The following is a 72,089-nucleotide window of genomic DNA, read 5'->3' as shown; positions in this document are numbered from 1 at the left end:
GTTACTCAGGAGTTTTGGACTGCAACTCCCAGAAGCCTTCACCACCAACTGTGCTGGCTGGGGTTTCTGGGAGTTGCAGTTCAAAACCATCCGAGTAACAAAGGTTAAGAACCACTGCTTTTAGGTACTGAATCAACAAAGGCACTATGCATATCAAAGCTTCCATGTCCTGCTGCTAGAGTCTTCTGAGTCAGGATCAGGATCAGCCCCAAATTTGGGAGATTGCTTTGTGGGGGACTTACTGAGCAGCCTCACTTTCCTGACATTGTTGTTCATGCTGGTTTGCTTGCTCTGGGCCCAATCCAATCATATGAACTGCAACTCAGTTATACTATGTATTTAAAATTATATTACATACTTCTTGGAGAAATATCTGTCTCTTACTCATGTTGATAAAAAATTTCTAAAATCTCATGTGTGTACCCATATATCACAGTAATGTCCATGCATGGGCAAAGATTTCCATGTAAGCAAAGAAAGATGCAGCGACGTCTTAATTGTTTTAAGAATCCCTTCCATCTTATGGGGTGCTGCTCTAGAAAACGTCTGGCCTTCAAGAATGGGAATCCCAAACTTCTGGGGGGCTTGGAATACTGCAGACCTTTGGTTTATTTGCCCATGTTTCAGATGACGATGATTAATCTGTTTATTAAAACGCATTAGATTTCATTATCGTCACCATTCACTCAGTCTAGGATATACCAATGGGAACATGAAACATTATAAAGCCAAACAGAGCTGTTTTTCATTCTCCACTGGGTTATTATGGGCTTTGTTCTTTTCCCTTCCAATGCAAACCCTTTAATTAATGCTCTGACACCGTGCTGGAAAATATTTGTATATTGCTGCATCTGAGCTTATATTTCCAGGAGGATGCAGCAGAGCGAATATCAGGCTATTTCCCTGTCTGGTTTCTTTTGATTCTGTCTTTTGCATTATTTATCCATTCTCACCCCTCAAGTGTTTTCATAGCAGATGTCTCACCAATGTCCTCCATAAATCTCTGCATTTTGTTTCTCATGTGAATTTGATTTGGGGCATTACTTCAGAGCACATATAAGTGCAGATTTAATCCTTTCCCCAATGATTCTAGATTTAAGCATTCAAAAAAAAAATGGACACAAATATGTCAAGGATAACACAGGGAAGGAGGAGGTGAGAGGGAGGAAATAACACCATTCAAGCAAATTGTTTTCTGCTGGCAAACAGGATTGCTGATAGAAAATGAAAGGTACTTTCTACATAGGAAAGTGACAAGATAATACCTTTCAAGTACTCCTCATTGAGGCATTTGTAATGGAAAGCTGCCTATAAGGCGCAGTCCTGATCTTCTTGTTATGGTTACCACTTACGAGTATATACCAGCTCTTGATTAATCTCCCAATATATCATCCTTGCAAGGTACAAATGGCAATAAGCCACAGTAGAGTTGCCCTGGGTGGGATGTGGTGGCACTGCGGGTTAAACTGCAGAAGCCTCTGTGCTGTAAGGTCTGTAGATCTTCAGCTGTAAAATCAAATCCACGTGACAGAGTGAGCCCCCGTCGCTTGTCCCAGCTCCCGCCAACCTTGCGGTTTGAAAGCATGCAAAATGTGAGCAGATAAATAGAGACCACCTTGGTGGAAGGTCACGGCCTTCCATGTCTAGTCGCACTGGCCACATGACCACGGAAGATTGTCTTCAGACAAAACACTGGCTCTATGGCTTGGAAACGGGGATGAGCATCGCCCCTTAGAGTCGAACACGACTGGACAAAAATTGTCAAGGGGAACCTTTACCTTTACCTAGAGTCGCCCTGGATTTTACAAAACCCCATCAGAAACTACCTCAGTGAGCCCAGTCAGAAAGACTGGCAATGGGGTGGTTAGTATATTGCCAAAAACTCTCTTCTGTTTTTCAGGCTCAGCATAAAAATACAAATACCCAGTACCAGATGGATTGGTCTCCCAGTGTAAGGGAAGGATTTCTTGCTGAGTATAACTACTCAACAAAGTTCTAGAAGTTTTGTTCCACTTCTCCTTCCATGACTCATTCCTATAGTATCTTGGCAGTTTGATGAGGTACTTGGAATTTGCTCCTAGAGTGCTCTAATTACATAAAGCTGCACTGGAACAGTATAGCAGAGAATGCTAAGTTCCTCACCAAACTTCACATCATGAGATTCCATGGGATTGAACCAAGACACTGTAACATCCTATAGTTACACTCATAGATGGCAGTAACGTCCTTCTCCCGGCTCATGCAGTCTATGTTAGTTTGTGCTATGTCATCCACACAAACCAAGCAAAGGAAGTTCTTCACCTACCTCACCCACCCAGGATGTGTTACCACATGCCAGTAAAATCATGGATAAGAGCTGTCATTATAGGCCAATGCAGGGCCGCATTAAGATATGCTAAGCCCTAAAAGTTTAGGGCTCAGTATATCTTATCTTAAAATGTCAAGTTTAAGAGCCCCCCCCCATTAATCTGTGTTGATCTAAATTTAAAACTTGAAATGAGTTAAACATTTATTTAGAAGCTAAAAGAGCAAGACTGAATATGAGGTAGGCCGACTCAACAAATGAAGCCATGTTCATGTGTTTACACCAGTGGTCCTCAACCTTGGGCCTCCAGATGTTTTGGACTACAACTCCCAGAAGCCTTCACCACCACCTCTGCTGGCCAGGATTTCTGGGAGTTGAAGTCCAAGAACATCTGGAGGCCCAAGGTTCTTAACGTGGGCGATAATGCCCCCCAGGGGGCGATTTCATTTTTCAGGGGGGCGGTAGAACGAAAAGGGGTGGTGTGGGGGCGCTGGAGCAGAAGGGGGGGTGGTAGGGGGGGCACTGGAGCAAGCCAAATCTGTGAAGATGGCTGCAGCCTTTTTACAATGTGCATGAATATATATTTTCCTCCAATCTTAATTTAGTTTCAGGGTTTTCGTCTTGAAATTTTTAGTTCCTGCATTGCAGTTTGCTTTTATGCCCTTTTTATATTTCTTTTTGCGTCTTAAAATTCGCTTGGAACTAAATCATTAAATGTTACTTTTGGGGGGCATTTCATTTTCTTGGAATTGAATTTTGTTTTCAGGGGTCATTGCATTTAAGTGTCTTAAATAAATAAATAAATAAATAAATAAATAAATAAATAAATAAATAAATAAATAAGATATCATCACCGCGGGGGGGGGGGCGATGATAATTTCCTCAATGGCTCAAGGGGGCGTTTCTTTCAAAAAGGTTAAGAACCACTGGTTTACATGACTCGAGCAAGGCAAACAGTGATAGGATCTTTACAAGCTCACTCATTCATGGAGCTGCCCTAAGTTGGAGGCAATTTGACAGCACATAACAACAACATTTAGAGACTCCGAGGCCTTAGAAATAGCAGAGAAGAGAAGGAAAACAAAATGCAAGGGAGATAGGGAAAGTTACAGAAAATTGAATGCAGACTTCCAAAGAATAGCAAGGAGAAACAAGAGGGCCTCCTTAAATGAACAATGCAAAGAAATAGAGGAAAATAATAGAAAAGGAAAAATCAGAGATCTGTTCAGTAAAACTGGAGATATTAAAGGAACATTTTGTGCAAAGATGGACATGATAAAGGACAAAAATGAGAGGGACCTAACAGAAGCAGAAGACATCAAGAAGAGGTGGCAAGAATACACAGAGGAATTATACCAGAAAGATTAACAAACAACATAATTGGAGGCCCAAACCTATAGCTTACTTACATGTTTGTAAATCTGGCACTGGAAAAACCTGGTATTTACATCCATCAGACCTCCAGGCTGTGGGCCAGATTAACAAGGCAACTTTGTACTTGTTTGTTGTGAAAAGAACCAGAAGCAAGGCTAGTTCTTAGATATTTTATTGTTCTTCATTTTACGTGACTAGCTCTACTCCCTGCACCTATGATGACTGTTATGAGAATTTCTTCATACCTGCTGAGCAGTAGTCGATTTAAAATACAGGCAAATTAAGTACAATTGGTTTTAAGTGTGGAGCAGTCAGATTAAAACAACTGAATTAAAGTGCAGTGCTTTGATGAGGTGTACATTTGTTTTTAAAGGAGATGAAGCTGCTCATATAATCATGGCTTAATATAAGCTGTGGAGTTTTGTTTTCTGCCGGCCCATGAACCTGATTTAATCTACCATGCCTGTTCTAGGCGAAGAATTTCAGCAAAAACGAATGCAGGCAAATAAAGAAGAGGAAAGTAATTAAAAGAAGAAGAAAAATTGGTGGTGGGATATTGGTGGCACTGAGATGCTCGGAGAAAACTGTGGGATTTTCTTCCATCAGGGTTGTTTACTACATTACTTTCTTGTCATGAGCATTTGAGATTTTAATCCATTAGATATCCACTGAGTTGCACAGGCAAATGTTTGCATTTCTACTGCTGCTGCGCCAAACTCACTCCCTCTGTGCCCCCCCCCCAGGACTTTTTGCCTCTTTCCCCTCATCTCTATCATGCAGTGACAAATAATGTATCTGAATATGTCCTCTGTAGAAAAGGTATAGGGGACCACAGGATGTCAGTGTTTTGTCTGAACCAAACTATAGTTGAAATCTCTGCGGAGGGACTTGGGATTCTCTGGGGCATACAGTGCGTGCTTGAGAATTGCCATAGGGCATCTCTGTTGGCAGCTGGTAAAGGACTAATGTTATGCCATTCCTTATGCTAAACAACAGGATTTGGGCCTCTACTTTACAGATAACTGAAATTATGACTTTTGGGCATGTGATTCTAGCAGACCCGTTTATGCCTCAGAAATCAGACTGACATAAAAAACTCATATTTACATCCCAAAAAACCAGTTATGCCAGAGGTGTGAAAAGCTCCTGGTATTAGACATTTTCAGCACTTAAGGAATTCCCCCTTCTTATGATGAATACTTTATAGTATGTAGTTTGATGTTCTCTCTCTCTCTCTCACTCACTCACTCACTCTCACTCATTCACACTCACACTCACACACACACACACATACACTTAATATTTAGATATTCCTTTGCAATCAGCTTCATTCCTCTCCTTTCCACATACGTCATGGGGAAGAGATAAACTTAAAACTAGAGAATTATGTATGGAGCCAGGGAGCTGACTGCAGAGCACCTGAAATCCAGAAAAGTCTTTTCTTCCCTCTCAAGGTAAATGGGAGGTTCTTCCAATATTAGAAAAAGGAAATCATCCCAGATTCAGTCAGCCACAACCTTCGCCTTTCAGCACAGAAAGAAGAAATGAGGTTTAGAATGAACCGGTTGCTACCTAGTGCAACCAGCACTGGCGAACAAGCTTGCCCTGAACCGGGAGATGAGAGAATCCCTTTTCTGTAGGGATATAAATATGTGCATATTCCATTCTTTGAGATGAGAATGAAAAATTACAAATGTTTTATCCTTGCTGGGTGATCCTACCAGGGTTTTTGTGTGTTTTTCACATTTTGCCAGATTTTTTTTTCCAGACAGACAAATAAGCAGGCAGGCAGGCAGGAAGGAACAAGTGGAAGTGGTGTTTGTGGTGTGTGTGTCTGTGTGTGTTGCACAAAATGTATATTTTGCAAAGGAAACTTTTTGTTTTGTGTAAAGAACAGAGTTTTTAATGCAACAACTACACTTTCTGTATAAAAATACCCAGGTCTTTTTGCTCGTGCTGCTTCTGTCGAATCTAAAACATCTTGCAGTTGTTGATGGTTTCTTCAATAGTGTTTCTTGATGTGCCAAGATATTGAGGATAACAAAACTTGCATTTGTTATAATCTCAGCCCCCAGCAGAGAGTTCGACGCTTTGCAGGTGCACAACATGCTGGCTATCATCCTACAGGCTAATACAAAGCGCTCTTCCCACTTTCAGAAGACAAAGTGGCAGCCACTTCCTTGGCTGTGATGGAGATGTTAGTCCTTGGTCACATCAACAAAATGTACTCCTGTGCTTACGCCACTTTTAATCATCTTCCTGTTGTGCTTTGAGGTCACATGGTATTTATACCAGAACATGCATCCCAATGTGTTTCTGGGTTACCGAGTCATTTCCTTTCAATTCAATAAGCACCCAGAGCTTCTTGTTGAGATCATTTGACACTGATGCATTGACACAAACACCACGGGGGGGATTAAAAATATTTTAAAAGGACATGCGCTGTGATAGTCATTCAAAAAAGTTGTGATAAGATCATTCACACATGCAGCAATGCAACTTTTTTTTAGAAATCTCAGCAACAAAAAGTAGAAGTGTCCTGTCAAGAAAGAAATGATCTGCAGTTTTGCACACTCGCTGGGCAAATGATTCACATTTTTGACCACAAATTTAAATTGCAAAATCAAAGGGGAGAATTGGAAAATATTTTGTTGATGTGGCAACTGCCTGAGTCTCAACATCATTTCACCATTAGATAGAAGCCTGGGGGGGTGGGGAATGCTCTTTTCCACTAGGATCAAGATTTCTTTGTGTGAGGGTTCCAAGCCATGCATCTCCAGGAAATCTTGTGGGGAATCTTGCAGGGTTTCATGGGAGTCATTTAGTCTATTTCTTTTTCCTGGACGAAATGCCAACCTGTGAGATTGATGCAATTCCTGTGAAGAATGGCATGTTTCCTGCATAGGATTTCCCCAGAAAGGGTAGGACAAACACCCAGCTCTGCAAGTGTGTTACCATTCCTGAGTAGGATGGCATCTTTCCTGCATAAGGTTCCCTGAAAAGGGCATTAAACAGCACAAAAAGGTAGCACTTTCCTACACAGTAGAACTGGCCAAATAATGGATTTTTTAAAAAAATGGAGGTGGAGGTAAAAAGATGCATATTTTCTCAGAATCCTGCAGAGGAAATCTCAATATGGAGTCTCAACATGATGAAACTTGGAAAAATGGGGAAAATGATAACTATTACAAGTACTCATCATAGCCCTAAGTGGGTAGGGAACTGATTTTGCACTACACTTGGATGGTAAAAGGGAGAATGGACACAGAAACATTTGTAAGGTGAAACTTCACTCTTACATTATAATGTAAGAGTGAAGTTTCTTGCTTCAGGAATATGCCACCCCTCTCCAACTATTTCTGGATAAGTTTGCTTTGATATACCTCCCCCTGCCTACCACCATCAAATATTCAGAGAGTTGGGTAAAAAAGAAGATCAAAAGTATTGACATAGCACTAATATGTATGCCTCAACCAAGAGGTATTTGGAATGCGGACATATACACACCTCCACATATTTGTATGCATTTATTGGTATGTACGGACACAGACAGATGGAACTCTTAATATAAGCAAGATTTTAACATATTTATTCAATCCATAGACTAGGAAACTATTCACAAAAGCCTGTGTGCATTTTTTTAGTTCCTTGTCATAAGGTGAATAAATCAATTAATCAGTTCGTATTTCCTGATTAATTGTTGAATAATGCACACCATTCCTTTTCTGTTCAGAATATTGCACAAAAATACAATAACAAAGTTTTGTGTATTTAAAATATAAATCTATCTTTTAATCAATGGGGAAAATTCATGACAAATGAACAGGTCCTACACATCTGCTATAAAATGCATGTACTATCCATAAAGACTTTGGAAGTATTACGCATAAACAATTTGGAAAACATTTTGAAGAATGAGCACCAAAATATGCAAAATTGCTCATGCCTTGCACCCAGGCATGAAACCTGGATGCATCAAGAACGCTGGGGGGGGGGGGGTTGTAATTTAATGAAATGAAATTGACATATGTTCATGCACCTGGTTCTGGAGCAAATTAGAACCTTTCACATTCCAAACTGAAGGACATCCTTTAAAATCCCAGAGAGCTGGCAAAATCTACCCAAAGTCCACACAACTGTTTTGTGATATAGCCAACTGATTCTGATTGAAGGTTTGTCTTTGAAGTTGAGTAGTCCTACCCTTTGCAAGAAGTTGAAAATCAGAGGTTTGATCCTGATATCACGAAGACATTTTGTCTCTGAGATCACAGTTGAATGCACAGCCTGCTTCATCAAAACCCAGTTAACCTCCCTGCCTTGAGGTTTGAAAGAGCAGAGCAACATCAGCGAATGAGAACTACATACATAAATGTTTTTATATGCCCTGAGTATGAGACCCTGTTTCTTCTTAACCCAGCAAAATGTTGACATACTATTATTTATTTACAAGCACTCTCCGGGCGGTTTACAATTTTAATTATACAGGCTACACATTGCCCCCCCCCCCAGCAAGCTGGGTACTCATTTTACCGACCTCAGAAGGATGGAAGGCTGAGTCAACCTTGAGCCGGCTACCTGGGATTTGAACCCCAGGTTGTGAGCACAGTTTTAGCTGCAGTACAGCGTTTTAACCCCTGCGCCACGAGGCTCTTCTAGCAAATATGTAATGCATGTCTAGCTTTATCAGGGGAGCGGGATGCAGAGAAGGATATATGTAACATATATTTCATCATGTGTTAATCACAGACTCAATAAATGAATTGGAAGGAGGCTATAAGGCCATCAAATCCCACCCCCTGCTCAATGCAGGAATCCAAACCAAAACAGATCTGACAGATAGTTGTTCAATTTTCTCTTGAATGCCTCTGCCTCTTACGTCATGTTCCCATATTAACTTGCAGTTAAGAAAAAAGAAACTGCACTTGGAGCTTTGGATGTTTTTCCACAAAATGCACTCCTTTAAACATTTCTTCACAATGTATATTTTAAAATGTATATGTTGGTGATGAAGAAGAAGCTTAGGACTGTATTGTTCCATTTGGTGACGTGCAAAATCCTAAGGATTCTATGGGTTGAAGCATTTCACATATTCTGATTCGTACACTAGCCTAGAAGATGCAGTTAAGGTCAGTTTCAATCAGAATTCACAAAGAAAAAAAAATCCTTAAACAGGCCAAGCAAAGAACTGGTAGTCCCTACACATAGCCATATTATATCACTACTGACCCCAATGTTTATCCAAATTTTCCAATTCTGAGCAATGGGCAGACACAAGGCATAAATCAGAAACCCAGAGAAACTGGGACCACCTGCTTCCAAACTCGGTCAGAAGCAAAGACTAACTATAAGAAAAGAGAAGGGTTTATTACCTTCAAAAATGCCTATTGTTCACATCATTCTGTGTCCTCCTTCAGTTTCGTGATGTGTGAGAGGATTGGTTTCAATCTGTTTCCAAACTTTACTGAGAAACTGGGAGCATAATATTTAAACATTACTCTTAGTCCAGCCAGTTTTGTGGAGGACAGCAGATATTTTCTGGGTCAAGGGCCGAAAGTCCAGCCAAGGATCAAGGCTGATAAAAGCTATCGCCCTTCAAAACAAAGTCTGAGTCTGGGCAGGAAAGCTGCATAGTTTATTTACTGAGGACACCCGGTAACTAACCTGGCTGAGCAAAGGCACTCCATTATTAGTATAGAAATGGTCCAACATGTACCTCAGGCAGCTTCTCATTATCAGGGATGGGGACTTAAGTCATGAGACTCACTGTCAAATTGGACTTAAGTCACACTAGTGACTTGACTTGGACTGGATTCCCCCCTGACTCAACACATGACTTGGAACCCACTCACCCCTCCCTTTTTCAGGGGGGTTGTTTTTAATAGCAACTCAGACTTGGTATCAAAGACCTGCTAACATCTATGGTAGTTTTTACACAGGAGAGTGCCACATGGAATTTTAAGGGGGTCTCCTAACACCTTATGAGGATGGAGATGCACCTAAAGAAGTGGCCTACAGGCCAAAGGTAAAGGTAAAGGTTCCCCTCGACATTTAGTCCAGTCATATGAGACTCTAGGGCGCGGTGCTCATCCCCGTTTCCAAGCCATAGAACCAGCATTTGTCCGTAGACAGTTTCCGTGGTCATGTGGCCAGTGCAACTAGACACGGGACACCATTACCTTCCCACCATGGTGGTACCTATTTATCTACTCACATTTACGTGCTTTCGAACTGCTAGGTTGGCAGGAGCTGGGACAAGCAATGGGAGCTCACACCGTCGCGTGGATTCGATCTTACGACTGCAGGTCTTCTGACCTTGCAGCACAGGCTTCTGCGGTTTAACCTGCAGTGCCACCACGTCCAAAGCCTACAGCAAACAAAATATGTTAGCTGCCACAAAAGTCTTCGGTCATAGTGCTACTGAGCATCCATTGGGTCGACTCTCTTGCCATGTGCAATTGTGCTACTTATGAAAAAGCTGATGTCGGCCAGCAGGAGCTAGTTGTTTTTTTAACAACACAAACAAACAAAGGCAAAAATAGGGATCACCACTTATCTAAGAGTAATGCTGGTGCAAATGGTATGATCCAGCATTACTACACTAGCAGGACTTTGCATTTACCAGCAGCTTGATAAGATACCTTGCTGTGTTCACTTCTGCTGGAAGGCAAAGACCTTCCTTTTCAAGCAGGCTTTTAATATCCAAACTGATGCTGAAGAATGATTTTAAAGGGAGAGCTGCTCTTTCATCTTATAAAATACATCCTCAACTTGTTTTAATGGGGGTTGCTTTCATGCCTTTTAATAGTTCATATGTTTAATTGGCTTTTAGTCGTGTGATTTGTCCTTGCTTTAATATTTTCGCTTTTAATCATTTGCAAGCCAACTCACACACCCACACCCACAGGGAGAAAGACAGGGTAGAAATAAAATAAAATGAAATGTCAATTTAAGAAGCCTTGTGGCACAGTGGTTAAACTGCAGTACTGCAGCCAAGATTCTTCTCACAACCTTAGTTTGATCCCAACAGATTCAGGTAGCTGGCTCAAGGGTGACTTAGCCTTCCATCCTGTGTAGCCTACATAATTATGTTGTAAATCACCCAGATAGTGCTTTTGCACCCTAAGGAGTTATATAAGCAGCACATTTTGTTTTGCTTTAAAATAAAATAAACAGATGTAACTACCCTCTGGACATTTCTTCAAAAAAAAATGTGTTTCTAATTCTAATTCTAGAAGTTGTGTTTCTAATTACAGTGGTGCCTCGCACAACGAGTGCCTCACACAATGATAAATTCACACAACGATGGCTTTTTCTGAAAAATTTGCTGCCTCACACAATGATGTTTCCTATGGGAAATTTTTGCACAACGATTTTGGGACCATGCTTCACAGAACGATTGCATTTTGTGTCCCCTGTTTCACTTAACGATGTTTTCAAAAAAGAGCAGGAAAGGTGGCTGTTTGGCAATGCTAATTTGTTCTTCTAACTGCCTGTACCCAGGATGCATTGCGCCTGTGCAGGGAAGAGATAAAAAACCTTCCCCATGCATCCTGGGTTTACTTTCCCACATGCAGTTCAAAGGTTGGCTTTGCCTCTTTGCTCTGTCTTGTGGGTGCTTTCTGTGCTGGAGAACTTTCAAAGGTAAGCTTGCATTTCTTCTCCTGGCTGGGTAGTGGGTTTTACAGTGTATCTGTACTGTACTGTATTGCAAAACTCTGAGGATTTTTGCAAGGGGGAATTTGGGTCTGTCTGGCTTTGGTTATGGGTTTTTTTTTTTCATTGGGGAAATTGCAGGGGGGTTTTTGGCTGGGGGTTTCTGTGGATTTGTGTGGGATTTGAATGCCCAAATTCAAACTTGATTTCCTGCATGCTGCTTCTTGGTTGGGGGGGGGGGGTTATGCTTTGTGTTTGTGGAATTCTGCAAGGAAATGGTTGCTGTTCTCTTGTGGCCATGCCTGCCTCTGGGATTTGGATGCCCAAGTTCAAATCAGATTTTAAAAAAATTTTAACTGCTGCCATGCTGCTTCTTGGTTGGGGGGGGGGGGTCTATGCATCTCAATGGGGCAGAAATTTTTTTACCAAAAATTAACAGACTCAGAAACCGTTTTAAATGCTTGGACTCGTTAGTGCAGCTTGTGAAACCTTTGAAAACTTAATCTGGCTTTGTTCTGAGTCTTCATTAATTTTTGGTGAATTTTTTTCTCCCCCATTGAGATGCCTTGAAGCCTACTCAATGCATTTGAATGGTGGATACATTGTTTCACACAACGATGTTTCCTATGGGGATTTTCGCTTAAGGATGGCAATCCATTCCAATTGGAATGGATTATCCGGCTTTCAATGCATCTCTATGGGAAATGGTGTTTCACAGAATGTTTTGTTTTTTTTTGAACCAATTAACATTGTTGTGCGAGGCACCACTGTATTGCCCTGGCATCCACCAATATTGTAGCATGTCCGGTAGATTAAGTTGCACCTTAAGCAGCCTACAATTCAAGATCTAATTGAATAAAGAAATCAGGTCTCATGCCATTTAAGTGTCCCTTCCTTATCTCCAGCAGGCATTCTAAGAGGAGGATGATTTAGAAACAGTGGACCTAGAAGAAAAAGAAGAACCGAGAATGCCTTGCATCACTCATCATCATGATAGAGAGAGGGTGTTTTTGCTTGTGTTCTTCTTCCTGAAAAAAAAAAGTCCAAAAATTGGCTTCCTGATTCGGCTTTCTGGGCTCCAATATTTTCATATTTTTAGCACCAGATCAAGGTATGTCTTTATTCCCAAGCATTCAATGGGCTATGGACAGATAATTTTACATTTTCATCCTAATGGCAATAGATTATGCTTGGAACTTGCTATAGGGCTTCGTGTTGTTTTATAGTAAACATGTTGCTTTTTTTTGGTTTTGCAACTTTTCGTGTATTTGAATTCTAATATGCCTTAAGCCTCTTTTTTTTAAAGGAAAAGGGGTCAAAGAAATATAATGAATAATGATGATAATAGTGATGACGAAGACAATTATGATGATGCTAATGATGAAGTTCATAGAACTAGGGATGGAAGTAGGAACAGACCTAGAACACAGAGATTGTGATTAGAGATGGATTCATTCGTAATGGTTCGTTCTTCAGATGCACAGGTGTTCTGAGGGCACCTCGGCTTCCCTCCTCCACCTCCTCTGGCAGGTCCCCTCTCAGAGGAGAAGGAAGGGCAAAGAAGCCCAGGATGCTGCCTCTGAGTGGAATCCCACCAGAGGAAGTAAGGGAGGGAAGCCGGGATGCCCAGGGAACACCTATGCATCCAAAGAATGAACCATTACAAACCACCAAACCAGTTTGTGCCCATCTCTAATTGTGATGAAAACCCCCTTTGAGTTGAATTTTCACCGGTAGATCATCTCTCCATACAGTTTGATTGTGAACTAGTTTATGGCCTGTAGAAAATTGTGAGCAATATACAGTGTTAACCCCTGACATTTATAGACAACAGTCGAGACTCACAATATTCAGAAATCCAAGCTGAAGAAACAAGCTTATTTCTCACCACCTTTTCTGAAGTCCTGAAGCTTCCTGGGCCAACGGGAAAACTTTAAAGGGGAATTTTTTGTCATATGTCATCCTTGTGGCACTATTGAGTTCAAGGTTCAGGGTATAAATGCTTGAAAGCAAGGGAGGGAGGAAGGAAGGAACTACTAATGTAGATATGACCCACTGGAAAAGCAACACAGTTAGAGAAGTTAGATGCCAACTGTCACTTCTGAAAATAATGTACATGATTCAGCCAAGATTTCAAATGAAAGGATGAGACTGTATATCAATGTGGCTTGAATGCCAAATCTTTTTCTCTCTTTCTGATTCTATTAAGCAGGAAATAATCCATAGCATAGTGTGTGCTTTTTTAAAAGGCTGTAATCCAAAAGGTTTTTGTGTAGGTACTGAGTTGCATTGATTTTTGGTCAATTTAAATTGACTGCAGGCAAGTATTTTAGGATTGCTGGCTCTCTGTGAAAGTTCAGCTTAGTTCACAAGACAAATTAATGGAGAAAAAGCCCCACCAATGTCTATTATATAAGTGAAATGGTCTTGCACAATAGCACACTGTGGAGTCTGTCATGTCCAGAATTCTAGGCATTTTGTTCTATCATTCCTTGTCATCCAGCATTCCAGTTCTCTCCCCAACCCTTTCCCCCATTATGGAATCAGCAAGGAGAGGGTTAATTCATTCCCCGTAGTCTGTGAAGAGCAGTGCTTGGTAACTGAAATGGCTTTGATGGGAGGAAGGCAAGCATCACCCAATTAGAGAAATTGGGCTTAGCTGGCAAAAGTCTTATCTACAACCTTGAAAGTCCAAAGAAGTTTATGAGATCCATCTTTTCTTGGTGTCTCATGGTATTGAAATTAGGGCCACTTGGCTTATCTGATTAGTTACTCTTGCAGAAGTTGTCAATTAGAAATTTTGTGAAAGAACACCATCTGATTGGTGTAAAGGGTTGAAACATCCAAAGAGGGGATGATGGGATATAACAAGAAGCAGAAGAATAGATTACTCAAGCTTATGCATACCTAGCTTCTACAAACCTGTGCTTCCTTAGCTTCACCTTTGAGGAAAATGTAATCTACACCTGTCACTCTGCTGAACTCTGTGTATGCTACATCTTTCTTACTTTGTAAGTACAGATCTAGGTAGACAGCTTTATTGTTTTCTGTGGGTCTCCCTCTGAACTGTCCGAGTCTCTGAATGAGTTTTTTTTTTCCCTTTTTGCAAAGGAACTGTTTCACATCATTGTGGTTTGCTTTTGGGTTTTTTTAAGAAATGCTAAACTTACTTCTGAACTTGTATGTTTTTTGAAATATTGTCAATAAAAATATTTTTTATATAATGGTGTAATCACTCAGATGTATCAAGGGGTTGGTGGTACTGAGGAAAGTGCCTTAACTCAGAGGTTTTGAGGACTTCAGTGGTTTTGTTTTGTTTTGTTTCTGCATTCCTGCTCTGCAGGGTTGGTTTGCAGTCACAAGGAACAACCTGGAAAGTTTGGCTTTCCTTGGAGTACCAAAGGAGCAAGAAAGCTCAACAGTGTTGGGAGAGGGGTCTCTCAGGAAGCTTTTTCCCAGTCACTAGCATACTAGACTCTCCTGGCAAGTACCCACACCAGGACAAACAAGACAGTGTGGCTGAGTGGTCAGTGGATCCTCTCTGTGGTTTCCAGTAGTGCCACCAATGCCAATATCTGTGGTCTCTGGCCAGACTCAATCCTGATGAGAATACTCTCTCTTTCCCTGCTCCAGTATTTTACCCATTCCCTCCCTTTTTTCTGTTTGTGTGTAAAATGAACATCTTGGAGGGTCTTTCAAGCCTGCTGATGCATGATATGAATAGCTATTAATCCTGTGCATGACTAACGTGTTTGGGCTGCAATAGCATATGGCACTCACTAGAAGTACACAGGCTGATGGCTTAAGTTTATAATATTCAAAGGAGTTGGTTCTGTTTAGTCCAGAAAAGACAGTAATATAATAGCTTTCTTCAGAATGGCAATTACATGAAAGTATAAACTTGTATTCTGCTGTCCCACAAGGTAGGATCCAAATCAATGGATGAAAACTACCAAAAAAGAGGTTTTGACTAAACATTAGGAAGAACTTCCTGACAGTAACAGTGGTCTGACAATTTCCTATTGGAGGTTTTTAAACAAAGGTTGGATGGCCAACTCTCAGTGACGCTTTTGCCATGGATGCTTGTACTGGCAAAGAGTTGGACTACTGGGGTTGTCTTCTAATGATTCTGTCTTTCTTTGCAGATTATTCATGCAGTGTAAGATATACTCCTATCTCAGATATCACTGAAGACATAAATTTGTCTTCTGGCCAAAATAGTTTTGACTGTGTTTGAAACAAAACAACCACCCATTTTTCAATGTGTTTATCTGCATACAATGGAAATAATGATGGGTACGAACTGGTTCCACAGTTCAGCCACACATCTCTTCCCCAGCCCCACATCCTCTGGGTGCCTGTCAGAGGAGGAAGGGCTAGGAAGCTGTCGTGTTCAAGACATTATTTCGTATTCTGTAATATGATAATAAAATATTTTATTGCATTGTGCAGCTTTGGGATGTGTGTGCTGAATTCCTTGCAGTAAATCATTTCTTTTATTCATACTGGTGAAATTGGGAACATTGTTGATCACAGATTGATAGAAGTGTACCAACTGTTAGAAACATGTGTTCCTACTTTGGAATAATCTAATTAATGTTATGGAGAGTGTCACATCATTAACATATTCCCCTAAAATGAAGTTATTGAAACTAGCAAATGCTTCCCTTTCACACTCTGTAGCCCATTAAATATACACTCTCTTCCCCTAGCAGTGCACCTAAGATAGCCTGCATTTGAAGTAAATGGGAGTGTAGCAAAAGTTCACAGAGAACTAAGCATACGGCTTAGTTGTTTATATAGGGAGAATCCATTTCCTTAAATAGAAGGAAAATACACAGAGTAAAATATTCTGAAACGTCATTTCTAAAAGTAGCTCTCTGGGTTATGTTAATGGTGAGTTCAATCTGATCAAAGATACAAGCATCTACGGTACACAAAGTGGAAGACACATGCAAATTAATTGAACATTATCTTGCTATTCAACTATAATTAAAAATTACAAATTTCCAGCTGATCTCCTGATTGCTTAATTTAGATAGAACTGTGTTTTATTGGCAGGAAATGAGGATGGGTTTAGATTTCAGCTATACCTAAATCAGGATGTTCAGTGTAGTGCTGTGTGGTGAATAGAGTAACGGACTAAGGCTCTGAAGACCAGGGTTCAAATCCCTGCTCAGCCATGGAATCTCACTGGGAGGGGTCAACTGATAAAATCACGTCTTAATCTTACTCACCTTGAAAGCCCTATTAGGGACACAATAAGTCAACTCCGACCTGAAAGCACACCACTAACTAAGCAATTATGTAGAGAACCAGATATCTTTGGGTAAAAATGGCTTCAGCTCTGTTACAACTAACTACCCATCTGGTGTGCATGCAAACTGCATATCCCTGAGGATATGGGGAAAATGCATACAAATTCAAAATAAAAAGCAACATAAGTTATAGTGGAGAGACCGCCAAGCTCTTATGGGCAATGTACACCCCTTCTGAATGTTATTGGTCTGCAATATCTATCAGACATAGCCCACATAACCTATGCAGAAGGGAATTATTTGAAAGGATCACCTGGTCCAATCTGGAAGCCAATTCAGGTCTTCGGAACATATTCCAATATGGTCAGAAGTGATTTGTGACCCATTCAATTCACTTTGTGCCCTGGAATTGAGTTGTAAGTCTTCCATTGACTTGCACTGGGAAACCAACAGGACTATACCTCTTATTTTACTTTTGCACTGATTTCTTTTCTTTTCTTTTCTTTTCTTTTCTTTTCTTTCTTTCTTTCTTTCTTTCTTTCTTTCTTTCAGTTGAATGAGTAATTGATCACCCCTTTAGTGCTAGCACTACTCTTGGCACTTTACAGGTAAAAACCAAGACCCACATATAACACTAAATTCAATAAATGCTTCATAGATATGGGTCTAAAAGTTACACAAAAGAAAAACAAGAAAGAAAAATATTAAGAAATTAATATCAACTGCATCTGGGGGATGAGTTATTGAAATCAACTTTGTATTATTCTGTTTTCAGTAATTTTCTGAACATCAGAAAGGAAGGAGGCTGGTGTGTATCAGTGGGTAGCTTATTCCAGAGATTGGGGGCCAACACCAAAAAGGCCTAATATCCTGTTCCTCCCTCAGTGTGGCCAGTATAGCAACATGGACTGAGGGGAGCAGGTGAAACGGGTAGCTGATTTCTGAAAAGGGTGTATATGAAATATGTGAACTTGATTAATCCTAAAGAGTTAAGTAAAGCTGATAAATTTCAGGCATTTAGCTGGAAGTGGGTTAAAGAATCAAATGGCTTATAAAGTTTGTGTGTTTTTTTAAGAAAGAAAAAGGGGGGGGGAGAAAATGGCTGAACTGATTTGAGCCCCCATCCTATTCTATTTTTTTCCGAGTTTTGTTTTTTGACTCTTCCAAAAAAAAAAAAATTGTATATGATAAGTGGTTGAAATACAGGGACATTTTTTGTAACACTGCTAATCTAAATTAGTGGTATTGAGAAACAGGTGATGGCTGCTCTGAGAGGAGGAAGGGGCATAGCTGAGACACAAGCCAAAACTGATCAAACACACTTTTGAAAATCAAGCATAATCTGAAAGAATTCTAAGACTGTAAATCTTTCCCTTGAGGAACGTGCGACCTTTTCAAGTGCAACCAGAACATTTAGCATAACTAACAATTTAGTCAAGGGGTGGCGTGTTGCAAGATGAGCAGAATAATAGTAATCAGACTGAAGTCCTTTCCAGTGCTTTCTGGAAAAAATTGCCCCACTCCTGGATGGGGCATCCCAGGACCATGGTCTTTGCAAACTGAGATACAGATAGAATACAGAGAGCTGGACAGGAATATATATGTGCAGAGGGAGGGGACTTCCATTTTGCATTTGTTTCTGGATATTTTTTTTGGGGGGGGGCTCCTTGTTCATTTCAGTGATTTTACAGGTATGAGGCCTTTTTGTAAACTTAGAACGCCCAAATCTTTTCTGGTTAGAAGAAAGTCAACCCATGCTAGGTATCATTAAAAAGGGGATTGAAATTAAAGCAGCCAACAGTATAATGTCATTGCACAAAACACTGGTAAGGCCACACCTGGAGTATTTCATACAGTTCTGGCCACCGCATCTCAAAAAAGATATAGTGGAACTGGAAAAGGTGCAGAAGAGAGTGAGTAAAATGATGACTGGATGGGGCACTTCCCTTATCAGTAGAGACTACAGTGTTTGGGGTTCTTTTGTCTATAGAAAAGGAGCCTGAGGGTGGGACACCTGATTGAGGTGTATAAAATGATGTAAGGGGTGTATAAAGTGGATAGAGGGAAGCTCCTTTCCCTCTCACACAATACCAGAACCAGGGGGCATCCACTCCAATTGGCTGTTGAGAGAGTGAGAAGAGACAAAAGAAAAAGTTCTTTACCCAGTGTGTTGTTAGTCTGTGGAACTCCTTGCCACAGGATGTGGTGATGGAATCTGGCCTAGATGCCTTTAAAAGGGGATTGGACATATTTCTGGAGGAAAAGTCCATCACAAGTTACAAGCCATGATGAGGATTTATAATCTTCAGGTTTAAAAGGAAGGTACCTCAAAATGCCAAATGCAGGGGAGGGATATCAGGAGACAGGTATCTAGCTGTCTCGTGTGCTCCCAGAGGCATCTGGTAAAGCCACTGTGAAATACAAGATGCTGGACTAGGTGGGCCCTTGGCCTGATCCAGCAGGGCTCTTATGTTCTTATGGTACTTTCACTTCGGGGAGAGAATGACTATGTGGCAGGGATGGGAAGGGGGTGAAAAACGGATCTTGCAGTTGTGAGGAAATGACAGGAAGGGAAAGATTTTACATAAACAAGTCATATATGAGTGACCCAATAGAGAAAATGCATAATAAGGAATCCATCACGGCTGGCAAACAGAGTAGTGCCTCAACACTAATAAAATAAAATTAAAATCCCAAATCTTATGAATGTCAGAAGGTGTCAATAGAAACACCATGAAAGAGGCTGCAACTAAAAGAAAGAGCTCCTTTGGTAGGGTTTTTTATTTGAGTCCCATCTCTAGCCAGGAGAGTTCAAAATCAGTGTCAAGGCAATGCAGAGGTCTAGTAAACACAGCCCTGCCATTGTGAAGTAGAGCCAGTCTGTGTAACCATGGGCAAACTGCACAGTCCCAGGTTGGCCCCAGAAGAAGGAAATTATAAACCGCTTCTGAGTATTCTTTACCTGGGAAACCATGGAAAGGGTCACTATAAGTCAGAATTGACTTGACAATGCACAATGAGTATTTTATCTAGCCAATGAGAATCCAATTCAGTGGGATGGTCTAAATAAACAAGCACAACTGTTGGCTCCTTACAGCAGAAGGGAAAGGTTGGATATCTTTTCAAAGGAATGTTCTTCCATCATCTTTGGAACATATTTCTTCGTACTGAACTTGAGAAAGAGGACTTCCCATGTTCTGCTCCCATTCTGGTTGATGAGGCAGCAAAAAGCAAAGTGGAGGATGATGATGATGATGATGATGATGATGAAGAAGAAGAAGAAGAAGAAGAAGAAGAAGAAGAAGAAGAAGAAGATGATGATGATGATGATGATGATTCACAAAGTATGGCAAAATAAACTAAGTCCATTGTATTCATAGGTCTTTTGAGATCTACGGTACAGTATGTTTTGCTTAGAGATTATTTTTCCTAAGATCTCCAGCTACGTCCGAGTCTTATACAGGTGTCCCATATAGTGACTTCACAATAGGTTCTACAGATGCTTTAGGTTTCTTCTTGAACTCTTAAATTAAGAAGCAAGGCCAGTTTCTGAACTACAGGGAAAAATTAATCCCACATTAACTTGGGAATAGAGAAAATTAACGAATGTACTTCCAGTTTTTGAATGAACTGGTGAAAAATTTCCTAATTCTCTTAACTTGCAAATTACAGTTTCTATAATACCAAATTTGTCACCGCCAAAGACCTAGCTGATGGCTTTGTAATTGTTTTCTTTTATCAGCATGTCTAATGAAACGTGCATGATAAGGCACCATACGAAGAGTCAAATGAGGGTATTTGGAGCTTTTCACATGTCAAGTGTTTTATATATTCAGCATGAGAAATTAAATTAGACTTCAGACTTATGGAAATTTATAACTCAGTCCATGTCACCGGCTGCAATATTTAATTAAAATGATAATATATTTTGCTGCAGAGATGTAAAATTATTTTAAATGAAAGCCATTTCTTCTGGGGTCTTATTACAGTGGTGAAGTGAACGATGTAGATATGTACAGATACGTAATAAGACCTTTGGGGACTGTGTCCAGAGCTTATTATTGCAACCTGGCAAAAGCAAATTAAACAATCTCTTAGAATTAATACTTTTTGTAATCATAATTAATGTATTGAATAGAATTATTTTTTTGCCACTGCTCCATCTTCCACTGATCTAATTCGACATACAACATTGGCTCCAGATTTCATTAATCCAAGCAGACCCCACTCGAAGTTCAATTTATTTTACTTCTGAGTAAAACTAGAAAGCAAAATTGTGTGTGGAAAGACACCACAAGTGGAATGACTTATGCTGACCAGTTCCAATTTTTCTCTCCTTGTAAAGTCTGCTTAGTGTTACAAAAACAATTCAGAGGCAGATTGTTGGTGCCACACATCTCCTCTGACCTTTAAATCAAATCTAGTTATTTCACTCTCTAGTATGCCACCAAGCAAAAACCTGACAGCTTAATAAAGTGGAAATTTTCAGCAGTAAATCTAAAATATTCTCCCATCATTCATAACAAGAGAGAGAGAGAGACAGAGAGAGACAGAGAGAGAGAGAGAGATCAAAGCTTTTGGGAGGTGGTGTACTAAGAAATATTTTCTAAATAACTGTATATGTGAAACAGGAATTTGTGTCAAATGTGAAGGCCACCCCCAATGCAATAAGAAAACACTGTACCATATTTCACTATAATAGTGGCATGGATAACAACGTGCTACAGTCACCTCCAGTAAAAAATCAATTAGTTGACTACAGAAGCGCTGTTATTTCTCTCAGACTGCAAGTTGTCATCGTAGCTGATATGAAAAGCAGTGCTGAGTGAACCTGAACAAAAAGATATTCTTCAGATATACTAACCCACCTGCTGGGAGTTACACAAATTTAGATCAAGGATTTGACGCTGAGAGAGAGAGCAACATTTTGTTTGTCTGAATTGGCCTATTAACTGCCTCCATGAAAGAAATGATTGGCAGCAAGAATCTAAGGTTGGTTTGCTAATCTATTTGAGTTTTTCAGGAACAGTATGTGCATTTACTGTTACTAGGCTTTGGTCTCTTTGTATTTCTCAGTATCTCAAGAGCAATCTCATTCCATTTTGGCTCTGTATTACATTGCAATCTTTTTTTCCCCATCCTGCATGGATAATTGTCCATATTTGAAGGCAGAAGATGCATAATCGTCCCTAGAATATGCATATTCATCCTGTGCTAAAGATGAGCATCAACCACCAGTTCGCTAGTTTGAGCCACTTTGTTTATCGACAAACAGGTGTTTGGCGCTTCCCCACTCTACAACCTCCAGTGAGTGCCCACTCATAGGCAGCACTCAGAAGCGATGGGGCAGGGAAACCAGGACATTGCATTTGAGTAGGTGCCCTGGAAGAGGCAGGGCTGTGAAGCAGTAAAACCTGTTCAGCCAATAAACAAATCAGCACAAACTGCTGAACTGTGATTCATGCCCATCTCTAATCTGTGCATTTCACAAATATACCTACCATATTTTTCTGTGTATAAAACTATACTTTTGTCTAAAAATTTTAGCCTAAAATTGAGGGTCGTCTTATACACGGAAGTATACAGGGGAGAGTACAAGAACAAGTGGAGGGGAAAGCAGGGATCAAAGCAATCCTGCAGCACTTTGATCCCTTTCCCCCTTCACTTGCTAAGCCTCACTTAGATTTCTTAATTTTTGGTTAGAAAAGTGGGGGGGGTGTTTTATACATGGGGTGTCTTATACACAGAAAATACGGTATTTTTGTCCACATTTTCCAGAAGTTTTTTAAAGTGTGTATCTTCATTTTTAAACAAGCATACAATTTTGTACACATTGTTTCTGATCCAAAATTTATTGCCACTCTTGCAAACCTGAATTTTCAAGGAAAGTCGTTTTCCTTTCTGTTGCCAATATCCGGCGGTGCCAAGTGGCTATTTCTGTAAAGAAAAGGAAATCTAAATCCAATGGATTTGTTTCCCAACCCTTACAATTACAACAAGATGGACACCAGCGTGGATACCCACATACAAAGCCAACATGGCTAGGGATTTGCATCTAGGCACATACTTTGGTATAGTGGAGCTCATAGTGTCAAAGCCTCGGGAGTTCCTGATTAGCAAGGATGATAACATCACTTGCCATCCCTCTGAATTTAGCAACAACCCTCACAATAGCTGGAAGAGTGGGGCTGAAAGTAGCAAAAAACACTACAAGTAAACATGAACCTCTCTCGATGCATAGTCACATGGCGAGCTGTGTGTATATGAGTGTATGTATGGACACAGACCTGCTGTGAGGGGTAAGAACAGGTTGCAATACATGCAGTAACACCCTCAACTTTAAACTGAACTAGAGATGGGCATGAGATGGGTTTGACAGTTTGTGCTGGTTCATTTATTGGCCAAACAGGTGTTTGGCTCTTTGTAGCCCCACCTACTCTGTCTGGTGCCCAATCAGAAGCAGTAGCACAGCTTCCTGCCCAGCCTCTTCCAGGTGCTGCCTCTGAGTGGGCACTTACTAGAGGAGGTGGAGCTGCAAAGCACTGAACATCTGTTTGGCCAATAAACAAACCAGCATGAACCACTGATGGTTCATACCCATGTCTTAACTGAACCATTTGTATAACAGAAATACTTGACATAACACTTGAAAGAAAAGGAATGAGTGAAATCAAAATATTTTGAATGAACAGAATTTCCATTTAGCAAAGAACATTGTGTTCAGTCCTTAAGCACTGAGCCTAATTCTGTGAATATGTGCTTGATGAAGTCAGTGTAATTTTCTGCATACCGATAGACTTAAATTGAGTTCTGGTTTGTGTAACTTATTGGACTGAGCTGTAAATGCTAGTGTAACACTCCTAGGTTCTATGGGGCTATTTTTTTACTTAAGTGTATACTAATGAACCTTGCAAAGACAATTTCACAAAAATGAGTCTCTTCTTATTCATGGTTATATTACAGACAACATGACCAATTATAACAAGAAGCAAATGCTACAATTTGTGCACCCAATTCCTCAGCAGTGCCACCTATACAGACATTGCTTGTCGAATTGCAAAGCCCAAGTGTCCTTTTAAATTTCAAATTCAGACAAAAATCCAACGGGGTTGGGTATCTATAGCACAGAAGAATCAGCTCCACATGTAGATTGTACAAAGCCCTAGAATAAAATATCAGTTCAGTTGCATATACATGAATTCACTATGGGGATTCACCTATCCTACGCAAATATATAAGAATTATACCTAGACCAAATTGGCAAGGGCCTTAGCAGTCTAAGTGGCAACCCCAGTTCTGGCCTCTTCAGGTTTTTCACGCTTTCTGATTCAAATCTCTTACTCACAACCCTGCTCTTTCTTAGTCCCACCATTTGGAGGAAAGGGACTGCCTTCAAAGGTGGTTTGCAAATAAAGGCATCCAGTTAGCATAGCCTTAGGATTCATTTTTCTGTTCCAGTGAGTCCCAGATGTTGGGTCTCAACTCTTATTCTCTTAACCATCATGGCAAACAGTCAGGAATTATGGAATTGTAGTGGGGAAGAGAGGAAGCTAGGTTAGAAATGACTGCCCATCTCCATGGTCAGCAGAAACTATTCCCTTGCTCTCCTAGTGCTGCAGGCATACGTTTTATCTGTCACCTGAAAGGAACACAATACTGTTGCTGGGTTATTTATTTTATACTATGGACAAACTTATTTTCTGTGCAGAAAGGAATACTTTCAGGGCTCATATATCTTAATATTTATTTGCTAGAGAAGGAAACCTTACCTATCGTATGATATGGTTGTGCATTGTTGGCTCACTGCTATTATTTTGCAAAGCTTGCTTGGCTAGGTACAAATTAATGTGAATTCTGGCAAAAGAGACTCGGCTTTTTGCTCTGCTTGTTGACTCATAAGACAAGAGCAGATGAATGGGCTCCCAGAGTAAAGATACCTTATCTCAAATTGGCCTTGTATTTAAATAGGAGATGAGCTGGCATTTTGTCGTGCTGGCTAATGAAACTGCTGGGGAAAATCTAGAGATGAAAAATAGACAATTGAAATGTTTCTTTGGAAACCAAAAACAAAATAAAAACTCCAAAGACGAAAGCAAACACTTCAAAATGATGACTTTGCTTTTCTGTCATGCCACTTAAAAACCAAGGGCAATTATATATCTGGAGTACATATGAGGGCCACAGTAGGTAGTTAGGGATATGGGTGTTGCTGCAAACAGAGGCGGAGCCTTCAATATCTATGGGACCACATTATAAAATATCAGCAGATATTTATAGTATATTAACATGTGTAATATGTCAACATGAATTACTTATAGAAGGACATCTGCCAAACTTTGGTAATCTGAAAAAGAACCTTCTACTGTCCTTTAAGCCCTCAGATACATCTCCCACAAATGGAAGAAATAAAAGCAATGGATGTCCCTTACTACACACCCCAGTCATATAGCAATGACAATGACAACGATGACAACAATGTGCCATCAAGTCAACTCTGACTTTTGGTGAACCATTCCAGGGTTTTCTAAGTACAGAGTACACGAAAATGGTTTACTATGAGACATGGGGATGAATAATACTTTACTTTACTTTATTTAGACTTATACCCCACCCCTCTAGACAAAGTCTACTCGGGGTGGCTTACATAAATGATAAAATATAATAGAAAAACATACTTTAAAATACATAATAATAAAACCAACTAACTGATGCATATATACATTATCAAGATGGGATAATTGAAAACACAAAGCAATTAATTGACTGGAGGGAAGGCCTGCCTAAAGCGCCAAGTTTTTAAATGGCTTTTAAAAACACCCAGTGAGGGAGCCAGGCGGATTTCCGTTGGTAGAGTATTCCACAACCGAGGTGCCACTTCCGAGAAGGCCCAGTTTCTTGTTCTTTCCTTCCAGCCTCTCTCGGTGTAAGGCCCCTCAGCTGTCCCTGCTGGTTTTGTCAGGTGATTCGAGTAGACCTGGGTGGGAGAAGGCAAGCTGCAAGGTATCGAGGTCCCAAACTGTTTCGGGCTTTATATGTCATCATTAAAACTTTGACATCAATGTGGAAACGAATGGGCAACCAATGCAAAGCAGCCAGGATGGGGAAGATATGCTGATATTTCCTCACTCCATTAAGGATCCTAGCTGCCGCATTTTGCACCATTTGGGTTTCCGCATCAATCCCAAAGGCAGCCCTACATAGAGTGCATTACAATGGTCTAATCTCGAGATTAAGAGTGCATGGACAAGAGTAGTGAGGGCCCCCCATCAAGATATGGTCACAGCTGGGCAATCCGCCACAGGTGAAAATAGGCAGAATGGACCACCAACGCTACCTGGGTTTCCGTGGTAAGCACTGGGTCCAGATGTATCCCCAAGCTGCGAACCTCGCTTTTTGCGGTGAGGGTCGTCCCCCCAAAAGAAAGGGAGTCACTCAAACCGCTGATGGAAGGACTACTCACCCTCAAGACCTCCGTCTTGTCCAGGTTCAGCCTCAACCCATTCAACTGCATCCATTCCAGTACGGTCTCCAGACAGCGTTGAAGGGACAGAACGGCATCCACTGAAGAAGATGAAAAAGAGATGTAGAGGTGTGTGTCATCAGCATACTGATGACACAATGCCACACACCCCCTGATGACCCCACCCAGCGGCCTCATGTAGATGTTGAACAGCATTGGAGAGATGATCGACCCCTGCGGAACCCCACAATTGAGGCTCCATGGAGTCGAAACAATCTTGCCAAGCTGTACTCTCTGGGGATGGTCCTCCAAGAAGGATCAGAGCCAGGCAGGTGCCAGGACATCAATTCCCAACTCAGAGAGCCTCAACAGGAGGATACTGTGGTCGACAGTATCAAAGGCAGCTGAGATATCAAGGAGGACCAACAGGGACATATTGCCCCCATCAGCCTCCCTCAGCAGGTCATCCATCAGTGCGACCAGTGCCGTCTCTGTACCGTAGCGCAGCCAGAATCCCGACTGAAATGGGTGCAGGGCATTGGTTTCGTCCAAAATTGCCTGTAGCTAGTCTGCCACCACCCTCTCCACCACTTTGCTTAGGAAGGAAACATTGGCGACGGGCCTATAATTTACAATGTCATCCGCTGCCAAATTTGGTTTCTTCCTAATGGGCCTATAATTGTGATATTTGTCTAAAAAATTCTGATTTGTTTAATATTCGTCCTTTTGTATTCCTCAATTCCAGAGACCCCAATGAATGCGAATGGATGAAGATTTCTCCATTTTTATTGGTCCCTCATAGACAGAGGGGGAAGACTATTCTTCCCTTTCTTCATATGGCATTCCCACTCTGCCTATGGACCTGCCAAATTCTTTATTGACTCTTTCACCATGTTGCGAACTGCCAGATCAGGGGGCCCACAGGCAGACAGCCCCTCCAGCCCCATTCTCCTCCCCATCCTGGCCACCACCACTTGTTCCACTGCTGCCTTTGCTGCTGAAGCTTCCAGCCTCCACCCTCCAGCCTTCAACACCAGCTTAGCAAAGAGCAGCCTTTGGAAAGGGCGGCTGGGATTTCCTTAGCCTTCCCTAAGGGAATCTGGGCTGCCCTTTGCAAAGATGGCAGCTGTGGCTTCCCTTAGGGCAGGGAAGCTGCGGACACCATATTTGAAAAGGGCAGGCCAGTTTCCCTAACAGCAGGTCACAGAAGCGGAGACTGCTGCAGTAGGCAGCAGTGGTTGGCGGGGCCAAGCCATGGCAGATAGTGGTGGCACAGGTCCCAGCAGTGCAGGCTGTGGCAGAAGGCAATGGGCGGTGACAAAGGCCATGGCGTCAGACAGTGGCACAGGTGGCAGAGGCAGGAGTAGCAGCACAGACAGGAGGCATAGATGGTGTCAGCCAAGGTAGGGAGGCAATGGGGGCAGTGGAAAGGGAGAAGGAGAAAAGGTGGCAGACTGTGGGGAGGGGGGAGGTTTGTTGTTGTTGTTGTTGTTGTTGTTATTGTTTTTAAAAAAAGACAGACTTGGGCTCTCTAAAAAAAACCCTTGACTAACTGATTTGTGGTTCATTAGTACCCAGGCAGGAAATTCATGGTTCGTGGTTTGTCAGCCTTGATGAACCATGAACCAAGACAAACTGGCATTTTAACAGTTCTCCCCCATCTCTATTTACTATTCCTTTCTTCTGGTGGCACGCTGGAACTGTGCACCTTGCCCAAGGCTATATAGGCTGGCTCTTCTTCCAGAGGACACACTGGGAAATCAAACTTTCCACCTCTGGCTCCACAGCCAGGTACCTAACTCACTGAGCTGTCCAACAGCTCCAAAAGTATAAACTAAGTTATAAATTAGTGTAGCTGTCCCTGCATTTTTATTTTGAAACTTGATGTCCATTGATCCTCCATTTATTTTTTTGTTGTGATTTTCTGTTGTCTTACAGATGATTTTCTGAGGTCAATAAAATGAGTACCAGCTCTCCATAAGTTCCACCATGGAATATATGCTAGGGTAAAAAGTATTCTTTTTGCATCTATTTCCCATGAGCCAAGGGAAAGATGATACCGATTATTCTCACGATTTCATTTTTCTAAGATATTAGATTTTAAAAAAAATACAGGCAGTATTCTCTCAGAATATTTGCTCAAACTGCTGCGTGAAAGTTAAATAAACTTTGCACAAGTCTTTTTATGCATATCTTTAGATAAGGTGCAGCTGGCTGGATGTCTCAGTGGCTTAAGTATCTGGCTGTGGAGCAGAGGTTGGGAGTTTGATTCCTCGCGGTGCCTCCTGTGAAGCAGAGTCAGCCTGTGTGGCCTTGGGCAAACTGCACAGTCCCAAGGTATCCCCAGAAGAAGGGAAGGATTGGCTATACCTATTGTGAGTATTCTCTACCTGGAAAACCCTAGGAGGAAGAACGGTCATTGTAAGTCAGAATTGACTTGATGGCACCTGATGATGATGATGATGATGATGATGATGATGATGATGATGATGATGATGATGATGATGATGATGATGATGATGATTAGATCAGATCAGATTAGATCAGATTAGATTAGATTAGATTAGATTAGATATGGTGCAAATGACTGGCCAAAAGTTTGGAAACAAACACACAATCAGTCAGAAAAATATACACAGTTGTCTCACTTTTGTGCCAGGATCAAAGAAATTGGAGATAACTGAGAATTCTTCATTGACACTTTCACCATGTTGGGAACTGCCAGATCAATGAAAATGAGGGTTTTTATGAATACTCCCTAATTCACACCTGTTCTGAACCGAGTTAAAGTCATAAAGAGAGCCCTTTCTAAGTCAGAAGAAAAGCCCATGTAAACCAGCATCCTAATCTCCAGTCGTATGGTGGATGCTGAGAAGCTTTCCAAAAAGATCCCAAAGAAGATTATTGATGCAATCAACAGCCCTTCCTCATCTCTGTGCCATATAGCTCTCATAGCTGATAAAATTTGGTATGGATCCACATAGCTACTTAGATATCAGGATTCTCCTTGAGGACATGACTGGCATGATAGGTATGTGCCCGTATTTCAAAAATAATTTCTCCTCTACTGCTTACAAGGGAACCCTAAATGCTATACATTTCAAAAAAAAGGCATGGAGATTATTTTGGAACTATAGATTGTTTTCTGTACGACAGCATATCATATGTTGACATTTTAAAGCATGTAGGTTGGATCGAGGTTTGCAAATACAGAAAGGCTTGAATTGCAACAGAAGAATGGAGAAAGGATGTAACCTCTTGGTTGTAACCCCTCCTTCTTCTTGCAGTTTCCAGCATCACCTCCCATGTTGTGCTGAAATTTTCTTAACCCTCTGGAGCAGATTTTCAGGAGCACAGCTTGTCTGCAGAAGGAAAAGGTGAGAATGTCCCCGTATGAGGACTTCGAAATGTACAGTATTGATCTTTTTTCTTGTTAAAGAAATAGACAACATTCACTGCGTGTAGTTTGGTATTTGAATTTGTTTGGATCATATCTGGTCACGTTAACAAGCAAGAGATGTAAAGGTGCCACGCTTGAAGAACATTTTGAAATATTCTTTTACTTTTTGACAATCCAGATGTTGGTATCTCTGTTTAGTTGGCCAGCAAGGGTCTAATGAAAATCTGAAGGACAGATTAGCTTTAATAAGCCTTAGTAGCTGGCTAAAAATGTTTCTACAGGTGGAGCTTCATAAGCTGTCCGAAATAAGGATAGCTGTTCTTATGGGAAAGCTGTGGTCTGCCTCTGTTTGTCTTACTGAGAATTAGTAAACACATAAAATGGCTGAGAACTGAGCTTTGTTTTTAAGGAGTTTGATCCAGAATGCTTACCTTCCCCATTGACCACAACTGGAAGTAACATTGGTTTGCTGACCCCAATGAAGATGAAGCCAAATAGAAACTGGCCATGGTCAATTCAAAGTGCTGTTTATGATTTATAAAGCTCAAAACGATTTGGGTTCAAGCTGTCTGAAAGATTGGATCTCCATATTACTTCCAGTTTTAAGATAATTAGGGGAGTTCTTTCTCTTGGTCCCATCACTCTCACACATCTGTTGAGCGAGGAAATGAGAGCAGGCGTTCTTTGTTGCTGCTCCAAAGTTGTGAAATCTCCTCCGTCTGGAGGCTCTCCTGGACTTCTCTTTGGTCTCCTTTCCAACAGGTAATAATCTTTCTCATCAGGCAACATTTTCTCCAATAATTGGCTTTGGGCGGGGGCTTTAAAAGCGTTTATATGTCTTTTTTTCACGCTTTAAATCTATTTTTAAAACTGTTTAACCTACAGTATTTTTAATAGGATATCTGTTTAGTTGCCTTTCACTGTTGTATAATTCACCATATTTTTAGCTTTTATTTTCTCAGTTTTAATACTGCTTTGGGCCTTCTTCATGAGAAAGGTGAGCTATAAATAATAAAATTGGATTGTATATTCATAGTTATTCATTTTAAATGTTGCCTTTTAATTGCAGTAAGCCACTTTTGGTCCTTTTTAAAGAGAAATGTGGGTTAAAAACATTTTAAATAAATAAAAAAAATGAAATGGTAAATGAAATGGAAAAGGATAGTAAAGGCCTCCTGCTGTCCCACAGTGGCAAGTTACCGTGTCCCACAGTGGCACTAGCTTGCTTTTTTAAAGTAATGTTCCCAGCTCTGTTTAGAGGCACATCTAGTAGGGATGTAAGAATGGATTTCTCAACTGCCTCCCCCCAACCTGTGGAACTCCCTGTCAAGGGATGCTAGCATGAATCCCCTCCCACAATTCCCCTTCTGCCAGAAGGCAGGGTTGGTTTTTTATTTAGGGAAACTTTGCTATAACTAACTTGTTTTATATTAGGGTTAGAGATGGGGGTGTTTGTATTCGTATACAAATATCCCTACACAGGTGGAGCTAATGAGGGTTCAACCCCATGAGGTTGGATGGTTCACTCACTATTCCGCCACCGATGCGAGCTCAATGGAGCTTTCCTATCGCTCCGTTACTCACAATAGATTAGCCACTCTGTGACCTGGCAGAGAGGCTCGTCATCCCTCCTTCTGCCAAGACTGGCTAATCTATTGCAAGCAACACAGTGATAGGAAGGCTCCATCGAGCTAGCAGCAGAATCTTGAGTGGACAGTCCGGCCCCATGGGGCTGGACCCTTGTTATTTCCACCTATGGGAGGATATTTGTATTTGTACACGAATACGAAAAACCCCATCTCTAATTAGGGTACATTTTACTAAGTCAGTGCCATTATGCTTTCTTTATTTTGCCTTTTTTATTTTATTGACCAGGTTAAATTCAGTTTTTAGCTCAATTACCTTTACACATGTGGGTGGGTGAGTGTTTGAACTGTATTTTTATGCAATCCAGATGTGAGCCACTTTGAATCTCACTGTGGCGAGAAAGACAGGATAGAAATCTAGCAAATTCATGGATATAAATCAGTAGACACCAAAGAATCCATTTTGGTTCTTTGCTGTTTCCCATAAGACTGGCAGTTCACTTTATGGGGAGGGGTCATTTTAATCTTAGACATCTATGACTTTGTAGGACTCAATAAGGGTGCAATATAATATAATAGGAGCAATCTGCTTTAAAATGACCCTTCTGCCTGCTGAGGAATCAATCCAGCCTGATCTCAACAAGTAGAAGCCCTACAGCTGGTCCAAAAAGGTCCAGTTTGGGCATGGCTTAGGATCAGGCAGGAGCACATTTCCCTGTACCTGATGTGATCTCTGGGAAATAGATCACACTGGACTGCTCCACAAGTAATTTAAATTGCAATCTATTTCCCCATGTGATCACACCCTAAGAAGAAAGGAGGGGGCCAAGATAGAGTCATAGTATAGTTGAGTTGGAAGGAGCCTGTAAGGCCATCGAGTCCAACCCCCTGCTCAGGAAACCAAATCAAAGCAGATCTGACAGATGGTTCTCCAATTTTCTCTTGAATGCCCCCAGCATTGGAGCGCTCATCACCTCCTGAGGTAACTTGTTCCATTGTCATACTGCCCTAACATTTAATAATTTTTTTCCTGATATTGAGTCTAAATCTGGCTTCCTGTAGCTTGAGCCCATTGTTGTTTGTCCTGCACTCTGAGAAGATCTTGTCCTGTTGCTTCAGGCTCAGCCTCCTATAATAATTTTGTCCCAGAGTACAGCAGCATAATGACTGTGCTTGGTTTTGAGCAAAGTCCTGTTTCCTTTAGTAAGCAAAACACAGACCGACAGAGTACCTCACAAACCGCGTAAGCAGTTGTCTGTCAGTTGACTATATTAAATATCTAAACTTTATTTGACACAGCAGAAAAGCATTACAAATTTATATGCATCCTGCTTATGCTTCCTGCTTTCCTAATATCCCTATGCAATATGCATTGATGTACCATTATTTTCAAACAACCCATCATTTCAAATACACTGCTGGAAACAATCTGAGATAGAAATCAGTGCTGCATTTTCCAAGGTAGAAAATGGACTTGTTCCCCAACATAGCTCTCAAAACCCTCTTTTGCCAAACAGTCTTCTGAGTTGTTCAGAAACATGCAGTAGCTATTTCAAATCCAAAATCATTATTTCATCTTTAATTTGATATTTGACCAGAGATTTAGAATGAGGAAGGGAGAGAGAGCTACCATGCAGTGGTATTTTGCTAATGTTCCAGGAGGCAGCAACAAAAGCCATCCCAAAGAAAAGGAAATGCAAGAAAGCAAAATGGCTGTCCAACGAGGCCTTAGAAATAGCAGAGAGGAGAAGGGAAGCAAAATGCAAGGGAGATAGGGAAAGTTACAGAAAGTTGAATGCAGACTTCCAAAGAATAGCAAGGAGAGACAAGAGGGCCTTCTTAAATGAACAATGCAAAGAAATAGAGGAAAATAACAGAAAAGGAAAAACCAGAGATCTGTTCAGGAAAATTGGAGATATTAGAGGAAAATTTCGCGCAAAGTTGGACATGATAAAGGACAAAAATGGGAGGGACCTAACAGAAGCAGAAGACATCAAGAAGAGGTGGCAAGAATACACAGAGGAATTATATCAGAAAGATGTGGATATCCCGGACAACCCAGACAATGTAGTTGCTGACCTTGAGCCAGACATCCTGGAGAGTGAAGTCAAGTGGGCCTTAGAAAGCCTGGCTAACAACAAGGCCCGTGGAGGTGATGGCATTCCAGTTGAACTATTTAAAATCTTAAAAGATGATGCTGTTAAGGTGCTACATTCAATATGCCAGCAAGTTTGGAAAACTCAACAGTGGCCAGAGGATTGGAAAAGATCAGTCTACATCCCAATCCCAAAGAAAGGCAGTGCCAAAGAATGCTCCAACTACTGCACAATTGCACTCATTTCACACGCTAGCAAGGTTATGCTCAAAATCCTCCAAGGTAGGCTTCAGCAGTATGTGGACCGAGAACTCCCAGAAGTACAAGCTGGATTCCGAAGAGGCAGAGGAACTCGAGACCAAATTGCTAACTTGCACTGGATTATGGAGAAAGCCAGAGAGTTCCAGAAAAATATCTACTTCTGCTTCATTGACTATGCAAAAGCCTTTGACTGTGTGGACCACAACAAACTATGGCAAGTTCTCAAAGAAATGGGAGTGCCTGACCATCTTATCTATCTACTGAGAAACCTATATGTGGGACAGGAAGCAACAGTTAGAACTGGATATGGAACAACTGATTGGTTCAAAATTGGGAAAGGAGTACGACAAGGCTGTATATTGTCCCCCAGCTTATTCAACTTATATGCAGAATACATCATGTGGAAGGCTGGACTGGATGGATCCCAAGCCAGAATTAAGATTGCCGGAAGAAATATCAACAACCTCCGATATGCAGATGACACCACTCTAATGTCAGAAAGTGAGGAGGAATTAAAGAACCTTGTAATGAGGGTGAAAGAGGAGAGTGCAAAAAACGGTCTGAAACTCAACATCAAAAAAACTAAAATCATGGCCACTGGTCCCATCACCTCCTGGGAAATAGAGGGGAAGACATGGAGGCAGTGTCAGATTTTATTTTCCTGGGCTCCATGATCACTGCAGATGGAGACAGCAGCCACGAAATTAAAAGACGCCTGCTTCTTGGGAGGAAAGCGATGACAAATCTTGACAGCATCTTAAAAAGCAGAGACATCACCTTGCCAACAAAAGTCCGAATAGTCAAAGCTATGGTTTTTCCTGTCGTGATGTATGGGAGTGAGACCTGGACCATAAAGAAATCTGACTGCCGAAGAATTGATGCGTTTGAATTGTGGTGCTGGAGGAGACTCTTGAGAATCAAGGAGAACAAACCTATCAATTCTAAAGGAAATCAACCCTGAGTGCTCACTGGAAGAACAGATCCTGAAGCTGAGGCTCAAGTACTTTGGCCATCTAATGAGAAGAAAAGACTCCCTGGAAAAGACCCTGATGTTAGGAAAGTGTGATGGCAAGATGAGAAGGGGACGACCGAGGATGAGATGGCTGGACAGTGTCTGCGAAGCAACCAACATGAATTTGACACAACTCCGGGAGGCAGTAGAAGATAGGAGGGCCTGGCGTGCTCTGGTCCATGGGGTCACAAAGAGTCGGACACGACTAAGCGACTAAATGACGACGACGACGCCTTTGTTTGAATTTTAACTTATACACACTGAGCCATCTTTTAAAGACTATGATTGTGTCAATCAACTCTCTGATGGGTTGGAAATAAATATGAAATTGAGCTAAATCCTACATTCTCTCAAAATGGTGAAGGGAAAATTTTTGGTTTTTGGAGAGATTTCCAAAGGCACGGTCTCAATGTCTGGCTGCATTGAAACAGAAGTCACAATCCTAGAAACATGTAACGGAGTAATTGCTCATCCAACAGGGATGCACATGAAGCTTTTGTATGTTAGAGATGTGAAGAATCTGAGGAATTTTTCTCACTCTAAATAATTTTCCAAGTTTCACCATGCCAAGACATCTGGCTGCTTACACCAACTGAGATTTCTCAGTTCATGACCCAAAATAATATACTGTATATAATATATATCATATATACGACATCATCAGCCTTACACACACAAATATACATATATATTTAAAATATATATATTTTAAACTTAGTCTCATACCTCTTTTTTCCACATTGTCCAGAATCCTGTTGTGTAATCCTGTGTGCAGAAGGCTGATAACCAGTGGCGGTGATTTGGGACATTGAAGGCTTGCCATTGCCCCCCTCCCCCATCCTGAGGCCTTCAAGGGCTTCCCAAGGACTAAAGGTAACCCTAGTGAACCTCAGAACATGAAGAGAGAGAATAGGACACTTTTAATTAAAGATAAAAGGCCATGGCTGGTGACATTGTCAGCCTTACACATGTGGAGTTGCACCAACAGGATTTTAGCAACTGCCTCTTTATCCCAGGAGGCAAGGGAGTACGTACAAGGGTACATAACACTTGCCTCAGGTGCATACACTCCCTAACTGAAGTGAGACAGTCTTCCCTGAAACACTCTTGTTTAGATTGTCCCACCTTGGCACCCTGCAAAATGGACTACAATACCCATCATGGCAGAAATGATGGGAGTTGTAGTCTCACACCTCTGAAGGGGACCATATGAAGGAAGATTGTAGATTTAATCTCATACAGCTGAACCCCTGTTCAGTGGAAGAGTTTTGCATTTCTCTTTCTCCACTGTCATTACCCACCAAATTTGTTCAGGCTATTTGAATAAATGGAATGGATCATTAAGTGATTCATTTGAACTACCTCCAGAGCATTATGCATTCGCAATAGGTACATATTATATAGCTTAGCAGATGCGCTTGCGAATGAAATGGCTCGATTTGTGTGCAGTCGCAGAAGTTCAGCTGAAAAGGGTGGGGGGAATACTCAGCTTTATATCACTTGTATGTAACATAATTTGAGTAAAACATGAAAGACACATGCACAAGAAGCAAGCAAGGTCAGCATCTTTGATTCCCAATATATATGTAGGGTGTTAGAGACATTTCTTAGTAGAGTTCATAGACCAGTCAGCAAAATAACAAAAATAATTTACAAAAAGAAAACATAAAATGATATATTAAAAAGAAAATTAAAACTAAAATAATGGCCAGAATTCTCCTGGTATCAATTTTGCATAATATGCCATGGGCAATTGTGGCTAATTGATGGAGTGTTGGCCCACATCTTTGTTACATGACTAGTCACATGCCCAAATGCACAGCTAAGATGTGTTCTGCCATCTTGTCAACTAGCTGCAATTAGCCATAGAAAGGTTCAAACACCAGACAATAAAATGAGCCCAGTTTGCAATAACTGATATTTAAGATTATAGGATGTTGTTGTTATGTATCATCGTCACCCCGACTTATGGCAACCCCATGAATGAGCGATCTCCAAAATGTCCTGTCCTCAACAGCCCTGCTCAGCTCTTGCAAACTCAAGCTTATGGTTCCTTTAGGGAGTCAATCTGTCTCATGTTTGGTCTTCCTCTTTTCCTGCTGCCTCTTTTCCCAGCATTATTGTCTTTTGCAGAGAATCCTGTCTTCTCATGATACGCCCAAAGTAGGACAACCTCCATTTCAACATTTTTGCCTATGGCTTGATTTGATCTAGGACCCACTTGTTCATCTTTCTGGCTAGGGTAATTGGTAGAATTGTGTTCTTCCTCCTTGGCAGATCACAACTGCCTTCCTTTATTGCCAAGATGTGAAATCTAAATCCATTCAACTACTATCTTCTATGTGGAATGCTTAAGGAATAAGGAATGAGATCTCTGTTAGCATATTGGATTGTGCTGCACTCTCTCCAACCAGGCAGAGCTAGTGAGCTCTGGGTTTTGTTCCAACTTTTGCTAGTTTCTTAAAGGAGTACCATGTCTCCCTCCATCCATCCTTTTCTCTCTCTCTCTCAACTGATTTCTGCTCTTCTGAGCCTATGATCATCCTCTGTTTTGCTGCCAATTCTGCAAAGACCAAGCTTGCAATCTGTTGCCAGCTACCCCTGTTGGGAACAAAATTACTGTCCTTGGAAAAGTGTTTGCACATTAAAAAATAAAAATAATAACCAGCACATACCGCAAGTGATTAGGATTCCAAGCACATATTGGAGCTAACTACTCATAATCTCTCTTACTACCTCCTGTTAGTTTGGGATGAGCAACATTAAAACATCTAATTTTGACAAGTTGGGTGTTTCATGCCAACCATCTGTAGGAGTGATGAGGGAAAGAATGCATGATACTAGAAGCATTTTTAAAATTTAAATGCACAGGATGATTTCTTCCTGAGCTACTAGAGTTAGAGAAGAAAAGATAGGGATTCTTTGGAGAGCCATAAGGCTTTCAGAACAACAATAATTTAATTCTACAAGGACAAAGGCACAGGAAAGAAAAAGTTGGCATAGAAAATGATGAGGTCCATCAGGGATAACGCTGGCCAGAATCTAATTCTATAGTGTAATGGCATAACTCAGTGTGGTGAATGGCTGCTAATTAACAAGTCTCTAATCAAATTCAGTCACAGGACAAATCATATAATTGCCACACTGCTAGGAATTCAACCAGGGAGCCATCCACTAGCAGCTGTTTGCCACTCTTAGTTACACCACCATACTTGCCCAGAAATTAATATTCAATTGTATTTTGGCCACTAGGTATGGGGTTTTCTGATTTATTCACTACAAATGCCATAATCCCCCATTCTGAGAGTTCTGCCTGACTTGCACACACCTTACAAACACCTAAATGGGGTTGACCTGGGAGGCTTAGCTAGGCCTAGCTCTATATAGTTTCCTGCTTGGAAAGAAATATCCCAGCTAACACTGGGGCAAGATCAGGAAGCTTCAATAGAGCTAGGACTAGCTAAGCCTCAAAGTTTTCCAGCTTCAGTCTTTTATCCCCAGTGAGACACATTTAAGTATCTGGAAGTTGTTTGCAAGTTAGTTAGAACTCCCAGAATTTGGGATTATGAAGTCTGTAGTCCAAGAAATCAGAAAATCCTATGCCTACTAGCTGTTGTGATAGAGATTGGTAGTCTGCTTCTGATAACAACAGTACTTAACAGTTGTATAGAGGTTTGATTGTCTAAAGTATTTCATATAAAGAAAAGGGAAATTCATTAGCTTTAATTACTTCTGCATTCAAAGTTTTAAAAACTCAAGGTTTTTTTTCATTCCCAAATCTGTGATTTGCTGAACTGACTGAATTGCAATTTATTTTCATTCATATACACGGAGCATATGAACAGGTTTTGCCAGCAGGTAAGGAGTCATGTATTATAGGAATGGGGAGAGATTTTGCCAGTGTCATGTTCATGGACAAGACAGACTAATTCAGTATTTTCTGTATTCTCTATGCTATAGCTGAGATGAGATTTCACTAATCTCCTCTTAATGGGCAAGACAGGCTGTAGAGGAGTTCTAAGCAGCGACAGTAGATCTTGTCTACAAAGTGAGACCAAGAGATGTACTTCCACCCCACTGTGCCTTCCAAAATTTGCCCCAAAACTATCTACCAACTTTGTGAAGGGTTTTTTGTAGTTGTTATTGTTTAGTTGTTAAGTCATGTCTGACTCTTCGTGACCCCGTGGACCAGAGCATGCCAGACCCTCCTGTCTTCCACTACCTCCCGGAGTTTGGTCCAATTCATGTTGGTAGCTTCGATGACACTGTCCAGCCATCTCGCCCTCTGTCATCCCCTTCTCCTCTTTCCTTCACACTTTCCCAACATCAGGGTCTTTCAGGGAGTCTTCTCTTCTCATGAGATGGCCAAAGTATTGGAGCCTCAGCTTCAGGATCTGTCCTTCCAGTGAGCACGTTTCCTTCAGAATGGATAGGTTTGTTCTCCTTGCAGTCCAGGGGACTCTCAAGAGTCTCCTCCAGCACCACAATTCAAAATCATCAATTCTTCGGTGGTCAGCCTTTGTGAGGGTAAGCACATACAAAACCAAGCACAAAAGTTCCGTCTGACTGCTCAGAGAGGTAAAAAAAAAACCACACCATCCACTGCATCTATTTTTTAAAAAGTCTGTAGAAACGACACTAGTGAACAAAGTTTCAATTTAGATTTTGACTTCCTTCAGCGTGGGTGCCTGCCACATTTTTACCCTCGGGTTCCTTCGACTCTGAATATAAACAAAAATACACCCTTTTGTACTTTACAAGCATGATATACTCATAATATTTACAGCAGACTGTAAAGTCAGGCTGTATTATTCCTCACATGGCAGATTGTGTGTGTGGGGGAGGGGAAGATAGGAAAAGAGAGAGAATGAACAGAGAAACCTCAACTGGAAGCTGCTGGAGAGACAGCTCCTAGAGGTACCAAGCAAAAGGTGTTGGCAACTCTTCTGTCCTTCCCTCCTTTTTTGGATGTTTAGTGATAAGAAAAGGGAAACAAATGTTGGTGGTAGGAGAAACAAAGGAACGGGAACTCGTAGGATCTTTGGAAATGGAAGGTGCTTATGTCAATTAATTAGTTTAATCTCTTAGGCTACAATTCTGAATAGGCATACTAGTAATAAGCTAGCAAAAATGAATTCCTTTTGACGTGTTAGTGAATAAAACAGAAACAGTCAATCCCACACACTCTCTTTTTGTCTTTTTGAAGCTAATTGTTGCAATCTCTGCACAGCTCTCTCCCTTCAGATATTGTTCTTTGAGGATCTTCCTCATAAGTGATTTTAGCAAGAAGATTAACCATGTGCTGAATCTCAGGATCATGGAGAGGTCAGCTTCTCCCATTATTCTCTCCACCCTCGTGTTATAGCATGTAAAAATCTAGAGATGGTAAATTTTTACATCTTTAATCCTCACCCATAAGGATTAGGAGGTGCAAAATTATTCTCCCCACTCTGAGAGAGTGAGACAATTGTGACATCCTAAACACGAGAAAAGAATCAGAACAAGAATAATTATTTGTGATAGTGATGATAAAGAAATATAAGAAAGAATGCTTTGAAATAAGAACACAAATTGCACAGTTGATCCTTGCTGCTTTGTTGCATGGCTTTTAAAAGGATTAGAGGTTTCTGATGGGTTACTCAGATCTTTTTAAACAATCAGGCAGTTGTTTGGCGCTTGCTGTGTCTGTGTTTAGCGTTTCAAAGGGAAAAGGCACAAGTTTTCAACAAAGGTGGACTGCACAGATTTTGGATCACACTATGAGGAAAAATGCTTCTGTGTGTCCTTCTGTTGCCTGGAGACGAGGAATCCCAAGGGGCCTGATTATTATTATTATTATTATTATTATTATTATTATTATTATTATTATTATTATTATTATTATTATTATTATTATTATTATTATTATTATTATTATTATTATTATTATTATTATTATTTAATCAAGGAGCTGAAACAAAGAATGACGTCTTCAGTGAGTATTCTTTGCATCGCTAGTAAAACACACAGTAAGCCCCTTAAGTTTCTTGTATTGTTTGTATCACTATAATTTTATGCCATATAACAGTGGTCCCCAACCTTTTCTGAACCATGGACTAGTTGGGGGGTGGGGTTTATGTGTGGAGAGTTGGGGCACCCCCCGTGCTTGCGGAGGGGTGGGGTGTGCTCATGGAGGGGAGGGGCATGCTCACACATATGTGCAGAGTGGAGGGATGCACATGCGGAGGGGCAGGGCATGCTCACATGCATGCGCGGAGCAGCAGGGCACCCATGTGTGCAGGTGGCAGGCCGTGCATGCGAGTGGGGTGCATGGGGGGGAGATCTCTCTCCACAGCCCGATCCTGCCATGGCCATGGACTAGCAACGGGCCGCAGACCGGGGATTGTGGACCCCTGCTCTATAGTCTATATTCAAAAGCATTTGGAAAAATTTACTGGAACATGCGAGTAGGAAGATTACTCCAAGCCACCTCCCTGCTAATCAGTAATTTCATGATGACAGGGTTTATCTGAAGAGGAAAGATTCTGCTACATGTGGTATCTTTCTACATGATAAGGGATTCTAAATACCAGGGCTTCCAGTAACATGAAACAGACACTCTCCTATTTAGACCGCCCTTCTTCAACAAAAGGCAGGACATTAAGCTAGATCTTTCTTTCCATGAACTGAGATTAACTCTTTTCTGAACACCTGCATTATTGGTGCATTCCATTCACACTTGTTCAAAGAAAAAGCCCTGATGATTGTTTTATGTTTGAATGAAAAGTAATTAAATGATGAATAAAAGGACTCAACTTCTGGAATTTCCTCCTGTATGGTGTGAACGGCAGTGAACAGAAGAGGATATCCTATAGACCAGTGGTTCTTAACCTTTGTTACTCAGGTGTTTTTGAACTGCAACTCCCAGAAACCCCAGCCAGCAGAGCTGATGGTGAAGGCTTCTGGGAGTTGCAGTCCAAAAACATCTGAGTAACAAAGGTTAAGGACCAGTGCTATAGACCATCTCCACTGCTGCCATTGGTGTTGTCAACATTCAGGCTGCTCTTCGCTATATAAAGCTTGGCATCCTTTTTCCTGCTGACAACATGGGGATGATCTTATGCAGCAATATTGAGCCATTTCCTGGCTTTTTAAATTGTGAGTACAAAAGCACTATATCCCACATTCATAAACCAGAAGAACTGAATAATAATAATTAGGTACCATCAAGCTGATTCTGAGTTACAGTTGCTTTCCTGGCTTTTCAAGATACAGAGTCATCGGAAGCAGTTTACCATTGTCTTTTTCTTTGGGTGCTCTGGGATGGTTGCCCAAGGCTACCCAGGCTGTTTCTTTTTCCAGGAGACACAATAGGGAGTTGCATTTCTCATCTCTGACTCTGCACACAAAGCTCCAATCTACTGAGCAATCCAGCCATCTGAATGCCTAAGCAGGGCTTTTTTTTCCCCTTTCAATTTCCCTTTGGGAGTCCCATCGACACAAAATTACCACACAAATTATGCATTTTCCCTTGAAATAAGGATTTCCTTATTTTCCCTCCTCACAACCATCCAAATGTTGCAAGAGGAAATCCCCTACTTTTAATCATAAATAAGGTAGCAGGATAACAAGGCACTGTTGACTTATTTTGGTTACATGTCGATCATCATCAACATCGTCACCCCCGCCACCATCATCATTGCGATAAGGAATGTTTTCAAATTAGCTATTGTTTAGGGTGTCATCTTCCGAATGATTGTTTAGAAGAAAGGCATGGCTATAAAATATAATAGAATCAGTACTGAAAGTGTAGAATGGTTGAAAAGCGGGAAAACAGCAAATTCATCTGATGCTGGATCACAGACAAACATATTATCTACTGACAAGAGTTACAGTCTGAAGTCAAGTGCCATCTTCTGTAAACACGGAGGAAAGATTTGCTGTGCTAAACCTCCCTAGTATAGAGTGTGCTGGAGTACCAAGCCTTTAAGCCTAGGAACAAACACAATACACATAAATGTTTTGGTTCACCATTGAATACAAGAATGGTACAAGGTCAGAAGTTGGACACTGCATCTCAGGGAACCTCTCTGAGGTCAAACAAATTGTGTTGTGCAGGGTGAATTACAGTCAGTCTCTGGTGAAGAATTGTTTCCTATTAAGAGTGCTCGCTTGTCTATCACCTGTGGTATTGTTTGCATCCTCTCCTGACAGATTAAATGGTTCAAACAGCCTTCAAAATAACTTGCAATGTCATATTTTGGGAGGGATACATGGCACAAACATTTTTCTGTAATTATCTGTGGAAATGTAGGTTGTTCAGTACTAGCACCCAGTCAACAGTCCCCTCTACACTGCTTTACTGCAGTGCTTGTTTTTCTTGTTACTGTTGTGCAAACAGATTTCTGCTTCTGGATTACATAAACTTAACGAAGTGGGAATCATGAAGCCAACATAATTATGCCACAGGGCCATCATGGAATTGATCTGATTTAGTTATGTGACCATAGCACAAAGGGAACTCAGAAAGAGCACTGCCCTTACGCTGAGTGATTTCCATAGCTGTTCAAGATTAGTAGCACCACATTGGAAAAATGCTTAAAGGGGAATACGTGTATTGGCTATTATATTTATTTCTTCCATCTATTTCCCACCTTTCATCAAATGATCTCAAGGTGGCTTATATTACTCTCCCCCCTCCTTACTATACCATCGCATGGACCCTATGAGGCAGTTCAAGCACAGATATTGTGACTGGCCAAAGACCATCCAGTGAGTTACACAGCCAATTTGGAATTTGAACTCAGATCTCCAAATCCTAGCCTAACACCAGGGACTTGCACAGGTTAAGTATTATAAATAGTGTCCATGATATATTGTTGATATTAGCACCATGGCTGTGTGCATACCACAGACAATTAGGTGAAAGGTAGGGTTCCTATCGCACTGTTCTCCACAATGGATTAGCCACTCTATGACCTAGCAGAGAGGCTTGTCATCCCGCCTCCTGCCAGGAATGGGTAATCGATTGCGGACAATGGCATGATAGGAAGCCTCCGCAGAGCCAGCAGCAGTGGCAAAATCGTGAGTGGACAGTCCAAGCCCGATGGGGCTGGACCCTTGTTATTTTCACCTGTGTGGGGATATTCGTATTCATTGTTGTTGTTGTTTAGTCATTAAGTTGTGTCCGACTCTTCATGACCTGACTCTTCATATTCATAGATGAATATAAATACCCACGTCTCTAATAGGGATGTTTAAGGAGTCTGACGAGATCATTTATGAGTGGATTGGATCTTAGATACACACTGATTTTCACAATTGTCCTAATGTTTCAGCTCAATCCTTAGCTGTAGTTATAGATGAATATCCATTGAAATGATGAAACTTGAACATGAACTATGTGTTTAGAAATGTGCATGTGTGCATTAGGCTGAGCATGGCCATGTTTAAAATATATAAATAATTGCATCTCTCCAGGATCTGAACTGGTATAGGTCTTAATTTGTTGAGTGCTCCCTCTTTGTTTGGACTACTGGCTGGCTAGATTTACAAAAGGGATGGGATGGATTTATAGAAAAGCTGCGCAAAACCAAGATAGCTTGGTCTTTCTTATCCATAGTCCTGCAGAAACTCGGGTACCAATTCAAAATGGAAATATGTGAGGAACGGTCTGAATAAAGTTCATTTCCAGGACAGCTTGAACACTCAGTGGCCTCTGATGTAGTAAAAAGGCACTTGCAATCCATCCCCTTAAGCAGTGATCCCCAACCTTGGGCCTCCAGATGTTCTTGGACTACAGCTCCTAGAAGCCTTCACCACCATCTGTGCTGGCCAGGATTTCTGAGAGTTGAAGTCCAAGAACATCTGGAGGCCCAAGGTTGGGTACCACTGCGCCTTAAGTATGCATCTAAAGAGGCTTAGAGGGACTACACCTCTGTGCTTCACAGAGTTTCATAACTTATTTCTCTGGACTATTTTATGGATGACAATCCACCATCATGCTTTCTGGGAGAGTCTGGGAGCTGAAGTCCAAAAAATTCCAATGTTTGGTGGTTCAACTGGAGATCTTCATTCCACAGTTCACTGTGGTGCTCATGTAGAATGCAAAGCATCTATGCCACCGTCAGCTAAACGTTTCAGAGTGGAACCAAGCATTTTAACTCATTGCTGCTTTGAAATGTTCCCTCCAGATGTTCTCAAGTATATTCACCTTTGTTAGATGAATGCAGGCTCAAATTATATTCTACAGGATAAATGAAACATATGCTCCGCCAATCCAATGATATGCTGTATTTTCAAATGTCATGCTTCCCGAAGAAGCTAAATGTCCACCATATATAGTGTGGTGTACTCTGTAAAAAATTCAGGAAGTGTCGGGAGTGTTTCATCTTGAGCTTGGCATGAAAAATTGCAAGCCAACTTTCTGATTACTTAAAAAGAAATTCATATTGCTGACCGAACTGGTTTTTGAATTAGAAAAAGGGCACTAAAATTTCACATAGTTGTTAAAAATAAAAATGGGCTACATTTTTTTAGCGTCATTCATTTTATTATTATTATTTTCATTTGAAGTCTGCACTGTGACGGAAGTTCCCTGGGTAGATTATATAATACTAAAAGAATAAAAATATAGGACATAATAAAAACTTTATTTTCGACTGTGAGTACTTTTGCTTCTGTAACCTGAAGACACTAGCCTCACACAAGAACGCAGGATCCCGAGGCTTGGTGGAGGCCAAACATTTGCAAATCTGCATACGAAAAATAAAAATAGATCATATAGAGATGATGGGGAACACATAAATTTGTTTATTCTTGTATTCGTGAAGGCTTTCTCGGCCTGGATCCAATGGTTGTTATAGGTTTTTCAGGCTGTTTGGCCATGTTCTGAAGTTTTTTCTTCCTCTGTGGCCGGCATCTTCAGAGGACAGGAGTTAGAACTTTGCCTGTGTTCTGATGTAGTGTGTGGAATAGTTGAGTTGAGTATTCGTAGCTGTTGAATCAGCTTTCTTGTCCTTTTCAGGAGGTTGGGTGATTATGGTGATCAGGGTGTTTTTGTTATGGATGTATTGTTGTGATAAGGGGAGGGGGGAGATGGTCCCCACCACAAAAATACAACAAATGTTATGGTCAGCAAATGACAAAAAGGACCCCCTCACCACTGCAGGAGTATACCAGATACCTTGCAGTTATGGCCAGATATATATTGAGACCATAAAATGCAGCATCCACACCAGAATCAAAGAACATGAAAGACACTGCAGACTGGAAAAATCAGCAGTAGCTGAACGTGCCCTGAAACAAGTTAGACATGAAGTCCTATTTCAAAACAACAGAAGTACTGGACAACACCAGCAGTCATTATGTTAGACTACACAGGGAAGCCATGGAAATCCACAAACACCAGCTCAGCTTCAACAAAAAAAGAAGGAAGTCTAAAACTCAACAATGCCTGGATCCCAGCACTGAAATATACAGCCTGCAAAAGGTCAACAAACTCTACCCAGCCACAAGGACTGGTGATCACTGCATCGAAAGACTAGCTAATGACACCCCTCAATCACAGTGACAGATCATTTCCCTTCCCCCTAAAGATGCCAGCCACAAAAACTGGCAAAATGTTACAAAGAAAAACCTTTGGAACACAGCCAAACAGCCCAAAAAACCTACAACAACCATTGTTTATTATTATTATTATTATTATTATTATTATTATTATTATTATTATTATTATTATTAGTAGTAGTAGTAGTAGTAGTAGTAGTAGTAGTAGTAGTAGTAGTAGTAGTAGTAGTAGTAGTAGTAGTAGTAGTAGTATTAGTAGTAGTAGTAGTAGTAGTAGTAGTAGTAGTAGTAGTAGTAGTAGTAGTAGTAGTAGTAGTAGTATTCAGAAACTCCAGGCACAATCAAAATTATAAAATCATTGACTGATATTATATAACACATACAAGTTTTAACCAAAAACCTAAGTATCAGTTAAAAATCAATGCAGTATGTATGCTGTTCCTAATATAGTTGTTTTACGTAGCTCTGATGGTGTGATTTCTGACATCTGCATCTGCTTATCGTACTGTGTGAAATTTCTTGACATTGTTCCCAAAGCCCCAATGACCACAGGGACCACTGAAGTGTGTTTCTTCCAGACGCGAAATGTTTCGATTGCCAGGTTTCTGCTTCTCTGCATTTTGTTAATTTTTCCAATTCTTTATCTTCAGCTCTGTCATCTCCTGGAATTGCAGTGTCAATGATCCAGACATTTCTTAATTCTATTACTACTATGTCTGATGTGCTATGTTTAAGGCGTCTATCTTGAAGGTGGGACTTCCCTAGTAACTGCCCCTCCAAACACTCAGAAAAATCCCCTTCCTGTCCTTCCTTTTAATTACTCTAGATGGAAGCAGGGCTTCGGCTCCTCCAAGGCGTGCCTCTCCTTACAGGGGAAGCTGCCCTATGGTTGTGTCTTTGAGGGTGAAGATGAGTCCTTCTGAGGACCAGGAGGAGGAAGGACCTCAGACTTGAAAACAGAACTCGGAAAAAATAGGTCCAAGTTACAAGTTGAGTCCAAGTCAGTGGGCGAGGGGGAACAAGTCAAATCTGTGTCAAGTTGCCAGTGTGACTTAAGTTGGACTTGACAGAAAGTCACAAATCCCTCTCCCTGGCAACAGGCCATTGTGCGAATGGAGGGGGGGGGGAGGGTTGCTGCCTGCAATACTCAAATGCATTAGCTGAATAGTAGCATACAAAACATACTCAACAGGTGCAAAAAAAAAGGTTCAGTGTTGTGCTAGACATGTTCTCATTATTCACAGCTGCAAGATGGTCTTTTCACAGGCTGGGTTTGTTTTTCAATCTTTCCCTTTTCCTTTTTTTCTCCTCAGCTTAAAAACAAAGCTGTGGTTGATTTCTCTTGACGCCATACAGTTTCCCTTTTTTTCCCCATGAAAGAAACTGAATAAGAGATTCAGCACAGTGGAATACAATGCTAAGAAAAAATATAAAATGCACAATACATGTGCATTCATTGCAGAATATCTTGTTAATTCCCCCCCCCCAGTGTGCCTAGGTTTTCCCCCTCATCCTCTCTTCTCCCTTCCCTCCCCTCTCTCTCTTTAAGCAGAGTTCATTTTCTTTTTTTTAATCTTTATTTAGAATACATTGCTAATTAAGTCTTACAAGCAAACTGTTAAAGCTCATCAGCTTTGTGTTTCTTGTTTTGATGTGGAGTTGCTAAATCATGTGCTTGTATATTTGAACCTAAAGAGACCACCCAGTATCATGGTCTGTATGAGGTGATGCTGACAGTTCAAAAGCTTCAGCTGAAGAAATTGTATGAAAACAGACAGCATGAAGGCAACACATGCTTTGAAAACAGAAAGTCCAAATACTGCTCCTTGGCATCTCTGTTTAAAAGAAACTGAAGTAGGGGACCTGAGAAGGAACCCTATATCCTACTTTAAAGGTGAGATATAAATCCTTGTTTATCCCCTTTTTTGTGCTCAGGAACAAGAAACCAAACCTGACCCCCAAATGCTTTCTTCAGCTGTGAGATGATGAAATATTTTCCAGTAGCATAAATGAGAGTTCTCATGTTTATGGAACTGACCCTCCTTACACAAAAACTACATTAACTGTTGCACCATCTTTTAAAGACCAGAAGCAATCAATGGGTGGCTTGCATCATTTTGAGAAATCTTCCAGTTCTTCTGTGCTTATTTTGTGTGTGTGTGTGTGTGTGTGTGTGTGTGTGTGCGTGCGTGCGTGCGTGCGTGCGTGCTTTCGTTCACAAGCAATGTTTTTGTCTGAGGGTTTACTACTTTGCTGTTATACATTGGCTAAAATCCTACTGGTGTCCATACAAGGCTTGCATAACTTGCCATGGGTAATTGCCACTAAGTGATGATGTATCAGAGTATATCTCTGTTGCTCATTCTAGTGTATGAACAGGCATCCTCATCAATTAGCTGCAATTAACAATAGTAATTTATGTACTCCTTCCTTGAATACCAATGGGATTCTGGTCACAACATGGATAATTATATATTATTAAAGTGAATTAAATTGATTATACCTCAAATTAAGTTACACATCAACAGTACAGTAGGTGCACTGTGTACAGTACCAATCCCCCACATATGCAGGGGAACTGTATATGAGGGGAATTGGTTCCAGGATCTCCTCTGGATACCTGAAACGGAGGATGTATGAAAACACACACATACACACACCATGGTAGGACAAAGGCCACAAGGGGTGCTCTTGTATGTTGTATATAGGGCTGTAGTAAATCATGGGAAAGTGAAACTGGGGATACTGGTCCTGCAGATACAAGGGACTCACTGTATACTGATCCAATCTATTCAAAGTAACAGACTGCTGAAATGGGCAATATTTTGTGAGCAATTATTGTAATAAGAAGGTTTTGCAAATTTGCTTTTCTTCCACTCGATATCAAGTCTTGAAGGAGTAATAAAAATATTTGATAGCAGTTATAGCAAAAGAAGAAGGTGCCGAGTGTGATCAGGTTCAGTTTCAGATTTTGACAACTAATTTTGCACGGGAAATATCACAGGAGATGTCTTCTTAACTTTCACAGCTTCATCTTTCTTGGTTACAGGCGTTTTCATTTAGTCGTTTAGTCGTGTCCGACTCTTCGTGACCCCATGGACCAGAGCACACCAGGCACTCCTATCTTCCACTGCCTCCCGGAGTTGTGTCAAATTCATGTTGGTTGCTTCGCAGACACTGTCCAGCCATCTCATCCTCGGTCGTCCCCTTCTCCTCTTGCCGTCACACTTTCCTAACATCAAGGTTTTTTCCAAGGAGTCTTCTCTTCTCATGAGATGGCCAAAGTACTGGAGCCTCAGCTTCAGGATCTGTCCTTCCAGTGAGCACTCAGGGTTGATTTCCTTTAGAACTGATAGGTTTGTGTTCCTTGCAGTCCAGGGGATTCTCAAGAGCCTCCTCCAGCACCACAATTCAAAGGCATCAATTCTTCGGCGGTCTGCTTTCTTTATGGTCCAGCTCTCACTTCCATACATCACAACAGGAAAACCCATAGCTTTGACTATTTGGACTTTTGTTGGCAATGTGATGTCTCTGCTTTTTAAGATGTTGTCAAGATTTGTCATCGCAAGGCAGCAATCCATGAAGGGGTTGGTTACAGGCAGATCCATGTTATTCATAATTGGATTTAAAAGGCTTAACTCGGGCAATGTGCCATAACTGTCCAACACAAATTCCTGCCCCACATCCATTGAACTCAGAGGGGTGCTGGGCCAAACTTCTCCCTCTTCTGACTCCCGCTCTCCTCCACCAGATATACCGTATTTGCCGGCGTATAAGATGACTGGGCATATAAGATGATCCCCCAACATTTCCACTCAAAATATAGAGTTTGTTATATACTCGCCGTATAAGACTACCCTCTCTTCCGCACACCTTCCACACACCAAATAAAAGGTGTTATTCATTGTCACCATTGTACGGCCACAGTGCAACCTCAGTGCCTCCGGCCCGCCCCTGCATCTCCCTGTGACCAGCACTAGTGTGCATGTGTGAGCTCTGCGTAAGACAAAGGTTGGGCTGGAGCGCCGCTGCTTCCCGCCGAGCAGAACGGGCTGGTCATGTCAAAAAAGGCTGGCACCCCTGTCTCGCTGCTGATGCTGATGCTTCCCGCCGAGCAGAACGGGCTGGTCATGTCGAAAAGGCTGCCACCCCTGTCTCGCTGCTGATGCTCGCCGTGGCCGCGCTGGATACCGTGCAATACTGGACGGTATGTAGAATGAGGTGGGCAGGCATCGGGAGGCCACTATGGGCAGCTATGTCTATCGCAACTGAAGTGCACCCAGCATATAAGATGACCACCCCACTTGGAGGCATGTTGTTCAGGGCAAAAAAGTAGTCTTATACACCAGCAAATACAGTATTTCAAATTTCCTGCCTTGCTCTGTTTTCTCTCCTTCTGTAGCTAAGTTCTCCTTTGGGTCCACTTCTACTTCAGCACCTTCCAGCTTCCTTACTCCCTCTTTTCTTTCTTTCTTGTGGCATGGCACACTCTCTCCAGGACCTCATTCACACCAAGGCAGAAGAATATCAATAACTGAAGCCCTAATGAAAGCCAAAACCTCTCCTGGAAACTTCAATTGATAAGTCTTGTGTTGATGGGGTCCCCCTCAGATTGATCACACTGCACCCTATTTGTCCTTCACCCACCAAGCAAGCAGCCATTTTGCTTCCAGGCATAGCATGAAGAAAGTGGTATGTTACTTATTGGAACTGACCACATTTAAAGTTGTCCCACTTAAATGGGACAGTTTAATTGGGATGTCCATTTTATGCCAGTGATGTTGTGAGAGCCACTTGAAGAGATTTTGCTGGGTGAGGTGAAGGGTACATAAGATAGTTCTCTCCTCTCCAGATGCATACTGGGTAGTTATATTTTACTTTCACATCAACAAAGCAACATTGCCCTTTTTCCTAAACACAGGTACCCAGTAGGACACACATCGCTCTGTCCAGCAGCAAAAGGATGTGCAGATAGCTCAGTGACTTAGGTTTCTGGCCACAGAGCCTGAGGTTGGTAGTTCAATTCCCCACTGTGCCTCCTTGACAGGGGCTAAACTCAGTGATCTATAGGGTCCCTTCCAACTCTGCAGTTCTAACATTATTATTACAGGGTATCCTCTTGAAATTGGTATGTGAAGCAGTTGCCTCACTCTAATGGTAGGGTTGGATCTTGGCAGTTGCATGTACCTGAATCTGGACACAATCCAATGGCCTTTTGCAGAATGTCGTAAGTCACATTGAATCAGTGGAGATTTGGTGAGTCAACTCCTTTGTAAGTTCCATTGATTCAAATTGGTGCAATCTAACTGTGACATACTTTAGCCTAGTAAGTTGAAGTTAGAGTTGGTTCATTTGAATCAATGGCAGAATTGACTCACCAGATCTTCATTGATGCAAGGGTCTTACTCCAGTGCAATTTACTACACCGAGCAACAGGATTTAGGACACTATGCTTAGAGACAAAGAATCAAAGAGGGATACATAGTCTGCTTGTGATTGTTTTAGAACGTGTAAAGGGCTTGTGAAGTGGAGGAAACCACACATTTGCAAGCTTTAATTTTCAAAATTCTAGTAGTGGGTTGTGATGAAGACAGTAAATAATATCTATTGGTTTGTTTGTTTTTCAACTTCAGTATTTTTACCCAGTGGAAACCGTTTGAACACAGTGAACCAAATAAAACCCAGATAAATCAATCCATGAGTCTGAAGAGTGTAAGAAGTACTCTCACGTAGTTCTGTTTGTGAATTCGTACCCAGTATTTATAGCTATTAGACATATCTGGGAGAAAACATCACCAAGTAATCCCATCCATTTGCATTCATGTTACCAATCTGTTTGCTTTCTCGTCCTTCCAAGGTGCCTGCTGAATGAGAGTATGCTTGCTGAACTGTGGGTAAACAAGGCAATGGGAATGCCAGCAAATCAAATTATTAAGCTTTGTTCGCACCAGTATTTGCAAAGCGTTTGCCAAAACCTATTATCACAATAGGCTTTTCAGCTTGAGCAAATGCAAGAAGAGGTGCCCATTTTGACAGAGCTTTTCACGGAGCAATTCCCTGATTCATGCAGATGGCTAAAATCAAAGGATGTACGGTAGCACATGTGCATGTAAAGAGTAACAGTTTTCCAGTTGTCCTATTGTGAGGAAAGACTGGGGGAAGGAGCCAAAATGACAAAGCTCTCCTTCAGGTGCTCCAACATTTCCTATTTGCCGAAGGAACATAAAGTCTTGCCTACCATGATTGGGGGGCAGGGGGCTGCAAAAGTGTTTTGCTCATCTACACAAGAGTGAGATTGTTTCAGTCCATCTCAGGTGGTTATTGCATTTATGACAATGATTTTGTGCAGACTATGTAAACCACACAGCCAGACTATAATAGTAGCTGCCTTTTTGTGCAGACTGTTAAAAATCAGAAGCAGCAGATGCAACCCGCCAGTCTTTCTGTGTGTGCGTACATGGGCATGTGTGAGCTTGTATGTTTTGCTTTACAAAGGGCAAAGATACTAGTCCTCACTGAGATATTTATTCATTCGTTTGTTTGTTTACTTACTTACTTAGCAAATTGTGGGAACCTCAATTTTAAAAAAAAAATCACTCAGCTCATTCTTATGCTAGGAGTGAGAAACCTTGTCAACATGTGGGGACTGCCGGTCTCCTGAGTGATTTTGTAAGATTTCTCTACATTCCATCTCTATTTTGTTGGCACCGTCCCATTTTTATATATATATAAAAATGGGACGGTACCATAAATATTTACTTATTTATTTATATTTATATTTAACTACTATACCTCTGATTTACCACCAACCTCCCCATTTCAAGGAACTGTCTTTAAAAGTCAAGTATGGCTTGCCCATTTTGACATGCTTCAGAGTTAAATTCCACCACTAGGAGGTCTGGAAGTTGCAATTCCAGGTAGGAGTTGGATGTTGCAATCATATAAATGCACAGGCATGAATGTGAAGGCACCATGTAATAAACAGCCTGCTTATCAGCTGGCTAGTTGCTCTGCCACCCAGCTCTATTCCAGACTCTCTTTTCGATCCTTGCGCAACATGCCAAAACTCTGGTGGTTGTTTGCCTAGGCTGGAAAAGTGTGTACTTGCTACAGAATTTCCTAGAGCTGTCAGTGACCTTGACAACCATATTTTTTGTGGAGTGAAGCAACCATGCTACAATGCCTTGCTCACTGGAAGGACAGATCCAGAAGCTGAGGCTCCAGTACTTTGGCCATCTCATGAGAAGAGAAGACTCCTTGGAAAAAACCTTGATGTTAGGAAAGTGTGACGGCAAGAGAAGGGGACGACCGAGGATGAGATGGCTGGACAGTGTCTGCGAAGCAACCAACATGAATTTGACACAACTCCAGGAGGCAGTGGAAGATAGGCGGGCCTGGTGTGCTCTGGTCCATGGGGTCACGAAGAGTCGGACACGACTAAACGACTAAACGAACGAACGAAGCAACCATACTTCCTGTTGATTTTTGTTTTCTCCTTTCCCCCCTGGCATTTCTGAATTCCTCTTCCTAATTTTCACATGGCAACGACACAATATGATCTGCTTGCTTTCATTGCTTTGTAAGAAGTCCCCTACACAGAGAGAGACATTTACCCAGCACTGAAATGAAGCAATCCCCGATGAGTGAGTAAAATGTATGCATGAATGGAAATGCTACAATGCCTTGCATTATCATCTTTGGAAGTAGGCACGAAATATATCACTTAGTAATGATATCATACATTTCAACAATAATTTGTTGAGTTTAGGTAATGGCTGAAGGAAAATACATAATAAACATCTCGAGCCAGAGGTTGGGAGTTTGATTCCTTGACAGGGGTTGGACTTGATGATCCATTGGGTCCCTTCTAGCTCTACAGTTCTATCATCATCATCATCATCATCATCATCATCATCATCATCATCATCATCATCATCATCATCATCATCATCATTAACAGAGATGCATTATTATTCCCACCCATACAAGCAAACACTGAGCCTCCTACAAGGGATTACCCTATGTATAATTACTCAGGAGTAAGTCATACTGAAGGCAGTGAGATTTGCTTCTGAGATTTCCTTTAAACATGGATGGGATAGAACGGTATTTCTTTGTTTCTCTAATCAAAGTTGTTTTCACTTCAGTGTTCATTTCTGAGCTACAGAAATAATATTTTATTGATAGCAGGTTTTCCCTGTTGCACTGAAATCCAGCCCAGCTTCCCAGGCTCCATATATTTTTAAAACTCTATTTTTAGGTTTCGGTGCTCTTAACTATGTGTCCTCCAGTGGAGAGAAAGAACAAAGAAAGAGAAAAGACCTGTTCCAAATATAGCAATGTAAAGGCAACATGGCAATTTGGGGGGGGGGGGAATATTGTTCTGAGGGTCAGATTGGCTCTGGATTAGTATGGCAGAGGTATGGCAGTATGGGGTGCTATCATTGCCCAGCTCCCACCATCAGCAAGCACCCCTAGTTTCATACTCTCCCCTTATGCCCTCTCTTTGGGTCTCACTGAATGAGACACTGATTCCATACCTGGAAGGAGTGTACCCTCAAGAGAAAAATACTATCTTTTTATTGAAACTACAAGCTTGTCTCAATCCACATTTGGCAAATTAGCTGGTTTTGGCTATGTAACTGAGAGACAGAGAGCTTTGTTCGCATGTCTGATGTCTGTAAGGTAGATTTGCATTACTAACAGAAATTGCTTTGTAAAAGAAAGAGATACAGTTTGCCTTAACAATAAGATCTGAGCTGCCCATGCCACACACATATGCATAAACCTATGAGAACATAAGAAGAGCCATTCTGGATCCAAATAATTCAATCCAGCATTCTTCTCACACAGTGAGGAATCAGTTGACCATGAAAAGTCCATGAGCAAGACATGATTGCATCAATGTAATAGCGCCCTCCTGTAGGAACAGCTACACAAAGATATAATGCCTCTGGTACTGGGAAGCAATCAATATAAACATCCCAAATAGTAGCCATACATAATCTTAGCATTCATAACTTTATAATAATAACCTTTATTGTCAATGTACAACGTGTGTGCCGTGAAATTGAATGAGTCCCTATTGGAGACTCACCCTTAATGAGGGTGAAAGAGGAGAATGGGAAAAAATGGTCTGAAGCGCAACATCCAAAAAACTAAGATCATGGAAACTGGTCCCATCACCTCCTGGCAAATAGAAGGGGAAGATATCGAGACAGTGACAGATTTTACCTTCTTGGGATCCATGATCACTGCAGATGGTGACAGCAGCCCCGAAATTAAAATACGCCTGCTTCTTGGGAGGAAAGTAATGACACCTAGACAGCATCTTACAAAGCAGGGACATCACCTTGCCAAGAGAAGTACACCTAGTCAAAGCTATGGTTTTTCCAGTAGCGATGTATGGAAATGAAAGCTGGACCATGAAGAAGGCTGACCACTGAAAAATTGATGCTTTTGAATTGTGGTGCTGGAGGAGACTCTTGAGAGTCCCCTGGACTGCAAAGAGAACAAACCTATCCATTTTGAAGGAAATTAACCCTGAGTGCTCACTGGAAGGACAGATCCTGAAGCTGAGGCTCCAATACTTTGGCCATCTCATGGGAAGAGAAGACTCCCTGGAAAAGACCCTTATGTTGGGAAAGTGTGAAGGCAAGAGGAGAAGGGGACGACCGAGGATGAGATGGATGGACAGTGTCTGCAAAGCAACCAACATGAATTTAACCCAACTCCGGGAGGCAGTGGAAGATAGGAGAGCCTGGCGTGCTCTGGTCCATGGGGTCACAAAAAGTCGCACATGACTTAATGACTAAACAACAACAACAATGAAATTGTGCGGAACCTGCTATAGAAAATCAAGTGTTATGGCATCAGGTATTGACTTTATGAATCAAATAAAATATCCCAATTTTTTTTCCTTTTTTGATTAGTTTATCCTACCTAATTCTCTGTGAACTTCAAGATCATTGCAGGAAATGTGACTTTTTCCTTCTATAATCTCCAAAGAAGGAACTTCTTAGATCCATCATCCTGTCTCTTCCTTTGGCATTATTGGTAAGTTGCCTCTGAAACTGTGGAGAATTTTTTTTTTAAACTACTAATGACAACAAATGAAAGAAATTCATAAAAATTATATGATAAACATCCTGACTTGTCTCTTAACATAGAATTAGTGGAGTGGACTATAAAAAGAAACAAGGAGATAAATAAAATAAAACTGTGAAAACACAGTGGCTTCTTGTGTCTCAGATATATGGAGCTGCTCAAATTTTTCTTAATTATGCTAGATAATAAGGATCCATTTTAAGAGGAAAGAACTGGGCATGGATACCATATTTCTACAGATACCAACAGAAGCTCTTGTGTTTTGCATAATTCTCATAAAGCAATACAGCAAAGCAATTGATTTAGGGTATTAAATAAATGATGAAAGTGCAATAAGATACTGATTGTGGTTTGTAAAATATTAATCCTCTGGAAACATTTCAGATTCAGCATAACAAATGAGGTTGGTTGCACAAGACATCACATTCCATTACTCAATTTTAGATGACTTCACATGCTTTGTAACCACCATTTCTTATTTCTACCGTCTCCTTAAAATGGAGCTGCATATGGCGTTCAGGAAACATATACCTCGCCCATTCTTCCTCATTGATGTGATTATTATACAATACGCACAAATGCCAGAAATAATCTGCCAATAGCAAAACCACAAAATCAAAGTGAGGGCTTCACCTGTGGCTTGTCTTTGTTGATACAGAAAGAAACAGGAAGGTTAAAGCAGAAATTATCAATTCTATAATACTCTACAAGATATACTGTGTTTTATTAGTACTGGTATAGGTTTGAAGAACAAGGATGATGATGATGATGATGATGATGATGATGATGATGATGACGACGACGACGATGACGATGACAAAGATAACAATGACAATGACAATGACAATGACAATGATGACAGTACAGTGATAATAAAAAGCAGCCTGCCTGCCTTCCTTCCTTCCTTCCTTCCTTCCTTCCTTCCTTCCTTCCTTCCTTCCTTCCTTCCTTCCTTCCTTCCTTTTTCAGCACCACTAGTCCCCAACAGGCATGGATTTTTTTTTTAGTTCATAGACTATAGTTCTCAGAAGTCTGAAAAAGTTTCCACTAAAACTCTGGGAGTTTTAGTCAATAAATGAAAGTCCTGGCAGGTGTTTTGTTTTCAAGTGCTTAAGCTAATGGATTCAGACTCTGTCAGCCGTTTTTGTCCTGTGGAGAACACAAGGGAAATGGGTGGGTGGGTCTAACCTCCAAAAGAGCTACAAGGGATTATATTCTGGTAGGGTGTGTTGGTTTTTTTTTTGGAGAGTCTTCTTGTGCAGAGTCTAATGCCTAGAGACTACCACACCCAGAATCCCTTGGAACTCCCGCAGAGCTTAGCTCTGCCCATCCATTTCAGAGTTTGAAAGTACTAGCCCTCTTCCATCCTTTCCCAATGATGCTCTATTGTAAGTGATACAGACAGATGTTGCTGTTAGGAGGTATCAAGTCACTTCTGACTTATGGCAACACTATGAAGCAAGGATCTCCAGAAGATCCTATTGTTAGCAGCCTGTCAAGGTCCTGCAAACTTCAGGCTATGATTTCCTTTACTGACCCATTCGATCTCATGTTCATTCTTCTTTTCCTGCTACCTTCAGTAGGAATACATAATAGACAGAAATACTGGCTTTAAATATCAGAGGTTCTGTATTAATTATCAGCTGGGTGGATCATTCAATAAGTTAGGTATCTGCTGTGGACTTTGATTATTATGTAGCCTCCTAGGGAAGAAGCAGCCCATGTAGCCTTCTCCCAATGTGCCCCCCAGAAGAAAATGCTGGTAAACCATCACTGAGTACTGTATGCCTAAAAAAATCCAGGAAAGGATCTCCATAAAGCAGAATCAGCTTGACAGTATGCAATTAAATAATTAATATTAATCATCTTGATAAGCATATGGTTTGACTTTGCATACATACCATGGCATACATCCCCAAAGATGTATAGTAGAATGAAAATCCATGCTGACAAAATTGCACTGGTTTCCATCATTGCACAAGTAATGGAGAGCTCAGTGGTTTAGGTATTTGGCTACAGAGCCAGCCGTTGGAAGTTTGATCCCCAACTGTGCCTCCTGGATGGGAGCTGGATTTAATGATCCATAGGGTCCCTTCCAGCTCTGCAGTTCTGATATGATGATGAAGTAACTGAGCAAGGAAGTACACAACTGGTTCTACAAGGGATTGTGCAAGGAGTTGCACATGTGCTTGTAAAATCTTTTATGCAATGGCTTGCACAACTGCTTATGCAAAACAACGCTAGATATCACCCTGCATTAACTTTGAATACATGTAATCATTAGCTCAAGGGACTTGTGCTCCACCAATGACTTCTTTAGATACAGGCCATTAAATAAGCAACTGCCACTGCCTTGAAAGTTCCATCACTTCTATATTCCATTAATTACTCAGTGAAGCCCAACTGCATTATTCTTGAAAATGAAGAAAAGAAGCTTTAGAAGTTGCACAAGTGCACTTCTTAAGACTCAAGCACAGGAAATTCTAAAATGAGTGACAGTGGGAGCAGAAAAATCATGTTACCTTTGGTCTGGATGGGCAGGGTAGAAATCTAATAAAATAAATGCTATAGTTATGGGATTGCACAGTGGAAAACAGACACAAAGAGATCCTGGTGAGGCCATGACATTGTTTTACAAACTGGTGACGAAAAGGACAGTATATGTCCTATCTAAGCTCAGACAAGGCCTGAAAAGTTATCTTTATTCAAAACAGTTCAGGAAGTAGTAAGTAGGATGTGGGCTGAGGTCCCAGCATTTGGACTGGGTGTAGCTATAACATGAAGCTGATTGCCATGCTTTAAAAACAGTGGCACTACGCTGATATCCTTTTTTTGTACCAGAGTGGGTACATTTTACCTAAAATCAATCTTCCTTTGTTTGCATATAAGTAAAACTACAGTTGCATGTTAAAAAGACATCATGGCAACATAAGAACTACACAACTTTAGCATTTACAATGAAGAAATTGAAACAGTTAGAGATTTTGTATACCTTGGTTCCATCGTCAATCCAAATGGAGACTGCAGCCAAGAAATCAGAAGACTGAGACGAGGAAGATGAGCACTGAAAGCATTAGAAAAGATCATCAAGTGTAAGGAAGTGTCACTGGTGACCAAGACCAAGATCATTCACACTCTTTTCTTTCTGATCCCCATGAAAGCTGAACAGCAAAGAAAGCTGAAAGGAAAAGCAATGTTTTGTTTGAAATGTGGTGCTGGAGGAGAGCTTTGCAAAGAGACTGCCAGAAGGCCGAACGGTCCTAGATCAAATCAAGTCTGAACTATTTTTGGAGGCAGAAATGTTGAAACTGAGGCTGTTCTACTTTGGACACATCATGAGAAGGCAGGAAAGACAATGATGCTGGGAAAGGTGTGAGGCAGTAGGAAAAAAAGGAAAGCCAAATAGACGATGAACAGACTCCCTAAGGGAAAAAGCCACCGGTCTGAGTTTACAAGAGCTGAGCAGTGCTTTCTGAGGATGGGACATTTTAAAAATTGCTGATTGATAAGAGTCACCATAAGTCAGAGGCAACATGAGAACACAAAAGAACAACAACATGCAAGTCTTACACACGTTTAGGATATGCTACTGAAACTTTGGAAAATCTTCTGGCTAGCCAAGTGCTGTGAATGCTGCAACAACCAAAGGATTGAAAAGCAATGCTTTAAAACCATGGCACACAATATAGCATTCAATTGGCAGGTTTGCCATTTAGATCAGATGAGTTCTCATTCCAGCAATGGGAACTAAGTAATCACTGCTGACATTTGAAAACAACAAGAAACTGGATCTTCCAAGATGGAGCAGGCAGCAAACATGCACTACAAGATGACCCTATGAATACAGAAAGTGAATCAACTTGAGTGTGATTTGCATTAGTTGAAATTTGATTCAAATAAAAAGCAATTGTTTGGAAGTATGACCAAGGCAGTATAAACTGAGAAAGTGCCCTCTTTGGGAATAAACTTCGTTCCTACAGAAAGGCCTTGTTCAGGGTTGGTTGATTCTGGTTGATTCCAGGGCTCCAGAATAATCTCCGGGAAAAAGTTCTGATTCAAGGTTAGCACAATTTCCCATTGCTCTTGCCAGAGCAGGAGCATGGTGAAATCCCAGAACTGAGTAGAATAAAACAGTAAGTTTGGATCTGGAAATTCTTCCAAGCAGGATCTTCTCCTGTTCTTCCTCAGTGAAATCTGGAGGATTCCAGAAGATCCCTAGTTGAGTCAGGTCTTGACTAAGGGTGTGGCAAATACCTGCCAAATTTCTCATTCTCTGAGATTCTCCACATCTGGCCATGTTGAAGACAACCTAACAGGACTCAACTCTAGATCCGTGAGGTCTGCCATCTTCCCAAGAAAGCAAGATCCTTCTCTCATTCCCCGTTTTCTTCATTTTTTTGCCAACTGTTCAGCACAGAAACATGCCAATTCCTGTGAAACGTAATGCCCTTTCCAGTGAAAGATGACGTTCTTCACACAAATTATAACAATCCTGCACAGCTTTGTGTTTCTGCTTCCCCTTTCAGATGAATTCTGGGCAGGAAAGGGTCTATTCAGTGCAGGAATTATAATAATTCCATTCGGCTTGATGTACCTTACAGAAAAAAAAAGTGATCACAAAACATCTGAAAAGTCCTCTAAGAAAAAAGAAGTTCCACTGAGACGTTTCACTGTGAAGAGAATATTGTGTTGTTGTTGTTGCTGCTGCTGCTGTTGTTTTCATTTTCCTTTTAATTCTCTCTGAGACTCTCTAGTCTCAACTATTTAAAGATTCCCTCCCTTGAAATTAAGCCTGAACAGTGATTGTGGCACACACAAAAACATGGTGGGGGATGGGCAGGGGGAAATAAGAGAAATAGCAACCAACTCCTTAATTTAAATTTAATTATGCATCAACATGGAGTCTTGAAAAAGCTTCCTGTAACTGTATTTGCTGCTGCACCAGGTTTGATAACATTCGCAGGCGTTCTCCATTCATGGGCAGTCAAAGAGATAAAATGAGCAATACACAATTGCACTATCATGAACAGATATGGAGAAATTCAGTCATACAAATACAAACTATTCAGATGATTATCGTATCTACTATTGTGGGCAAGAATCCCGCAGAAGGAATGGAGTAGCCTTCATAGTCAACAAGAGTGGGAAAAGCTGTAATGGGATATAATCTCAAAAATGATAGAATGATGTCAATACGAATCCAAGGCAGACCATTCAACATCACAGTAATCCAAGTTTATGCACCAACCACCAATGCTGAGGAGACTGAAATTGACCAATTTTATGAAGATTTACAACACCTTCTAGAACTGACACCAAAGAAAGATGTTCTTCTCATTCTAGGGGATTGGAATGCTAAGGTAGGGAGTCAAGATATAAAAGGAACAACAGGGAAGTTTGCCTTGGAGTTCAAAATGAAGCAGGGCAAAGGCTAATAGAGTTTTGCCAAGAGAACACGCTGGTCATCACAAACACTCTCTTCCAGCAACACAAGAGGCGACTCTACACATGGAAATCACCAGATGGGCAATACCGAAATCAGATTGATTATATTCTCTGCAGCCAAACATGGAGAAGCTCAATACAGTCAGCAAAAACAAGACCTGGAGCTGATTGTGGCTCTGATCATCAGCTTCTCATAGCAAAATTCAAGCTTAAACTGAAGAAAGTAGGAAAAACCACTGGGCTAGTCAGGTATAATCTAAACCAAATCCCTTATGAACACACAGTGGAAGTGAAGAACAGATTCAAGGAACTTGATTTGGTGGACAGAGTGCCTGAAGAACTTTGGATAGAGGCTCGTAACATTGTCCAGGAGGCAGCAACAAAAACCAACCCAAAGAAAAGGAAATGCAAGAAAGCAAAGTGGCTGTCCAACAAGGCCTTAGAAATAGCAGAGGGGAGAAGGGAAACAAAATGCAAGGGAGATAGGGAAAGTTACAGAAAATTAAATGCAGACTTCCAAGGAACAGCAAGGAGAGACAAGAAGGCCTTCCGAAATGAACAATGTAAAGAAATAGAGGAAAATAATAGAAAAGGAAAAACTAGAGATCTGTACAGGAAAACTGGAGATATTAGAGGAAACTTTTGTGCAAAGATGGACATGATAAAAGACAAAAATGGGAGGGACCTCACAGAATCAGAAGACATCAAGAAGAGGTGGCAAGAGTACACAGAGGAATTATACCAGAAAGATTTGGATATCCCGGACAACCCAGATAATGTGGTTGCTGACCTAGAGCCAGACATCCTGGAGAGTGAAGTCAAGTGGGCCTTAGAAAGGTTGGCTAACAACAAGGCCAGTGGAGGTGATGGCATTCCAGTTCAACTATTTAAAATCTTAAAAGATGACGCTGTTAAGGTGCTACATTCAATATGCCAGCAAGTTTGGAAAACTCAACAGTGGCCAGAGGATTGGAAAAGATCAGTCTACATCCCAATCCCAAAGAACGGCAGTTCCAAAGAATGCTCCAACTACAGTACAATTGCACTCATTTCCCATGCTAGCAAAGTTATGCTCAAAATTCTACAAGGTAGGCTTCAGCTCTCATGAGAAGAAAAGAGTCCTTGGAAAAAACCTTGATGTTAGGAAGGTGTGATGGCAAGAGGAGAAGGGGACGACCAAGGATGAGATGGCTGGACAGTGTCTGCGAAGCAACCAACATGAACCTGACAAAACTCCGGGAGGCAGTAGAAGACAGGAGGGCCTGGCGTGCTCTGGTCCATGGGGTCACGAAGAGTCGGACACGACTAAACGACTAAACACACACACAGGCTTCAGCAGTATGTGGACCGAGAACTCCCAGAAGTACAAGCTGGTTTCCGAAGGGGCAGAGGAACTAGAGACCAAATTGCAAACATGTGCTGGATTATAGAGAAAGCCAGAGAGTTCCAGAAAAACATCTACTTCTGCTTCATTGACTATGCAAAAGACTTTGACTGTGTGGACCACAGCAAACTATGGCAAGTCCTTAAAGAAACGGGAGTGCCTCACCTATACGTGGGGCAGAAAGCAACAGTTAGAACTGGATATGGAACAACTGATTGGTTCAAAATTGGGAAAGGAGTACAACAAGGCTGTATATTGTCCCTCTGCTTATTCAACTTATATGCAGAATACATCGTGCGGAAGGCTGCACTGGAGGAATCCCAAAACGGAATTAAGATTGCCGGAAGAAATATCAACAACCTCCGATATGCAGATAATACCACTCTGATGGCAGAAAGTGAGAAGGAACTAAAGAACCTTGTAATGAGGGTGAAAGAGGAGAGTGCAAAAATGGTCTGAAGCTGAACATCAAAAAAACCATAATTCATGGCCACTGGTCCCATCACCTCCTGGGAAATAGAAGGGGAAGTTATTGAGGCAGTGACAGATTTTACTTTCTTGGCTCCATGATCACTGCAGATGGTGGCAGCAGCCACAAAATTAAAAGACGCCTGCTTCTTGGGAGGAAAGCGATGACAAACCTTGACAGCATCCTAAAAAGCAGAGACATCACATTGCCAACAAAAGTCTGAATAGTCAAAGCTATGGTTTTCCCTGTAGTGATGTATGGAAGTGAGAGCTGGACCATAAAGAAAGCTGACTGCCGAAGAATTGATGCCTTTGAATTGTGGTGCTGGAGGAGGCTCTTGAGAGTCGCCTGGACTGCAAAGAGAACAAACGTATCAATTCTAAAGGAAATCAAGCCTGAGTGCTCACTGGAAGCTGAGGCTCCAATACTTTGGCCATCTCATGAGAAGAGAGGACTCCCTGGAAAAGACCTTAATGTTGGGAAAGTGTGAAGGCAAGAGGAGAAGGGGACGACAGAGGATGAGATGGGTGGACAGTGTCACCGAAGCTACCAGAATGAATTTGACACAACTCCGGGAGGCAGTGGAAGATAGGAGGGCCTGGTGTGTCCTGGTCCATCGGGTCACGAAGAGTCGGAAACGACTAAATGACTAAACAACGAATGCAGCCCTTAACAGAGAAAGGTTTTCACATCTTATAGTATTGACGTTCAATGTTTACATCATCCTCAAACTCAGTAGTGTTGGACCACTGTAAACTTTACCGTAATTACTCATTCTGGACTGGTATGGATTAGGAGACAAAGAAAGAAATGGGGAAAGAAAGTGAGAGGATTTGATAAAACACAGAGTTGGAAGAGAGAGAGGGAGAAGAAAGTTGAATGTGGGAGTAATGGGAAAGTAAAATGTGTCTCCTCTGGCAGGCTAGGGCCGTAAAGATGGGCAGTGGCTTTAAACATGTGGATTGTTGATCTTTTCCTAGCAGAGGAGCAATTGATAATCTTCAAATATGTTACAATTGAACATTTCAGATCTCAACACAATGGTCCTGAGTTGCATTTCTGGTCTTGAAGAAGGCAGCATATTTTTATTCCGTCCCTCTCATATCAGATTTTTGGAGGCATGTAATTATGATCCATAATTGCATCACAAAATGACCTGCCCCTTCCATTCTTGGGCCCCTCCATTTTTAATAGACTATTTTTCAGTGAAATTGAACTTTACATTTTGGAAATATTACCAGCTGCAGTGGGGATATCTCTGCTGGCAGCCACTTTGGAAAACCTAAAAAAAGTCTCTCTCATTCGGTCTCTCCAGTCTTCAAAATACAGTGTTCCCTTAAAATTATTATTATTAATAATGAGAAATGACTGAAGGAAGGAAAAGTTATTTTCGACATAAACGGATCAATTTCTTGGGCAACAGTCCTTTTTGAAATGAAGTCCTCCTTCAGCCAAGTTTTATATAAAAATGACCCCTTAAATGCTGATGACGAGCGAATTTGGAAGCATTTTTCAGCTTAATATATTGAAGAATCCATATTAAATGTATAAAAGGTACTGGGTTCACCGAATTAAACTGAGCAGTCACAGGACTTCAGAATAGCAGCAGTAACAGAGATGACTATTAATAGTGTTCCCCAAGCATCCGTAAGATTTTAGAGCCAAACCCTAATATGGTGTGTCTGTGTTCCTTATCATGCCCAGAGATGGGCATTCTGTGATGTCACAGAGGCAGGCAAGGCAAGAGGTAGTAGGGGAGGGAGGCACTGTGCTCATACAAACACTTTCACAGTGAACCCATGAGACCTGATGGAGCCTGGGTATGAGCAGAGAACTGGATCCAGATTTTAGAGGCATCTGACACAAAACCCAAACTTTCTCCTCCACAACGGCCGTGGTCCCTGAGACACAAGTCTCAGGCCCCAGGAAGCACAGCGATGCCCTGAGAATTCAGCTGGTGCCCTGAGAACTGGTAATTCTAATCCCAACTGTGTGTGAGTATGACAGGATGATGTAGGGTTAGCATCCAAATCACCCAAGAGAGGAAAAGACGACCATCTTCTCTGAGAGCTCAGGAGGAACTGCTGTGTGGTTTGATTGCCCCATTTTGCCTAACAGTACTGCCAGCTGTGTTAGCCATTTTCCATACAAGAAATCATTTCTTGTCTTATCTTTTTAATACAATCTTTCTTCCTGATTGACCCTCAGATTCACATATTAGGAACAGCAACATATTTCTAAGTCAGGCCACTAACTCGTGAAGCACAGAATTGCTGACATAGACAGGCAGCAGCCCTCCAGGGTCTGAAGCAGGAGCTTTTCCAGTTTTAGTTGGAGATGCTGATAATTAAATCGGGAACTTTATTCATGTAAAGCATTGCTCTGGTGCCTTCCAACAGAAACTGTGCGCAGGGGGTGAAACATATAGAAATCCCATATATGGCTTGTGGTTTTTCTTTTCCAGATGAAACACCAATCAATATGAAACTTACATCATTCTTGTGCTAAATGGCATCTTTCCTACAGTATTTGCACTTGTTGAAAAACATACCTGACAGTTATTTTGTGTTTGCATGAAAAGAGGTTAACGGATGAAAAAGGACTCTTCCTTCTGAGAAATACCCTTGCATGATGTCACTTTGTGAGTAGTAGTGAGCACAAGAGGGTACCCAGTAGACCATCTTGACTGCTGCCATTGGTGTTGTCAACATTCAGGTTGCCTTTTGCTATGTAAATCTTGGCATTCTTTTTCCTGCTGGCATCATGGGCATTGGACAGCAATATTGGGCCATTTCCTGGCTTTCTGAATCATGCATAATATCCTGCATTCATAAAACAGAGGGGTCTTTTTTTAAAAAAAAAACTAATTGAATATTATTCTTGTGCCAATCAGGAAGCTGCTTTTACTGAAGGACTAAATGAGCACAAAATACAATTTAAGAAGACCTTTCATGGATTTTCTCTACACTTTTCTTGTATACATAGACTATGGACCAGCCCTGCTATTTCCTTGTTCTGCTGGTCCCATGCTAGAGATTTACACAGTTAGGGAGATGGTAAAAATGAGGTTCCCAATAGTGCCTGCATATATACATAGGTGTTCCTTTTTAGACCATGCCCTGTCTACTTGGAGATCAGGATGTAGTTAACAAGGTGTAGAGTTGCAATGCAATCAGAAGTGTGGCTAATAGAACAATTGTTTACCTCTATTTCCTCTTCCCACAAACGTATGTAGGAATATCTAAGGTAGTTTACTTTTTACGCTGTGGTGGTGCAGATCTCTCTACATCGCTATGAGCATTTTTAATGGAGAGGCAATATGCATTTTGAACAAAAATAAATCAGATCAAATCAACCTGTTCCTGTGAGGATCATTTGGTAATTTTTACTGGCAGAGTCAAGTGGCCTCGTGCAAAATATTTAACTACTGAAACAGAATAATCATGCAACACATTGGTTAGTAAGCCAGAGGGAGAGAAGACCTAGTTTGTTTCTAGAAAATCCATTTCTAGATAGTTTGTAGGGAAATTATTTATAAACTTGGCTACAGATGCCCCTATGCAAACCTGCCTCTGCCTGCCTGAGAGGAAGAAGCAAGAAGATACAGGAAATTACCTCAGAGACAGAAGAAAGCCTGAGAGTCTTACTTTAAATGTAGACTAGAAAAGAGAAGAGGAGAAAGCCCTTAGGCTATATACACTCCTGGTATCCTGGCCCACTTTCCACATGCAAACCAACTGCTGTGAGTTCAAACTCTATTCAAGAAGTTGTTAATAGTTTTCTTTACCAACAAAAATTCTAAGAAAATACTGAGGAACCCAATTTCCTCACTCACCGCAGAATCCAGAGTGAGAGAAGTGAACGTATGCCTAGGGAGCACAGGAATAAAAGATTCAAACATAGTATTTGGATAAATCATTAAAGCTGCTTATGGAGTTATTGAATTTGTCTTAGAACCACTTTCTCTCAAACGTGCTCTGCCTTTCTCCTTATGCTGCCTCCTTTCAGCCAGCCTTTGTTTGGAATCATCTTTCTGAGATCGGTATGATCACTAGAAAAGACAACAGAACTGCAGCCCAGTTTCACTTCAGTTTTCCTCATCCATTATTGTATTATTGAAAAACTGTTCAGAATGTGTATGAAATGAAAGTTATAAAAATTCTCTTTTTCACTATGCCAGTTAGGGGATTAGTCCAAAGGGGCAGCTCTTTATTTTGTATCATTTATTCATATCCTTCATAGGCTGCTTTTCTCACCTTTACGGTTATACAATGACATGTTTGCTATAGCTGAGTGGCTGGGTATCTATATTATTATACATGTATGGCAGGCTGTATATTGTCCCTTGGCTAATTTAACTTATACGCAGAATACATCATGCGGAAGGCTGGACTGGAGGAATCCCAAACCAGAATTAAGATTGCTGGAAGAAATATCAACAACCTCCGATATGCAGATGATACCACTCTGATGGCAGAAAGTGAGGAGGAACTAAAGAACCTTGTAATGAGGGTGAAAGAGGAGAGTGCAAAAAACAGTCTGAAACTCAACATCAAAAAAACTAAGATTATGGCCACTGGTCCCATCACCTCCTGGGAAATAGAAGGGGAAGATATGGAAGCAGTGACAGATTTTACTTTTTTGGGCTCCATGATCACTGTAGATGGAGACAGCAGCCATGAAATTAAAAGACGCCTACTTCTTGGGAGGAAAGCGATGCCAAACCTCGACAGCATCCTAAAAGGCAGAGACATCACCTTGCCAACAAAAGTCCGAATAGTCAAAGCTATGGTTTTTCCTGTAGTGATGTATGGAAGTGGGAGCTGGACCATAAAGAAAGCTGACTGCCGAAGAATTGATGCCTTTGAATTGTGGTGCTGGAGGAGGCTCTTGAGAGTCGCCTGGACTGCAAGGAGAACAAACCTATCCATTCTAAAGGAAATCAAGCCTGAGTGCTCCCTGGAAGGACAGATCCTGAAGCTGAGGCTCCAGTACTTTGGCCATCTCATGAGAAGAGAAGATTCCTTGGAAAAGACCTTGATGTTGAGAAAGTGTGAAGGCAGGAGGAGAAGGGGACGACAGAGGATGAGATGGTTGGACAGTGTCACCGAGGCAACCAACATGAATTTGACACAACTCCGGGAGGCCGTGGAAGATAGGAGGGCCTGGCGTGCTCTGGTCCATGGGGTCATGAAGAGTCGGATACGACTAAACAACTAAACGGTGACGACGATGGTAGGGGTTATCCTGCCCATAACCTTGGGACATATAATCCTGTTGCCGGGGAAGGGATGGACAATGACAGAATATAGGCTGTGGTTTTGTCATGAGTCGCATCAGTCCTTCCTGGCAAAACTAGTAGTGACATGAAAGCTACTTTGAGTTTTAAAAAGAAAACACAGGGGATTGTAACCCCTATGAAATATGGGTTTGACTCAAAGGGGTGGAACTAAGGAAGAGAAGGGCTGTGAGTAAGAGGTTTTAATCTAAAAAAAGAGTGGGAAAGTGGAAGAGGCCAGAGCTGCTGTTACCACTTAGACTGCTAAGTCCCTTACCCTCGGTGTGGTGGATCTACATAGCGAATTCTTGCTGTATACAATTATATTGCTATTTTATGGCTTTCAAGATTCTCCTGTGCTATGGATACCCCACCCGGTTGAGGAAGATCTCTTGGATTTTTGTCTGACTTTGAAATCGAAGAGACAACTGAACTTTGCAAATTAATACAAGCAACTTCTGTATTGGTGCTGTTGCCTAGGAATTGAGTGCACAAATTGTAACATTTTGTTGTTGTTGTGATTGTTTCTCTTGCCTGTTACATGATTGCAAATAAGAACAGATTTATTTCGTAAAATTGTGTTTGCAAGATTCCTCCATAGTAAGCAATTAGCCCCATAAAACTTAAAAGTGTTACAGGAGCACTTTATTTTACAGTGTTCTATTTTCATCCCTGTCTCTGCTTTCTGATACCTCCCCTGCTCTCAGCATGAAGCTCCTCACTCTGATTCAGGGATGGATAGAGACAGCGAATCTGCTCTGGGTTTTAGTCCAAACCTTAAAGAAACTATGCAAGGTGCATAACCCTCTCTTTAAAAGGTACTCGGTGCCTTGGATAGCCTTCAAAATTCAGCCTCAAACCCCAAGGGGATGAATCATCTCCACAATGTTAGAATCATTGGCCTTCATTTTGCTTAACATACAGATAGAGATATGCACTCAAAGACATCTGGAATATAATCGTAGAAATATGTATGCCTGAAGCAACCTGAAGCCAAAAGTGCAATGCAACCAGCAGGGGAAAGAAAAGAAAAAGATAAAATGGGTGATTCCAACCACACACAAAAATTATTATTCCAATTAGCTGAAGAATATTGGGCAAAGAATGTAGGAAACTAAATAGAAGCATCCCAATCCATCAACGTATTGGCAGTTTTTCAAGTGTCGACATATAACTTCCTAACAGAACAGCCGAGAATGCAAAAGGAGGAAGATAAGAATGAAAATGATGGAACATTTAGAGATGAGGCTGATGTTTGGGCATTTATATTGGAGAATGATCCTGAAATTAAACTCGAGTCTCCCTCCTATGATATCTGGTGAGGCATTAACGGAAGTAGCAACATGCACAATTCCCTAGCATTAGTACTAGTAGGAAGATTTTGTATTGCTCGTGCAAATTACACATATTCTGCATTTGGCGGCATGATAAGAGCTGACTGATGAGTTGGATGGAAGGATGGAAAACTTCATCAGGTGTTATGCACACAATATGCATAATGGATAGAACACCTTGGCCATATTAGAGATGGGAACACATTTTGGGGTGATGTTCAAACGTATCACCAAATGTGAAGCTGTGCATCTGATTTGCATGTGTGTTTATAGTAATTGTGCATGTAAACTGATGACTGAAATATGCAAATTGTTATTTATGTTTGCAATTGCCTGATTGGGATGCACAGCCGTGGGAATTATTCATTCAGATTAGGAATGCAATTACACACACATTTAATGAACATAATTGCATGGCTGAACTGTATGAAAATCAGTCCATTTAATTCATCTAATCTACACCCTATGGACTAGTATAGGACTGTTCTGTTGTGTAAGCCATACCCGCTTGTGCCTGTAGGACGCCTCTGAAGACTGAATTATGTCCTCAATAGTATATTCCATCAGAGCTTTGCAGATGTTCAGTTAATTAACAGTTGCTGAATACCACTGAAGGAATTCTTATCTGCCCAATTCTTTTTTTTCCCCTTTAAATATCAGTCCTACTCACTTAGGCAATGCAAAATGTAACTATTCATATTACTTCCTAGATCTGGCTGGAAAATGAAATTACCACTATGTCTTATCACATTTGGGCAGTTCCAATAATTTTTATTATTGGAACTGCCTTCTTTTATTCCAGACTTTCTTTTTAGAGAAGGTCATTATCATGAGAGAAAGAAGGCAAAACCAAGCAGGAGGTGAGATCTAGGTTTGAGATAGCGTACCATCAGAGTCTCAGGGTAATGTACAAAGCAACCTTGATAAAATTTTCCATGAACTTCCTAAAGGGACAAGAACTCTTTTGACTGGAGCACCACAAGCATTTTCCGCTTCTTTCTAGGGACAGATAAAGCCCTAAATGATTTGGGACCTCAGTACTTGTCGGAACATCTCTCTCTAAGACCTACTACCTGGACCATCCGATCATCTTAGGCTGTATTGTTATGGATGGCTCAGAAAATGTCCACCAGGAACGGGGCCTTCTCAGTGGTGGGCACAACATTATGGAATTCACTGCCTGTGGATGTGCACCAAGTTCTCTCTCTCTCTCTCTCTCTCTCTCTCTCTCTCTCTCTGCTGTCCATCAGGAAGCAAGTGAAAACAGTGCTATTTAATCAGTCATTCAGGTCCATCCTCCCTAAATGAGAGGCATCTTGACCCACTTCATGTAAATTTCAATTAACTTATTGTCACCATCTGTGGCAGAACTGCTATATGATATTAATTAATGCCTATGATGTTTGTTTGCTTCTTTTGCTTTTATGACTTGTAGTTATGCCTTATTTATGTTCAACGTTGTCTTGTATGTTTCTTGTATGTTCCTTTATAAGCCGCCCAAGCCAATGGTTCACCAACAGAGGGGTGGGATATAAGTCCAGTAAATAAATAAATGATATTTTTGGGAGGATGGGAGGATTTCAGATCTAATGTCATTATCTTAAGAGGTACACCTGCATTTTTGTCCAACTAACTAGTTCATTACATGGAATTACTATAGACTAGTATTTGATCTATACTTCAGTATTACAGATGCCAGTGACCATCAGCAAGGCAAACAAATGGGTGCTAAATCAAATCGAGCCTGAACTCTCTCCAGAAGCAAAAATGATAATACTGAAGTTGTCATACTTTCAGCACATCATAAGAAGTCAGGACTTACTGGTAAAGACAGTAATGCTGGGAAAATTTGAAGACAGCAGGAAAAAAATAAACACTGATGGATTGAGTCAAAGGAAACTATGGGCTTCAGTTTGCAGGACTTGAATAAGACTTTTAATGACATGATCTTTTAGTGGTCGTTAATTCATAGGAATGTCGTAAGTAAAAAAACGCACATAGCAATAATATGGTATATGTTTTGGGTTTCTTGGACACATATTCTTACATCAAAAGCTGTACCACACAGGTCTCACTTATTCTTTCATGCTGCTGTGATGCTCTGATTGGAGACAAACAAAT

Source organism: Pogona vitticeps, chromosome 4, assembly GCF_051106095.1.
Source record: "Pogona vitticeps strain Pit_001003342236 chromosome 4, PviZW2.1, whole genome shotgun sequence".
Classification (NCBI taxonomy): domain Eukaryota; kingdom Metazoa; phylum Chordata; class Lepidosauria; order Squamata; family Agamidae; genus Pogona; species Pogona vitticeps.
This window is presented reverse-complemented; position numbering follows the sequence as displayed.